The 59250-nt window shown below is 49.6% G+C and overlaps 2 protein-coding genes across 4 annotated transcripts; one reads left to right on the top strand and one right to left on the bottom strand.

Moving 5' to 3' along the window:
- The first annotated feature begins 2605 nt into the window (after window positions 1-2605).
- CLCN1 (chloride voltage-gated channel 1) lies at window positions 2606-37096 on the top strand. The gene is made up of 23 exons (XM_060107683.1): window positions 2606-2785; window positions 6087-6207; window positions 6605-6736; window positions 7332-7460; window positions 7709-7842; window positions 9073-9150; window positions 10186-10264; window positions 16652-16777; window positions 17108-17192; window positions 17415-17516; window positions 17846-17930; window positions 18206-18355; window positions 22777-22846; window positions 23033-23143; window positions 25344-25557; window positions 25792-25925; window positions 29164-29408; window positions 29691-29802; window positions 30181-30260; window positions 30509-30547; window positions 34255-34359; window positions 34461-34547; window positions 35086-37096. The coding sequence occupies exons 1-23, from the start codon at window positions 2606-2608 to the stop codon at window positions 35455-35457; spliced, it is 2970 nt and encodes a 989-aa protein (XP_059963666.1). The 3' UTR covers window positions 35458-37096.
- A 345-nt stretch (window positions 37097-37441) lies between these two features.
- FAM131B (family with sequence similarity 131 member B) lies at window positions 37442-46203 on the bottom strand. 3 transcript variants are annotated; one of them, XM_060108635.1, is made up of 7 exons: window positions 45984-46196; window positions 43167-43276; window positions 42828-42863; window positions 42421-42514; window positions 41911-42108; window positions 40311-40454; window positions 37442-40092 (listed from the first exon to the last, which is right to left on the bottom strand). In XM_060108635.1, the coding sequence occupies exons 1-7, from the start codon at window positions 46009-46011 to the stop codon at window positions 39620-39622; spliced, it is 1083 nt and encodes a 360-aa protein (XP_059964618.1). In that variant the 5' UTR covers window positions 46012-46196; the 3' UTR covers window positions 37442-39619. The 3 variants fall into 3 exon arrangements, with proteins under 3 accessions (XP_059964618.1, XP_059964621.1, XP_059964620.1); XM_060108638.1 differs by lacking the exon at window positions 41911-42108 and having other exon boundaries at window positions 45984-46203; XM_060108637.1 differs by lacking the exon at window positions 42828-42863 and having other exon boundaries at window positions 45984-46199.
- Window positions 46204-59250: the final 13047 nt, after the last annotated feature.

A 59250-nucleotide genomic window follows, 5' to 3' on the forward strand; every position in this document is an offset into this window, starting at 1 on the left:
ATCTTGTTGCGGGGCACAGGCTCTAGACGCGCAGGCTCAGTAGTTGTGGCTCACGGGCCTAGTTGCTCCGCGGCATGTGGGACACGGGCTCGACCCCGTGTCCCCTGCATTGGCAGGCAGATTCTCAACCACTGCACCTCCAGGGAAGCCCAAGCCTATAGGTTTTAACCTTCTAGTCTCATGGACCTCAAGTAAGTCTACTTAAAACCCCAAAAGAATACATATACAGTATACATATCTCATAGATAAATGCATGCTTATGAATTTGTTTCCAAATTTAGGAGCTTTTCAAAGAACTCCCCAGAAACCCATCTTCAGCCTTCCAAATAAGAGCCTAAGCACTGTCACCCATGGGGTGTTGGGATGGAGGGGGGCACCGCTTACATTTTATTTTCTTCTCCTGCAGGCTGATAACCCATGAGATTTTAACTAGTTCTAATCTCAGACTCAAGGTCATTACTCTCAAATCCTTGCCCTCCAGCACTAGCAGCTATAGATTTCCTTGACCCTCCTGATTTCAGAATCTGGTTTTTATTTGGCTGTACTGGGTCCCAGTTGTGGCACATGGGATATTTTTTTTTTAGTTGTGGCATGCGGGCTTTTCGTTGCGGCATGCGGGATCTAGTTCCCTGACCAGGGATCGAACCCAGGCCCTCTGCATTGGGAGCATGGAATCCTAACCACTGGACCACCAGGGAAGTCCCTAGAATCTGGTTTTTAGAATTGCTGCTGGTTCTTCTAGGTGGCTTGGTGGAGTATGAGGGTTTTCTCAGTGCCAATAACCTCTGCTTTCAAATTTTGGAATCCATAACCAGGACCTGATTTTCTCAGGAACAGTGAAGAAATAGCAATAGCCCTAGTTACTTGTTTCTTGGGATTATTAAGCCCCTACAGAAACTGACTACCTTCAGGGGAGCCATACTCCACAAAGGCGTGAAAACCTTTTCTGTTTCTGAAGCCCCCTGCAAAGAATATAATTTCATTTCGGCCTTCTATTTTCTTTATTAAGAAAGTATTTCTTTCATCTCACACCAACCCCTTAGCTCTTTTCTTATATTCTGCCTGTGGAGGAGTGAGATACTACAAACCTCCAGGCCCTCAAATCACACATTTGTAATCTTTGTGGGTAGATTATAGGCCTTCAGATTTATGTTAGAAAAGGTGCTTTTAATGGTATTCATTTCCCCACCTGCTTTGGACAGTCCCATTTAGCCTAGAACAAAATGTAATTGTAGACCAGATGTTTAGTGTCCCTACCCTGCAGTCCCTGAACTTTGGCTGTCCTGGGCCAGACCTCACTTGGTGATGGATCCTAAACCACACATTGGCTCATCTTTATCAATTTTATTCTATAGTGAAGAGCTCAGAGGGGAAGGACTGTACTAGGAAAACTGGTTTTAAAAAAGTGTGATGTGCTGTGGAGCGGCTGGGCCCGTGAGCCATGGCCGCTGAGCCTGCGTGTCCGGAGCCTGTGCTCCACAACGGGAGAGGCCACAACAGTGAGAGGCCCGCGTACCGCAAAAAAAAAAGAGTGATGCCAGATAGAGTAGTTTGGCCTTGGCCAAAAATTATTTATTGACCTGAAAAGGGAAGAATATCAGAGTACTTCCCTGTCATCTTTTATGTTTGTCGGGCTCATCACGAGAAACGCCCTTTCCCTGCCCTCCTCGGCCTCCCTCATTCCCCTGGCCCACTTCCCCTTCTCCCCCCGTTATCTTACCTGCCCTGATAGACCTCCGAGGGATGCTCCACGGTCTAAACGGTCTAAACGGAGGCTCAGTTCCCTCCCTGTACATCCAGGCTGCTGGTGTGGCTGACGTGTACCAGTCTGGGAGGTGGGAGAAATGCCAGAACACAAGGCTATTACCCCTGGGTCCCACACCCAGGGGGTGATGAAGGTGTGGTCAAGGGGATGACCCCAAAGCATCACCAGCAGCCTCTGGCAGACAGAAAAGGCAGAGCTGGAGGAGAAAGCTGAACACCGGCTGGGTTGGGAGAGAGCTGGTTCGACAGATGAGAACTAAACCTCAGGAAGACACAGAGCTGGGAACAAGCCCGCAGGGAAAGAGGGCAGAGAGGCGCCGGTTACTCTGCCAGGTGAGCTGCCCCCCACCCCAGGTGCTTCGGGACCCTAGGATCACTCCATCCATCTCCTCAGCCCTCACGTCCCCACAGACTGAAGAAAAGAGGTGGGTTGCTTAGAGGATGCAGACCCGGGGCAGCACACAGGTCTGAGAGCCTGCGAAGCCGTTTTCCATCCTGGTCTGGGCAATATTTATAGCCGGACCAGTGGCTTGGGGCTGGGAGCCCCCTAGTGACTAAGGAGGGGGACAGTGCTGGGCCTGCTGAGGGAATTCCCTGCTGGGCTGTCCTGCAGGTTCTCAGCCCAACCCCTCCCCCGCACGGCTCTCACACCTGCTTCGACCCCAAGCAGATCAGATGTGGCTGGGGGGGGGGGGTCATGTGACGGAGAGATGGCTATAAATAGCTGGGGGTGGGCACGCTGCCCCAGACGCCTTGGGGACAAGCAGGAGGGCAGGCTTAAGGAGCCTTACTGGGGGGAGGGCAGGGACAAGCGGGCCGAGGCCTGGCCGGGGGAGGGAGCATGGAGCCATCTGGGTCCCAGAGGCTTGGGGCCGAGCCCACCTGGTGGGGTAGCGCCCCCCAGTACCAGTACATGCCCTTTGAACACTGCACCAGCTACGGACTGCCCTCCAAGAGTGGGGACCTGCAGCACAGGCTCCGGAGGGATGCAGGCCCCCGTCCCAACGCCCGCCCCACACAGGTAAAGTCCTAAGGGGAGGGGGCGGTGGATTCGAGGAGACGGTGGTGCCATGGATTGGGGGAAAAGAGGAATCAGGTGGAAAGAGGGAGCACTGTGATCTTTTTAACTTGAAAAAGTACGCGGTCATGTGTTCAAAATATGAACATTCTTCAAAGGTCTGGGTTCAGCCTTGTGAGCTCCTTATACAGAGATACACGGGTACTTTAACACAAGCTTTACTAACAGAAGCCCCGAATCCTGGGGGAAGAGGGCAAAGCCACACATGCATGACGAGCTCCTGCTTACATAACCCACACGAGGTGAGTGGCCGAGGGGACCACAGCTCTGTGTGCCTGAGCTGTCCTTACACCCTCTCCCGCGCGCAGACACCGCCGGATTTCTCCCTCCCCACCCTCGGCAGGACACACACAAATCAGCGCTTCTGCAGAAGGCAGAAGAGCTGGGATGAGTGGAGAAAATGGACTGAATTGCATCTCAGTGATCAAAGATAGACCAGTGTCAAATGAGCAGAAGAAATATAATCAAACTTTCAGGTGGGAGGATTCATTAAGTAAGAACCGATGAAGTGGCAGGCACCTGGAAGGGTACAGAGATCTGTACCCAGAGAGAGGGGCTCGTGAACTAATCAGGGATGTCCAGGGATAAATATCCTCCAGGGCTTCTAGACATCTAGGAAAGGGCAATGGGATGAGCACCGCTGAAAGACAGGCTGGGAGCTGGTCGCAGATAAATACACAGGTTAGGATTAGCCAGTGAATGTGCATGCAGAGAGAGACAGGATAGAACCTCTCAGGAGGACCAGGAAATCAAGATTTAAAAGCGTTTTAGCCAACGAGGGAGTGGACTGTGGTTCCTCTAGTTTATGGGGTCTAGACAGGACTGGGAAACTGAGGGCTGGCCTGGGCTGGTGAGCTCAGCGCTGGGGGTCAAGAGGATCCACGTCTCAGTCCTGATCCATCCCGAGGGTGGTGGGTAAGGGCAGCCCCGGAGGATCAGGTGGGGACTGGGACACAAAAGCCAGCAGAGGCTCCAATGGTGAGTCAGAGTGGGCTTCCTGGAGGAGGGGACCCTAGAACGCTGTGTGGGGCTGGACAGAAAGACCTCTCCTCATGGCTCTGGGCTCACTGTCACCGTGTAGGCAGTCTGGGTGGGATGACAACTTGAGTAAAGGTGCAGTTACGGCACCTTCTAGTGACTGAGGAAACCAGGTACACTAGCGTGAAGCTTCCTGTTGGAAAGGAATGCTGAGGTGGCTTGGGAAGTAGGGTTGGGCTGGGCTCCAAAGGGCCCTGAAAGCAAAGAAGAGGAGTTTGGACTTAAGTTTTTCTCTGTTTAAATTTTATTATGGAAATTTCACACTTATACAAAAACAGAAAGAGCAGTGTAATGAATGCCCAAGTACCCCTTGCCCAATGATCAGTTATCAGTATTTTGTCAGCATCATTTCATCCATCCTCCCAGCCCCAGCCCCAGCCCTACACACACGGGTGTTTTTGTTAAGGAATCCAGACACTGCGAATGCTTTCAGTCTTGACTTCTCCCTGCCCTCCCAGCCCTGCTCGACTGGTGCACACTGGTCCAGCCAGCACAGATCCGGCTCTTTCAGTGTTTCCCAGCCCAGGTTTGGTATGGAGCACCCTCTTCTCATCTCCACCAGCCTGGGAACCAAGGGGGCTGAGGCAGCCCGTGTGCTGGCCCCCTGTGGGTAATGTCTTCTCTCGGGGGCCAGGTAGGATACAGAGGGAAACACGGCTTCTCCCAGTCACTAACCTCATCCCAGAAGACGAAAGAGCCATGAGCAGGGTATTAGTGCGTGCCTGTCCAGGACTCAGGCATAAACTCTACTTCTTGTATTGTGAAATCAGATCTCTTCCACCCAGGCTCTCCCAGAAGCAGCAACGTGGCCTGGCCTGACCCTGGCTCCAGAGGACGTAGTTAGTGCAGTGGAGGTGGGGCAGTTAGAGACCTTGCACACACAGACACACACACACACACACACACACACACACCCAAACACGCAAGCTCTGCTTCAGGAGGAAGTGGACTGACTTGCTTTATCCGGGCTGGGTCCAGTTTGTGCATTTGAGCACAGGAAGCGGAGGTGGATGGGCTTTCTCTAAGCCTCCAGGGCATCTGAGGGGCCTCATTAAAGCTAGACACACCAAGGCCAAGAGCAATGAAGAGTCACCTGCTAGTCTTTCCTTACCCCATCCACATCAGTGTGAGGGAGTCTGGGGAAACAAGAGAGAGGCTGAGACAGGAAGCAGTGACACAAAAACGTGTAATTGATGCAGATGCCCAGTATCAGCACAGTTTTTTTTAATACATTTATGTATGCATGTATGTATGTATTTATTTATGGCTACATCGGGTGTTCATTGCTGTGCACCGGCTTTCTCTAGTTGTGGCAAGCAGGGGCTACTCTTCGTTGTGGTGCAAAGGCTTCTCATTGCGGTGGCTTCTCTTGTGGAGCACAGACTCTAGGGGCACGGGCTTCAGTAGTTGTGGCACGCGGGCTGTAGAGTGCAGGCTCAGTAGTTGTGGCACACGGGCTTAGTTGCTCCGCGGCATGTGGGATCTTCCCGGAAAAGGGCTCAAACCTGTGTGCCCTGCACTGGCAGGCAGATTCTTAACCACTGCGCCACCAGGGAAGCCCTTAGCACCGTTTTTGTATCCCTACTTCAGAGTAGAAATTGGTCCCCTTGATGCAGGCTGCTATTGACCAAGATGACTACAGACGTGCAAGGGTGTGGATGGATAGACAAGGGTGAGGAGTGGGAAAAGTGCAGATGGAGAGTGGGGAGTGGAGGACACGGATGACCTCACAGTGACCCTGCCCGAGGCCCTCAACACCCAGGATTTTAAAAAGCTGTTTGTCAGGAATAAAGACACAGACCTACTGAGAATGGACTTGAGGATATGGGGAGGGGGAAGGGTAAGCTGTGACAAAGCGAAAGAGAGGCATGGACATATATATATACACTACCAAACGTAAGGTAGAAAGATAGTGGGAAGCAGCCGCATAGCACAGGGAGATCAGCTCGGTGCTTTGTGACCGCCTGGAGGGGTGGGATAGGGAGGGTGGGAGGGAGGGAGACGCAAGAGGGAAGGGATGTGGGAACAGATGTATATGTATGACTGATTCACTTTGTTATAAAGAAGAAGCTAATAATAAAATAAAATAAAATAAAATAAAATAAATAAAAAGCTGTTTGTTTCTTTTATCTGTGGATCTATATGCTTCCCTCTATTTCTTTTAACTCTTCAACAAGTCAGACCTTTCCCATCTCCCTCTGTCCAGATCTATGGCCATCACAAAGCGCAGTTCTCACACAAGGAGCAGGACACGGGGATGCCCGAGACGATGGACTCCAGTGCTTCCATGGACAACATGGATGAGGGACACTATTCTAAATGTCAAGGTGATGGGGACTGGGGAATAAAGGAATGTGGAATGGAAGGAGGTACAGGCATTAGGACACTAACTCAGAAGACCTGTTGCATATTTCTGGCTCACCATCCCCCCACGCACGCCAAAGCCCTCCCCCAAGTATTAAGGAGAAGACATGGCTCCCAGGTCCTTCTCACTCTGCCTTCCCACCATCCCTCCCACGCAGCCCCAAGAAATTAGGGTTTAGAAAGGAACCAAGTAGCCAGTGGGGAATTGGACTTTGGTGCCTTCTGAAGGGCAGAGAGGTGAGGAGAAACTCAGGGAATGAGACGTATAGACAAGACCCCGAGGGCCCTGCACCTCCCATCCTCAGCCACACACACACAGTAGTGACTGGTCACCTGCTCCTCTTTACTTTCTTTTCCTAGGTTGTATCCACCGTCTGGGACTCGTGGTGAGAAGAAAATTAGGGGAAGACTGGATCTTTCTGCTGCTTCTGGGGCTGCTTATGGCTCTGGTTAGCTGGTGCATGGATTACGTCAGTGCCAAAACCCTTCAGGGTAGGTTTAACCTGGCCCTTTGCCCTCAGCCCTCCCCATACAGCCGTTGTTCTAGAGTTTCGACCTAGGGTAAGCTGGGGGGGCTTTGGGAGGAGGATGGTGCACAGAGGAGATCAGGTGTAGCTCTGGCCCAGGATGAGACCAGACCCAGACCCGGATCCATTTTTTTCTGCCCCTCCCACCTGCTACCAGCCAAGCTGTGGGGACCCTCTCACAGGGTGACCAACTTGTCCTAGTTCTCCTAGGACTTTTCACTTCAGGCAACTGAAAACACCTGGAGTCCCAGGAGCCCCTCAGTGCCGGGTTAACCGGGGTGGTTGGGTGCGCCACAGCCTCTAATGATGCGCACACAGAGTGTGGTTTGCTGCACTGGCGCCCACTTGACCTCCTACAAGTGGTAGGAACTTGAACGGATCACGTCTCATCCCCCAGCTTAGACCCCCCCACGTGTCAAATGAGAACAGTGCCATTTCTGAGGTCAAACGGGATAGCCATGGCTGGAGCACACTCCTAGCACGCTGTTCCATGCCGCAAGTGTGGGATGGCGGCAACATGCCATCCACATAGGACTAAGCCCAGACGCCTGTCTCTGCAGCCTACAAGTGGACCTACTACCAGATGCAGCCCAACCTGCCTCTGCAGTTCCTGGTCTGGGTCACCTTCCCACTCATCCTCATCCTCTTCAGTGCCCTCTTCTGCCACCTCATCTCTCCCCAGGCTGTCGGTGAGAACTTCCCAGATCCTACCCCATCATGCCATCAACATAATCCAGCAGAATCTCATTGGCCTGGAGACCCCGCGCTCCCCTCCCTCCCTCCCTCCCCCACGCCCCTGACAGTCCTTTCGCTGCTTTGCTACTGTCCTCCCCCCATAGACCTCTCGCCCCACCCCCATGTCCACTATCTGGATGTCCATCTACCTTTAACCTCCAGCTTGAACCTGCACACAATCATTTTTTAAAAACCCTTTTAGGCTCTGGAATCCCTGAAATGAAGACAATACTTCGCGGGGTTGTCCTGAAGGAATATCTCACCCTCAAGGCCTTCGTGGCCAAGGTTGTGGCCCTGACTGCGGGGCTGGGCAGTGGCATCCCTGTGGGGAAAGAGGTAGGACTCCAGTTACTGTGGGGTGAGCTGGGCAGGTCCTCAGGCAGAGGGCAGCACTGAGTCTAGAGGGAGCTCCGGGGGCAGCGTGGGACCATGGGGATTCCGGAGGAGAGATACATGGGAAGATCTTCATCAGCCCTGGGAGCACCTTAGAGCAGAATCTCGCATCCTGGGCACTGTTGGCATTTGCCGCTAATTCTTGGTTCTGGGGGGCCGTCCCGTACATTGTAGGATGATTAGCAGCCTCTCTGGCCTCTACCCGCTACCTGCCAGCAGCAGTCCTCCCCCCTCCCTCCCGCCAACCCCCGTTGTGACCATCAGAATGTCTCCAGACATCGCCAAATGTCCCCTGGGGGCAAAATCTCCCCCAGTTGAGAACCACGGCCTTAAAGACAATCCAGACACATTCTGTGAAAACTGAGACCTAAAAGAGGCTGTGTTTTTTTTCAAGGTTCTGTTCCTGTACCTTCTCGCCCCCCCCCACCCCTGCAGCCAGAGTTATCTTTTCAAAATGGAATCAGGAATGTCTGCCCTCTGGTCAGGAACTTCAAATGGCTTTCCGTTCCTCTTAAAATGAAGTCCACACTTATTCCTGGGGCCTAGGGGGACTATGGTGATCAGGCTCCTTCCCTGAGCTTGAGTGACAGGCACTTCCTGCCACTCTACTGCAGGAGCCTGCCCCCCTCTTGGGGCTGCTGCACTTGCTGTCCCCTCAGCCTGGAACACTCTTCTTCCCGATGCAAATGCGGCTCAGCGGCTCACGCCTCATCTCCATCAAGGCCTTACTCAGTTGTGACCTTCCCCATCCCACCCTCAGCTTTCCTGTCTCTCTCCTCTGACCCTCCCTCAATTTCTTTTTAGCCCCTAGCATTTTCTTTTTTTCCCCCCTTTTTTGAAACAAATGTATGTATGTATGTATGTATGTATGTGTGTATGTATGTGTGTATGTATGTATGTATTTATGGCTGCGTTGGGTCTTCGTTGCTGCGTGGGGGCTTTCTCTCGTTGTGGCGAGCGGGGGACATTTTCTGAAATGATAATATGCTGGCGTATCACCCCGCTTCCTCCCTGGGATGAAGCTCTGCGAAGGCAGAACCTCTATCTTGCTCACGTCTGTATTTCCAGCCCCTGGTACAGTGCCTGGAGCAACCAATGTCTGTCCAAGAATGCCACCAAGCCCCCCATCTGGCCCCCTGCCCCTGACCCCTCGTCCCCCGCCCTCTCTCCCAGGGCCCTTTTGTCCACATTGCCAGCATCTGCGCCGCTGTCCTCAGCAAGTTCATGTCCGTGCTCTGTGGGGTGTACGAGGTAAGGCTGAGAAGGTAAAAGGAGCTGGGGCTGTGCGCGCTGGCGGGTGGGGCAGGGCTGCCTTGGCCGTGATGCTGAGCCGGGCACTGCGCTAACCCACGCTCCCTCGTCCCCACACACGTGGCGCCACCCGCCTACTCCAGCCACGCGATGCCGCTGTTTAGCCTGTGCCGGTTCCTTGACGCACCTCCCATCCCTGCCCCCGCGTCGGGGCTCGGCACGTGGTCCGCTCCTCAGCCGCCCGGGTGTCAGTTCCCCTCCGGTGCCGCCCCGTCCCTTTGTTGTTCCTGCCCCTCCACCCCGTCTCGTGCGCTCTCCCCCGCCCCAGCGCTCCACCCGCCCTGTCCGCGAGCTTCTCTGTTGCAGACTGCCTGGGCAGCTTGATCTGGTGTCGGCCTGCGCGGTGGGCGTGGGATGCTGCTTTGCAGCCCCTGTCGGAGGCAAGTCCCACTTCCTCCCTACCCCGGTGGCCCGAGGGGTTGGAGCGGTTGCCACAAGCTTTGGGGTGGACAGGCGTGCTCGCGGAAGGGACTGGTGGGTGGGCCTTCAGGGTGTGACCCTGGATCACAGGCCCTGGACTCCAGGCACCCGCGCTTTTTTTTTTTTTTTTTTTTTTTTTTTACCAGAGAGCTGTCTGTCCTTTTGAGGCTGGTGGCTATTTCTTGCCGGCTTTATTGGTGCTGTTTGTCGGAAGTCCTTTCCTGTCTCTCTTGCTATTGACACTTCTTGCCCTGATTGTCCCCATCTCCAGCCCCTCTCTGGTGACCATTTATTGGCTGACCTTCCTCCCATGTATTTGCCGAACATTGATTTCATTTTCTATGTTTGGCCTTGTGCTAAGAGATCACTTCCTGTTTGCCAAACTAACTTGAGTTTCTCTTGGCCTGGGATCGCAGGGGGGAGACGGGGCCACTGTGATTCCCTGTGACTTAAGCCGCTCCTTCTTTATTCCCCACCCTTGCCTGTTCTCCTTTCCTCTTCTGCCCCCCTGCCCATCCTTCCCATCTGGCTCCCTGTCTGTGTCTCCCCTAGTAGCAGCCATACTATTACACTGACATGCTGACCGTGGGCTGTGCAGTAGGAGTCGGCTGTTGCTTTGGGACACCACTTGGAGGCAAGTGATTTACCCCCGCCTACGTCTGTCCACTTGCCTGGTCTTGCTCCCAAAACAGTTTTTGTCAGCATCCCCAAGTTCGAGTATGAGCAGTTAAAACACGAGTCAAGCAAGAATAGCTTTTAGTGAGCATTTACTATGCGCGGGCAATGTTCTAAGGACTTTACATCCCTTCCTGCCCAAAGCTGGATGAGATCTATATTAAGGAAGAGAGAGAGAGAGTTAGTGACCTGAGCAAGGTCATCCTGTTAATAAGTGGTAGAGCCAGGAAGGAAAACCGAGGCGGCCTTTATGAGTCCCGTACTTATATTAAAACCCTTGGTAGGGCCTCCCTGGTGGCGCAAGTGGTTGAGAGTCCGCCTGCCGATGCAGGGGATACGGGTTCGTGCCCCGGTCTGGGAGGATCCCATATGCCGCGGAGCGGCTGGGCCCGTGAGCCATGGCCGCTGAGCCTGCGCGTCCGGAGCCTGCGCGTCCGGAGCCTGTGCTCCGCAACGGGGGAGGCCACAACAGTGAGAGGCCCGCATACCGCAAAAAAAAAAAAAAAAAAAAAACCCTTGGTATTGTTGGATATTTTTGCCCTTCACGTATTACATCTTCTAACAGGGGACTTCTATGGATGTTCCTCTTGGTTTTTTCCTCTTGAATAATTCTTTTTTTTTTTTTTTTTTTTTTTTTTTTTTTGCTGTACGCGGTCCTCTCACTGTTGTGGCCTCTCCCGTTGCGGAGCACAGGCTCCGGACGCACAGGCTCAGCGGCCATGGCTCCCGGGCCCAGCCGCTCCGCAGCATGTGGGATCTTCCCGGACCGGGGCACGAACCCGTGTCCCCTGCATCGGCAGGCGGACTCTCAACCACCGCGCCACCAGGGAAGCCTGTCACTGTTGTTTTTAATTGAAGTATAATTGACATCTCTATGTATTTTCTTCTCCAAGGGAAGACTTACCTTTGGTTGTATGTTGTTAAGGACAGAAGTTTAGGTGGACCTTATTTAGATTAATAGTCAGCTTTATTTTTATTTTTTTGGCCGCGCCTTGGGGCATGCGGGATCTTAGTCCCCCGACCAGGGATCAAGCCTGTGCCCCCTTCATTGGGAGCATGGAGTCTTAACCAGTGGACCGCCAGGGAAGTCCCAATAATCAGCTTTAAATGAGGACTACAGTGTCGTTTTTCCTTGGCAGCAATTTAAGATTGAGTTTAGCTCTTTCTACTAATGTTAGACAAAGGGTAACCTTTCAGATTATTGTCCTTGTTCTGAATAACTAACAAGTGGGCGTGGTCAGAGAAAGCTGTTGTATCTGTTTATTTACTCATTGATAACAGTTATAACCAGACTAACAGAGCAAGGATTATATAGATCACATTGGATTCATTGGTGATAAAAAAGACACCATGTTGACAATCTGAGAAGCAAAACTGCAGGAAAGGCATATGCTTCTTAAACGCACCAGCTGTTGGAGGTATCTTGCAATTATGAACATGTAATCAGTCCATTCCTAGAGGAGTCTTCAGGAAACTAAGATGACTTGGCTCAGAAGTGATATATGGATAAACATTTACAGTTAATGAAAATGTACCACGCTCACTTGAACTGACACTGCACCGATGTCAGCGAACACGTCAGCTGGCATCCTGTTTGCACTTTTGTTGTCAGCTCTTGTCATTAAAGCCATAGTCCCCGGCCAGTGAAGGGTAGTGTGTTTGAATTTCTGCACACATTAAATGTTCCCACTTGCATTTATACCCGCTTTCACCTTTATTTGGTCTTTTGCCTTACAAATCCAGAAGGTCTGAAGAATATTTTTAGAAAGGTAGCATTTTTTTTGTTTTTGTTTTTAATCAGATTCTTTTAGAGTGAAGAGAATATGAACTTTTTGCATAAAACTGGAATTTCTGGGGTGAATGAGGAAGGTTCTTCATGATCCTGTGTAGAGAACGGGAGAGGCAAATAGAAAAGTTACAGATAAAACATGGCTCTTGAGAAAATGTTAAGCATTGAAAAGTTAACATGCTGTTTTCAGGATGTTTGTAATAAATGGCAAATATTAAAGAATTTGAAGATAACATTACTTGATTGCTTTTATTTTATAAACATAGACTAATTCTAAAATAAAAAAATCAGTATTAGAATAATTTATTCACTATATGGTCAACTCTTAATTCCTTGCACCGATGAAAGAAATTTGCTTCAGTGTTTGGCTAAAATGGCAAATATGTTTTTGCTTCCATATGTGCCCTCTGCCATGAGCCCTCTGGGCGCTGTGCTGGTTCCTGTGCTCTCAGGTACCCACGGCTGAAAGGGCAGACAGGAAGGCAAGCAGACCATCACAGTTCACTCAAGAAGCGTCCCAGTGGCAGCCTGGGCCAAGTGCAAGGAAGATATTCTGGAGAGAGAGGAGACAGCCTTGCAAAGTCAAGATGTAAGGGACTAAAATTAACATATATGTGCATTTCTAGAGGATACAGGGGAAGGAATGACTGGAAATGAGTCTGGATAGGTATGTGGGGGCTGAATCATGAAGGTCCCAGTAGGAAATGCACAAGAATGTCGATTTCATTCTCTAGGCTAGAAGCAGCCCGAATGTGTTTTATGGAACACAGTTCATGGTGTTAACAGACATAACCTGTAAACAGTGTTCCAAGATAAGATAAGTTGGAAAATACTGGGTTCAAAAGGTAGTTTTTTAAACTGGAAGAGTTATCAGAACGTTTGATATGCTGACATGTATTGTGAATATCCCAAGTGTAGCATTTCCCACAGAATTCTTTTTGCAAGGACCTTCTTATGGAACTCATAGTATCTCATGGACCTGACTTTGGGAAACGTTGTCACGGGTGAAGGGGAGCCATGGAAGAATTTCAAATAAGGAAGTGACATGGCCAACTCCGGCAGATCTGTGCAGGATAGAACTGGCCTGTGGATTAATAGGATTTATCCAAGATTAACAAGAAGACTATTGTCATAGTCCTGATGCTAGATGATGAGAGACCGAACTGGGCAGAGGCAGAAGAGATAGAGAACAGGATGATATATATGGGTGATAGAAAATAAAATCGATGGGACCTGGTGGCTGATTTATGTGAGGATGTGAAAGGTAAGAAAGGAGGAGGAATCTACGCTAACTTCCAATTTTATAACGAGGGAAACGGCGTGGATAGTGATGCTGCAAGCAAGATAGGGAATATAGGGGGCTTCCCTGGTGGTGCAGTGGTTGAGAGTCCGCCTGCCGATGCAGGGGACACAGGTTCGTGCCCCGGTCTGGGAAGATCCCACATGGCACGGAGCGGCTGGGCCCGTGCACCATGGCCGCTGAGCCTGTGCGTCCGGAGCCTGTGCTCCGCGACGGGGAGAGGCCACAACAGTGAGAGGCCCGCGTACCGCAAAAAAAAAAAAAAAAAAAAAAAAAAAAAAAAAAAAGGAATATAGGAAGTGAAACAGGTCTGGGGGAGCTGATACATTTCACTTTAATACATTGCACTTGAAGTTCCTGTGGCGTCTCCAAGTGATATCAAATAGGCAGCTGGCTTGGTGAGTCTGAAGTTCAGGAACTGAGCTGAAATCATTGCTTTGTTAACCAGTAGGTTAGCATGGAGGTGGTAGTTGAAGCCATGGGCATTAATGAGATTGAGAAAGTGTGTCTGAGTAGCCATTGTCGGAGACCAAGGACAAGGCGCTGGCTGGGCAGAGGCAAAGGCTCCAGGGAGAAGGCAGAGAGGAGCCTTCAGGGTGGGAAGGAGAACAATATTACGGAACCTAGGAGACTAGAGAGTTTCCAAATGCTGTTTGTGTTTTTAATGCTTTGTTTCCTCTTAGCAGCACATTTTCTGTCTGGCTCAGGCGAATATGAAAATGAGCTCTCGTTCCGAAGTACACAGTGACAGACTGTTAGAGAAGGTGTCCCAGAACCACATCGCAGGAAAGAAAATCTAGCCCAGGATTTCAAAAACGGGTCGTAAACTATTCATGAGCTGGATAGTTTACATCCGACAAATCAAAGCCGACTTTGGTTTTGTTACTGGTAAAGAAAAGGAGAGGGGCTTCCCTGGTGGCGCCTAGGTTGAGAGTCCGCCTGCCGATGCAGGGGACACGGGTTCGTGTCCCGGTCCGGGAAGATCCCACGTGGCTGGGCCCGTGAGCCATGGCCGCTGAGCCTGCGCGTCCGGAGCCTGTGCTCCGCAGTGGGAGAGGCCACAACAGTGAGAGGCCCGCGTACCGCCAAAAAAAAAAAAAGAAAGAAAGAAAAAGACTTGCTCTACCTGACTCCCCACTGTGTCAAATCCTCCTTTTAGGCCAAGGAAACAGCTGCCTTACCTGACAGGATTTGGGGAGCAGGGGCAAGAGGTGGTTAGCAAAGCTCCGCCCCTCAGACTCCCTGCTTCCTGCAATGCCCGCCACCTATTCTCTTCTGCTCTCGTTCCTCTCCTTTCTGTGCATCCATGAAACAAGCCTCGAGCCCTGATTATGTACCAGGCACTGTGTTAGGTGTGGGGTTCCAAGGAACTTTCAATTCTGGGGGAACTCAGAGATGTAAATAAATAACTATACCTGAAAGTGCTAAGTGCTCTGATAGTCCAGAATTCCGAGAGAACAAGGTAAGGAAAGGACTGTTTTTACCCGCGGAGGGGGATCGGGGATACCTTCCCAGAGAAGGCGCCATTGAGCTAACCACGAGGAGTCCTGTCCAAATGCAGCAGCTCCTCCACGAGGGAGTAACCACACTCCCTTGGCATAAATGACTTTCTGTCATCTCTGACTGTCACCTACAGAGGAGAGTGCTGGGGGTCTTGGGCTGGCCAGCAGCCGTTCTCGCAGAGAGCAAGGGGAGACGAACCTTGTCTAGTTCACGGGCTTTCCTAGGTCTGGGCCTCTTCTCCATTCATCTCATTATGGGCTGCATTTCCTTGTTTTCCTTCTTCATTTCCGATAAAAATGAGGCTTAGCTAGGTGTTAGGTAATTCTCTTGTAAGTTTTTTCTTTGCATCTAATCACAGCCTATTCCCTGATTCTTGGTATGTTTAAAGACTATTTTCTTTGCATCTTTTTTTTTTCCCCTTTTTTTATTTTTGGCTGCTTTGTGTCTTTGGTGCTGCACGCAGGCTTTCTCTAGTTGCAGAGAGCAGGGGCTACTCTTCGTTGCAGTGCGCGGGTTTCTCATTGCGGTGGCTTCTCTTGTTGTGGAGCATGGGCTCTAGGCACGCGGGCTTCAGTAGTTGTGGCATGTGGACTCAGTAGTTGTGGCTCACGGGCTCTAGAGCACAGGCTCAGTAGTTGTGGCACACGGGCTTAGTTGCTTAGCGGCATGTGGGATCTTCCCGGACCAGGGCTCGAACCTGTGTCCCCTGCATTGGCAGGCGGATTCTTAACCACTGTGCCACCAGGGAAGCCCTCTTTGCATCTGTTAAGTCTATCTTTTATACCCTTATTAGCTTCCTTACTTTGTCTCCACCAACTCTTGCTATTTTTCTATCTATTTACCTTCTGATTTGTGTTCCAGCAACTACTCTCAGAAACAGTACAACTTAGGACTCTTAATTAGGTTTCCTTCTACCTTACCCACCTTTCTTTTTTTTTTTTTCACCTTTCTTTTTTTTAAAAAAAAAAATTTATGTATTTGGTTGCATCAGGTCTTAGTTGCGGCACGCGAACTCTTAGTTGCGGCATGCGCGTGGGATCTAGTTCCCTGACCGGGGATCATCACCCACCTTTCTTAAGCATAATTGTTTATAACTTCTTCTGCCTCTTGGTTTTCCCCCTGGATTTGGTCCTTTTCAGTCAGGTTTTTAATATTAATTTTTTTAAAATGTGGATGAATCCTCTTTCCTTTCTTGCAATATTGAGTATTGTCACCTCTCACAAAGCCCTTTCCTATTCATTTTTCTTATTTCTTCCCTAAAAGTTGCATGGTACGTGGTGCATGGGAGAAGGGAGGAGAGATTGAGGGGGGTGTTAAGGAGAGTCCCTGTAAATCTTGAGCTCTGCTTGGTGCTCTGGTGAGCACCTGCTCTGGAAGCTTTCTCTTCTGTAACTTTTCTTGCAGAAATTTTTCAAATCCCCGTGGATACCAGACAACTGTGAATCCTACCCAACCTTGCTTTCTAAGGGATGGAGAGGGCACGACCACCTGACCCTCAGGTTTTGTGGGTTAAACTCCCTCATTTCCAATCCTCTCTGTATCTTGTTGAACCACATCCCTGGCCTGCAAAAAACTGCTAGCATGAGCAGGTATATGGTTTAGAGCATGGCACATTCTAAGAGATCATCACTTCCCAGTTCTGCTCCCCCTGTGATTGAAGTTTCAGCAAAAGCTCCTTGGGTCCACGGGGTGGGAGTGTGGGAGAGAGCCTCACACTTTTGTCTGCACCTGACCCTCCTTCCTTGCCCCTACAGGAGTGCTGTTTAGCATCGAGGTCACCTCTACCTACTTTGCCGTGAGGAACTACTGGCGAGGATTCTTTGCAGCCACCTTCAGCGCCTTTGTTTTCCGAGTGCTAGCTGTGTGGAACAAGGATGCTGGTAACAGGGGAGCCCTGGGGTGGAGGCAGCGTGAAATAGGGAGGCTGGTAATGGGGCGTGGAGGGAAGCTCTGTGGGGCAGTGCAGAAAAGGAGTGGATGGCATCATTTGGAAAGTGAGACCAAGGCCCAAGGGTATATATAGGGCAAGGATACAGGTCATGGAATAGGGGAGAGTGTCTCAGCCAGTAGTGTTAGAAAAAGGAAATCAAATAGAAGAGGAGGCATTGGGATGGGAGGAAGCTTTAATCCTTAAAACTTATGACCCTGGTTCCTTCTTGGTGCGTTTCTGTGATGCTCCCACCATAATCCTTGGCCTTTCCATCCTATAGTCACCATCACAGCTCTCTTCAGAACCAATTTCCGAATGGATTTCCCCTTTGACCTGCAGGAACTCCCAGCCTTCGCAGCCATCGGGTCAGTGGGTTTGTCTGCTCTGGAGGACAGTGGGGAACCAGGGCTGGGGCGTGGCTTTGCATTGGAAGGGACCCAAGCTGGGAAGGTGGGGTTGGTGTGGGTGAAGTGTAAATTGTTGGGGGAGGTGGGTAGAAAGGGAAGGTGTGTGCCTGGTATTTGTTTCCCTGCGGTGGCCAGGTCCGAGGGATGAGGGTATCATTTCTGCATAACTTACACCCTCAGGATTTGCTGTGGTTTCCTGGGAGCTGTATTTGTGTACCTGCATCGCCAAGTCATGCTCGGTGTCCGGAAGCACAAGGCCCTCAGCCAGTTTCTGGCTAAGCAGTGAGTCACCGCCTTCTTCTGCCCTACCTGTTTGCCTTCTGGTTTCTCCAAGAGTTCCTCCCTTTTAATCTTTGTGGAAGGCGTTAAATGCCTTTAGGTGGCTTGTGATAAAATATAGAAGCCCTGATACTCTACCAGGGATGAATGGTGCAGTTTTCCCTTTAAAGATTGCTTGTTGGTGGAGAGAATGCTCTAATGGCCTGAGACTCCAGCAGACTCCAGTTTTCCTGTAGTAGACTCCAGTAAAACTTCGGCTTACCAGAGTCCAGAGGGTTGTCCACTGTGGCCTGGCTAAATTAGGGTGAGGATGAATTCTGTTTCTTTTTCAGCCGCCTGCTCTATCCTGGAATTGTTACCTTTGTCATCGCCGCCTTTACCTTTCCACCAGGAATGGGACAGTTCATGGCTGGAGAGGTCAGCTCCAAGGGTGACCTCTGAGGGTGGGAGTCAGGTCACTGAGCACATGACTGGGACCAAGCCAGGATGGGGCCACATGGAAAAGAGGAAAGAGCACAGGTGTCCCTCAGGCTTCTGAGCGTATGTGCTTTTGCCCCAGGATAGACTCTCTCCCTGAGAAAAAAAGCAAAAGTGTCCCCTGAACAACGAAACTGGGGAATTGGTTCTCTTAAAAAAAGGGAAGTACCCAACATCCCTGGAGAACTGCTCCCTTTTGCTTCCTCCTCTCACAGTTGATGCCTCGTGAAGCCATCAGTACCCTGTTTGACAACAACACGTGGGTAAAGCATGTAGGCGACCCTGAAAGCCTGGGCCAGTCAGCTGTGTGGATCCACCCAAAAGTCAATGTTGTCGTCATCATCACCCTCTTCTTCATCATGAAGGTACCTCTCCCTACACTCCTGGCTCCCTGGGCTTCTGTTTTCAACCTAGGAACCAGGGTGTGCATAGGGTAGGGAAGGGTAAAACTTCATTTGGTCTTCATCCAACCTAATAAAAAAACAGGTTGGAAACCAGCACATAAGTAAGTTGCTCATCTAGAGAAGTGAACCAATATCTGGGTTAGTGTTCCATTCATGTCAGCTTAGTGATGTTGCCATAATTATTATAACCCTTCTCAAGGTTCCGCTTGCTAGATTATTGAGACATCACAGCAGCCACGTAAGTAAGGACAAGAGCTTAGCAATACAGAGCTTAGCAATACAGATAACTGTGTAAAGACCTCAGATAAATTAACCAAATCCCCCCACATGTTAGATAATTAGGTACTTCATTCTCCATGCATCTGATTATCCATTTTCAGATGATTTGCATATCCATTTTTTCCCCAGTCTAGTGGATGATCTCTTTTCTAGAATTACAAAAGGGATAAAATATTTAAATCCACTTTCTTAGTGACTATAAATAATTTTTATAAATGTTATTATTCTCTAGGTAGTGAGGCTGTGAGGATTTTGCCATTCTTAAACCATTTTCTTCTAACTTCAATTAGGAAACAAAAGCTGATCTCTTTTATAACAGTTCTTTTTCATATTTGCCCGTCAAGGCTCATGTGTTTACAGACTTCTCAATTACTGCCTTATACAAGTATATTTTTATTTCCATCACTGGTTGTGACATCTGTTATAATTGCTGATTGCCTTTTTTTTCTCTTTTTTGATGATTGCCTCCTTATTCATAGTATGTCTTGCTTGAATAACCCAGCGTTTTCCTCTATATATTAAGGGCCTTCATTTGAAAGTCTGTCCACATTAAACTTTCATGTTTTTTCGTACCTTGCTATTAACTTATTCTTGATACTGATTGTGAATCTATATTTCCCCAGGATATGAGTCACTAAGTTATATTTATATTGTAATAGCTGAGGTGGGTTCATTTATTCAATAAATGTTCTCATGCACCTACTGTGTGCCAAATATGTAATACTTGATTATTGATCTTTGGTGAATCTAATGCTTATGGTTGAAAAATTATTTTAAAATTTCCTTCGTGGTTTTTTGCTGCTCATTTAATGTGCTTGTCAATGGTCTTATCCTTAGAGATACCAGGTGCTTGACACACCAGGTTCCAATTCTGTCACTTATGTTCTCAGGATTTGCTGTGCGGTTTCTGGAGGCTGTATTTATGTATGTTCTTTTTCATTCCATTCCAGGGGGATTAACTGGGTCTGTGGCTTCCATATTTTGCACACCCACTTTATTAATTAGATCATTTTCATTTCTTCCTTCAAAAGATTTGATATTTTTATCATAAAGAAGTTCTCAGTGTCTTGTTAGGGGTCTGATTTTTGGACTTTCGTTATAGAGTTTATCTTCTCTAATTTATAAACCCCAGCTTCCTGTAATTGGTTGTTGAGCATACAAACCCATCTGCAGTAACCAAGTCCAAGTTTTGATGGCATCTCAGAATTTCTTGTTCAGTGATAACAATGGTGTTTTTCTGATACTCCTCTAGACTGAGCTGTATGGTAACTTTGGGATCATATATACTTTTGAAATGTTAAGCGTTTGAAAATTTTTGGAGAAACAAAATTCTGTATGTATTTTCAACATTTCCTTCCCACCTGACCTCATTTCCTCAGATTCCCAAGTGTATCTCTGGATTTCACCTTACAGATTAAAATTTATTCTGAGAAACCTACTTGGATTATATAGCAGGACTCAACTGTATGTCATTCTTATTAATTTCTCACTGAATTACATCCTCAACAATGTCTACATAATAAGTGAATCGAGAAGAAACTCACATTTCTTGGGCTATATTTCAAGCCCAACAGTTTGCAGCAGGCCTGTGCTATTCTATAATATTTAAAATGTAAAACCATTCACTGCTATAAATCCATGATATTACCTAGTAATCACTGCTTCCAGCATTTTCACTGTCTTATCATTAGACGCATAACCATACCCTTATTATTTCCAAAGTGTGGACAATAGGGTGCGTAGGCACATTAAAACATACAAGTGACTTAGAACTATTTTTCCACAGTTTGATTTGAAATTTAGCTTATGTGGTCTTCTGGCAGTCTCAGTGCTCACAGATAAGATTCTCAGTTCAGCTGTTTATAACATTGATGAAGGGACCTTCCATCTTCTCAATTTTAAGACATGGAAGGCATCACCATGTTGTAACTCTGGAGTGTTTATAATGAGTATGGATATAATTACAACATCTCAGTTCCCTTTTTAATAAGTCTAACATTATTACCTAGATCACTCAGTTCTCAGTACAGCCTGAGGCTCTGTAGCATTCTTGTCTAATCTTCCTGTGGTTCCTTCCTGTGAAGGGTTTAAATAAAGTAGAATCTGTGATAAGGGGTCTCTAGTTTCCCAGTTCTCTAGAACTGGGTGTCTAAAATCTTGGGAATTATTGGTGTTCCAGGTCACTTACCCTGCTTCTGGATCTTCCCTTTCATGTGCTAATAGCGCAAAAAGAATGCTAGTCTCAAGTGTCATTCTCTGTGCTATAGGAGTTGATAACTTCGGTGTCCTCTGATCCTCATGCTCTTCTTACACTGATCTTGGAGGATAATCTGAAGTTCATCCTCTGAAATCAGACCAATCAGCCACCTATTATCTTTATTACTGGAGCTTTCCGATTAACCTGAGCCTACAAAATCCCTTATGGCTTTCGTGGACTTATTCCAAAGAGACAGTACAGAATAGTTCAAGGGGTCTCAAAATGTTATATGTCAGGATCACTTAAGAAGCGCCTACCAGCGCCTGGAACTCTGTCTCCAGACAGTCTGATGGGGTAGCCTCCAGTGGTGTCTGGTCATCCGCAGTTTAAACAAGTTCCCCCGAAAGCATTACTGTTGGATGTTTTAAGCAAATATTAGCTCTAAGTGTCTCTGCTTTGCATGAATACTGTTTGACCAAACTCTCTTCTTTCTTTCCTTCCTACCTACTTACTTAACTTACCTACCTACATCCTGCCTGCATTTACTGAGCACTGTGCCAGTGCTGAGAGAAGGCAAAGACAACAAGATACACCCTTGTTACACACTCGAAGAATTTGCAATCTGTATCCTCTTCAATTGTACATTTAACTTGGCTGTCCTCAACTGTTTTAAAGAGTCCTATTCTGACATGGTGACATATGTATTTTGCCTCTTCTCAGAGCTTCAGGGATGAAGGCTTCTCAGAGCCTTCATCATTGTCTCTTGAGGACAGCCCTGGCTCAAAAGAATCTCTCTCTAAGGTTCAAAAAATTAGGAAACTTATTTCTCATTAGTTTACGATAAAGTTGGTGCAGTGTTTAAATTGTAAATAGTTTGAGCCTGGCAATTTTTTTTTTTTTGACCTTTAGCTGTTGTCATCTTTCACCGAATTAGTTTGAGATCTTTTTCTAAGATCGGCTTACTTATTTTGGAAATGATATGTAAACCTGTTGCTTAATTTATATATTATGTCTCATATGTTTATTTCTTTTACAGATATTTCAAAAGTTCAACCACTACTCCTTTTTCCATTCGGTTTCTCAGTTCTTTTGCATTCTTTGCTGCAGAATGTACCTATTGCTTTTGCTAAAATCATCCCAATTCCTGTTGGAATACTACCTTGGCCTTGGAGGTCCTTTCTATCACGCTGGCTGATTTAGCTGGCTCTCTCAATGTGCTCCTGCAAGTTGGTCAGGACCGATCTGATTTTCTGATCCTTTGTTGAAGGTGATTTGATGTTAAAAGAAATGGCTCAGGCAGGACTGTCTTCACTCCAGGTTCCCTTGTGAGGCTTGCCATATAGATGGCTTTATAAATGACCATAATGAAGCTAAAGCAGTCCTGCAGTAAGTCACTATGACTTTAAGGTGTCTGCCACTTAGAGCTGGGGCTTTTTTTTTTTCAGAAACATAGTCTGGCCAGGAAAAGGTATCCTCCACTTTCAAGAGCTCAGGCTGCTTAGCTGAGGTGACCTTTTTGGGCTAAGAGGATACAGTAGGCTAGGGCCCTTTTGGGGGCAGTGACAGAGGAGTCCTCTGGGGCCTCACTCCTTGTTTTGATTGCCTAAAGGCAAATATTGTCACTCCAGGTAGGAACAATTTGGGTTGATTGCCTGGAGGAACCTTCTTATAGTGTTGTCTTTAGTGAGCTCTTAGCCTGAGCGCTCCATGTGTTTTTGGTTCTGGAGGAAGGGTGACAGGCAGGATGGCTTCCAGAAGGATTAACTACCCCAGGATTTCTGTAACTCTTGAAGCAAGAAGGAGGAGGATAGTGGGAAGGAGGTTGAGTGTGTGTGTGTGTGTGTGTGTGTGTGTGTGTGTATTGGGCAGAGTTGAGAGGGTGTCCTGACGCCTCTTTTTACCCCAGTTCTGGATGTCCATCGTGGCCACCACTATGCCCATACCCTGCGGAGGCTTCATGCCTGTGTTTGTGCTCGGTAAGTTCTGATGGGAAGCCTGGGATCTTACTGATGGCTGCAATCTAGTGTACTGAGAAAATAAGGAAAGGCCTGGAAGGCTGGGGGTTTGTATTTAGTCTTAGCGCCCAAGGAGGTATGGCTCTGAAAAAAGAGGATAAAGGCCTTGAATCTCTCAACACCTTCCTTCCTTTTGTCTCTCCCTAGGAGCTGCATTTGGAAGGCTGGTAGGAGAGATCATGGCCATGCTTTTCCCAGATGGTATCTTATTTGACGACATCATCTACAAGATCCTACCTGGGGGCTACGCAGTAATTGGTGAGACACATTCCACCCTCCTGTCACCCCGAATACCCACACTCGAACTCTCCCATGATATCTGCATTCCAGGCTACACAATATGGTTTTGTTGTTGTTGTTGTTGTTTGTTTGTTTGTTTGTTTTGCGGTACGCATGCCTCTCACTGTTGTGGCCTCTCCCGTTGCGGAGCACAGGCTCCGGACACGCAGGCTCAGTGGCCATGGCTCACGGGCCCAGCCGCTCCGTGGCATGTGGGATCCTCCCGGACCGGGGCACGACCCCGTGTCCCCTGCATTGGCAGGTGGACTCTCAACCACTGCGCCACCAGGGAAGCCCCACAATATGGTTTTAATTTAATGCTGTTTAATTCAACTTTTATTCACATAATCAACCCTTGGCTCTGACTCATTGGCTCTTATTAAACATCTCTGAGCTTTAGTTTCTTCATGTAGAAAAGGGATTATGGGGATTAAATGAGATAATAAGGCTGAGAGCACCTAGGATCACCTCTGAATGCTTGGTAAGGGCTTTTTTTTTTTCCCAAAGAATCGTGGAAACAACAGTGCAGGTGACTGGCTTGAATCCTCCTAACCTGCAGGTGCGCTCTTGTTAACGGGACTTAAGTGCACATGACTAAGAGCTAAGAAACATGGGCTCTGGACTCATCCCTGTCTTTTGTCACTGGATGACCATGGGGCAAGTTAGTGGCCTTTCTGCACCTTAGTTTCTTTCTTCTAAAATGATTTCTGAGATGTCTTACAGCCCTAACATTTTGAGAGTCTGAGATAATCTTTTTCCATTAAATCTATAGTCCCTTCCAACCAAAGGCCATGTCTAACAAAATGACCAGTATATGCCCCAGAATTATTATGCTTCCTTCCTCCCTCCCCTCCTCACTGAAATTCCATAACATCTAAGGCCATGCCTCCCTTTGCTTTAGAACTAACCAGCTTTATAGTGCACACAGTGACCTTACTCCCCCTGTCATAGTTCTTTACAAAAACCTCCTTCATCAATAAGAGTCATCTGCCCTTATTCCCCATCTTCATGCCTCTCAGGTATCCCCCCAGTCTCCCTGGTGGACCTTTGCCAGTAGATCTCCTGTGTTAGTTTATGTTCTGAAGGATATTGGGTACACCATCCAGTAGAATCATTCCTCCCAATATTTCCCTTTTGTGACTTTTTCTTGTTCCATTTTGATGTATGGCTTCCCCAGCATCTTTTCTCATAGAATATCTTCCCATATTTAAATAAAAAATATAGTTAATGCCCTAGGGACTATTTTGGTTGGTGGGAAAACATAACCAAAAACAAGTAAGACAGATTCTATCGTCAAAGAGCTTATGGAATCATAATGTTTTAGATCTGCAAGCGCCTTAGAACTTATCTAATGACCCCTTTCACCTTAGAGATGAGAGCATGGGATTCCAGAAGAATTAAGCTCTATTCATACAGTTGAGAAATAGTAGAATCAGGATCTCATTGATCCAAGTCCACAGCGTGATTCCTGAATTTTGACTCTATCCACTCATAAATTGTTGGCATCAAAACCTGAGGTCTGGGCTTCCCTGGTGGCGCAGTGGTTAAGAACCTGCCTGCCAACACAGGGGACACGGGTTCGACCCCTGGTCCGGGAAGATCCCACGTGCCGTGGAGCAACTAAGCCCGCGTGCCACAGCTACTGAAGCCTGTGCACCTAGAGCCCATGCTCCACAACAAGAGAAGTCACCGCAATGAGAAGCCCGCGAATCACAACGAAGAGTAGCCCCTGCTCGCCACAACTAGAGAAAGCCCGCGCAGCAACAAAGGCCCAACGCAGCCAAAAATAAATAAATAAATTTATAAACAAAACAGAACAAAACCTGAGGTCCAAGGTAAAACACTGTAAATGGGGTTTTAAATGCTCAGTTAAGAGTGATCCAAACTTTTCAAAGCAAGTAATAGATGCCACATCACCATCTTTATTTTATAAATGAAACTTTGGCCACACACAAAATTTTTGTAAATTGCCCAAGGTCATAGAATGAGATCCAAATGACCATCTTCTAACAGTTCAGCATTCTAACCCTTCCTACTGACAAATGGTTATCTCAGGAGTGTTGGCACTGCCCAGGATCATGTGTCCCCACCCTGTGTCACTCCCGTCACATCCCCATGTAGCCCCCACGACAAGAAAGGCAGCCCTAACCCACCGGTACGTTCCCGTGTCTCATTCTAGGAGCAGCAGCGCTGACTGGTGCGGTATCCCACACAGTCTCCACAGCTGTGATTTGCTTCGAACTGACGGGTCAGATCGCTCACATCCTACCCATGATGGTGGCTGTTATCTTGGCCAACATGGTGGCTCAGAGCCTGCAGCCCTCCCTTTATGACAGCATCATCCAGGTCAAGAAGCTGCCCTACTTGCCTGACCTTGGTTGGAACCAGCTCAGGTCAGGGGCACCAGCTGGAATTAGTTCAGATTTGATGGGGTTGGTGTGGGAGGTTCTGAGATTGAGCACGAGGTTAAGGTCAACGTCTGGAAGCACTGCTTTTTACTTATTTTTGTATTCCCATGCACTTCATAAATATTATGAGTGATCAAATGCATGGCAGACCTCACGGGAGGAGTGGAAGGGACAGGCATATGGTAAGGCTAACCCTGCCTGTGCTTTCTCCCTCTGCAGCAAATTTACGGTCTTTGTTGAGGACATCATGGTACGGGATGTGCAGTTTGTTTCAGCTTCTTGCACTTATGGGGAGTTGCGAAACTTGCTCCAGACCACCACAGTCAAGACTTTACCACTGGTCGATTCAAAAGGTCAGTGGGAGGGAAGGAAGCAGATTCCTGAGCTAGTGACCTGAACAAGGGCTCCACAGAAGTGGAGGGCGGCACTGTGGTGTGGGCTTGTCTAAGGGGCCACCCAGGCTGCTGCAGGATGCCCAGCCTTAGGGAACATGGTCACCTTCAAGGATGGAAAAACACAGCCATAACACAAGCACAAGAAGACAGTTTAAAAAGCCAATGAAAGAAATACAGCTGATTCTCATTAGTCCTTGTAGTTATGTTCTATAAAGTTTCCAAGAACACTGAATTAGGGACGCTACACTGAACCATTGCTCCTAGAGGAAATTCAGGGTGAGGTTCCTGCAAGCCTCTGGTCACAACACTTTCTTCAAGTAATCAAAGTATACACTTGTCTTAGGTGTGTTTCTCCTTAAAGACACCTTATTTAATATCTATTGTTAATTCATCAGCATTGAACTCACCACGACCAACAGAAGGTTAGCTCACGGCTGAACAAAGCTTTTATCTAACACACTTCTTTTCTCCATAAGGCACAGCACAGCACAGCCTTCCTGCTTAGTGGCAATTTTAAACAGCAAAATTGGGCTTCCCTGGTGGCGCAGTCATTAAGAATCCGCCTGCCAATGCAGGGGACACAGGTTCGAGCCCTGGTCTGGGAAGATCCCACATGCTGCTGGGCAACTAAGCCCGTGCGCCACAACTACTGAGCCTGCGCTCTAAAGCCCATGAGCCACAACTACTGAGCCCATGTGCCACAACTACTGAGGCTGCACTCTAGAGCCCGTGCTCCGCAACAACAGAAGCCAGCACAATGAGAAGCCCGCACACCGCAACGAAGACCCAATGCAGCCAAAAATAAATAAAATAAATAAATTTAAAAAACAAAACCCCTTAAAAAACAACAAAATCACCAACACAAAACACAAAAAATGGGCTTCCCTGGTGGCGCAGTGGTTGAGAGTGTGCCTGCCAATGCAGGGGACACGGGTTCGAGCCCTGGTCTGGGAAGATCCCACATGCCGCGGAGCGACTAGTCCCGTGAGCCATGGCCGCTGAGCCTGCACGTCTGGAGGCTGCGCTCCGCAACAAGAGAGGCCGCGACAGTGAGAGGCCCGCACACTGCAATGAAGAGAGGCTCCCGCTTGCCGCAACTAGAAAAAGCCCTCGCACGGAAACGAAGACCCAACACAGCCAAAAAAAAAAAAAAAAAAAAAAAACACAAAAAATGCAAAAAACATGGCATTCAATGGACCACGAAAGAACATTTGTTTACAATATGACAGCTGGAAAAAAAAGGCAGAGCATCCCTTTGTTCAGACTCAGCTTGGAATGTGTGCGTGGGGTAACTCAAATTTTTTGCTGTTCTGCACATGTCTATGAATGATGGGAAAAGTACTGCAAATATTGATTTTGGGTTACAAAGATATTTAAGCCCGTAGGTGAATTCACAAATAGGGAATCCGAGAATAATGAGGCTTGGCTGTAAATCTTACGGCCCCTTATGTGGTTCTCATTGCTGCCTAGCTAAGTGATAGCTGTCCTTTAATGCCCAATTTGAGGAGCAGATGAAACTGTTCCATATGAAGGAGTGAACGTGTTTAATGAGCAGTGATTTCACCTTCTTCACCATCCTTTCTGCCCACCTTTGGCACTTAATCTTGCTTTGTATTATTTCTTTTTTTTTTTTTTTTTTTTCGGTATGTAGGCCTCTCACTGTTGTGGCCTCTCCCGTTGCGGAGCACAGGCTCCGGACGCGCAGGCTCAGCGGCCATGGCTCATGGGCCCAGCCGCTCCGTGGCATGTGGGATCCTCCCGGACCGGGGCATGAACCCGTGTCCCCTGCATCGGCAGGCGGACTCTCAACCACTGCGCCACCAGGGAAGCCCTGTATTATTTCTCTTTTTTTTTTGCTGTACGCGGGCCTCTCACTGTTGTGGCCTCTCCCGTTGCGGAGCACAGGCTCCGGATGTGCAGGCTCAGCGGCCATGGCTCACGGGCCCAGCCGCTCCGCGGCATGTGGGATCTTCCCGGACCGGGGCACAAACCCGTGTCCCCTGCATCGGCAGGCGGACTCTCAACCACTGCGCTACCAGGGAAGCCCTGTATTATTTCTTATTGTGGTTTCTATATCTATGTCTTATCTTCCTCAGTAGCTTGTGTATCCCTTGAGGGCAGAGACTATAACACCTGTCTCACTCAGACTGTCTCCTTATAGGTATTTACTGGATATTAAATAAATACGTGTCTAATGATTGTATTAGTGTAATAGAATCATTTAGGGATATTTGGAGCCATTTAAATTGTTAGCTCTAATTTCAGATAATCAGAGTATCCAAACTACTCAAATTAGCTTAGTTTTAATATTTTCCCAAATCCCAAATACCTTTCAGTGGCCTCTAAAGCAGTGGCTTCTCACTGGAATAGGGGTACAGCCGATGGGCTGCAGGGTTTTCATAATAACGGCTAAGACCTCAGGTAAGATATGTCTCAGTAACACTGCTGCAATCTTATGGCCTCAAAACTTAATGAAAATGTTAATTACAGTAGCAGAATTCTGATAAATATATAAAAGAACTTCCCAGGAAAAGTAGGCATTCTGTTTATACCTACAAGGGCCCAGAGTCTTTAAGTGATTAAACATTAGATATCCTTGTAGACTTCTTTCAAGGTATATTCATTCACCTCAGTATGAATGGTTTTTAATGTGTCTTCTTTTGGAGACAGTGTTGATTAGCCTGTTTTAATACCAAGTTCACCTATTTACAAACAATCTATGTAAGGGCTGCATCAAAATAAGTACAAATTAGCACCAATTAGTGTACTACCAACTGGGGCTCTAAGTGCTAAATGGGTGAAATAATAGGGATTGAGAGAGATCAATCCTGGAAGACTTTTTTGTGTGTGTGTGTGTGGTACGCGGGCCTCTCACTGCTGTGGCCTCTCCCGTTGCGGAGCACAGGCTCCGGACGCGCAGGCCCAGCAGCCACGGCTCACGGGCCCAGCCGCTCCGCAGCATGTGGGATCCTCCCAGACCGGGGCACGAACCCGAGTCCCCTGCATCGGCAGGCGGACTCTCAACCACTGCGCCATCAGGGAAGCCCCTGGAAGACTTTTGAAATGAGTTTTTAGGAAAAGAGGGTAAGAGCTGAAACAAGATTGGGTGCTGGGCTTCTGTCCCTGATTCCATCCTGCTGAGCAGGGCGAGGGGGTAATTGAGTGGGCCCTCAGGCTGAGCTTGGATCTCCCCCAGATTCGATGATCCTGCTGGGCTCCGTGGAGCGTTCAGAACTGCAGTCCCTCCTGCAGCATCACCTGTGTCCTGAGCGGAGGCTGCAGTTAGCCCAGGACATGGCAAGGAAGTTGTCCGAGCTACCCTTCGACGGGAAGGTGCGGCAGGCTGGGGAGGGGCACCGTGGCGTCTGGCCCCAGGGTCGACCTGAGTCCTTTGCCTTTGTGGATGAGGATGAAGATGAGGACCTCCATGGGAAGCCCGAGGTGAGTGGGCTGGGAAGGGCCAGGTGAACAGGATAGAGGGGGCAAAGGGAAAATAGGAAGAGAGAGGGAAGATGCTGATCGTTGACAAAGTCAAAGAGACAAGTGCCCCTGGGTCCAGGGACTGAAGGAGGTAAGTTTACAAATGATGGTACCGTGAGAATTCAAAGTGCTCTAAGGACTTCTGAACTGAATAGAGTTATAGGTTTCCCAGGACACCACCTGGTAAAGGCAGCAAAAGGTAGCCTCTTCTCTAGGACTGAGAACTTTTTCTATTCTTTACAGCTGCCTCCTCTTCCTCCTCCTCACCCCCTTCCTACTGCTCCACTGCCCCCTGAAGAGCCCAACGGGCCCCTGCCCGGCCACAAACAGCAGTTGGAAGCACCGGAGCTTGAAGGTAAAGATTCTCCCATCATGCACTTCACCCTTGAGACTGCAGGTAAAGATTCTCCCATCATGCACCTCACCCTTGCCTCATGCCTTGTGGTTATCTCTGGGCACTCCTCAACCTAAGGGCTCCTACTATGAGGAGGGGTGAGGCCAGAGGATGGCGGGAGGGGGTTTCTATTCTTCGAGTCTCCATGTTACCATCCCAAGGCATGGGGGCAAGGGCTGGATTAGGAGGATGGAAGGGGAGAGTTCCTATGGAGGTGAAGCACCTAGAAGTATGGACCTTTTGTGGTGAAGTGTCAGGACCACTTGAAGCCCCTGACCATTTCCTCCCAGGATGGATATTGCTTTCTTTGCATTTCCATTCACTCACCACTCCTCTCAGGTCAAAGACCCTCCATCTTTCAGTCGCTGCTGCGCTGCTTGCTGGGCAGAGCTTGCCCCACAAAGAAGAAAATGACCCAGGTGAGAGGAGATGTGTTGGGGGCAGGGGGGCGGGGGTGGGGAACATGGGACAGGGAGCTTGTCTTTGAGGAGCAAGAAACCCATGATCCTTAAATCGGGAGAGAAGAGGTCCCACCAAGAAGAAGCTTCATCATATGGAAGGGATGATGGGTTGGAAAGAGGCATCTGTGGCTTGGCCAGGGAGGGATGGCTATGGTTCCACTTGGAAGAAGAGGGAAGGAACTTGGACCCATGTCTTTCTTCTCTAGGAATCAGAGGAATTAGTGGATAACATGTCACCTGAAGAGGTAAGTAAAGGAAACAGGAACCTGGGGTGGGTTGTTTTGTCAAATGAAGATATTGCTCACTTTTTTCGACCTTCTTCATTGTGTTGTAAGAGTAACGTGTGAGTCTAGGCAGGAAAGCATTTTGAGAGGTTGGAAATGAGGTGTGACCATGGAGACCGTACTGAGCATGTTGCTCGGAGGGAGGGGAACGTGGCGGTGTCCTCATGGGGACCAGCGTCATTTCAGGAGAGGGAAGTTTTGACCCTCTGTGTGTAGATGGGCCCATGGTGCTAGGATCGCCCTTGGAGCTTTTAGACATTAGGGAAGTTCTAGACCAGGCAGAGGCTATGCGGGATGGGTGAGATTTACCTGCAGGAAAATGGCACCGGGCAGCCAGCACTTACACAAACCAATGTGGAAGAACAGCATCGAAACTAAGATGGGGAATTCAGTGTCTGGTGAGGTTACTATGCTGGATTGATCAGGGTCCTGAGACAGTGGACAATGAGAAGATTCCAGGAAGCGAGACTGGGAAGAACCACAAACTGAGGGCAGATTTTGACAGTGCTGCTTCATTGGGACAAATCACTATATTCCCCTACAGAATCCATGAGAGAGAAAATCAAGCACTGAGTGGGTTTGGTTGTGCGGAGTGAACAGAACGTGGCACAGTGAGTGGGAGCAGGTGGCTGAGCTGTGCCAATCAGAACTACCCTGGCATGTGGAGAGACACCAACAACATCCATTAGCAACCATTCCACTTAGTAAAAGAGAAGGCAGCTTGCTTCGAAGGCTGAAAGGTAGAGCTTTAAAAGTATGTAGCTGGGCTTCCCTGGTGGCGCAGTGGTTGAGAGTCCGCCTGCCGATGCAGGGGACACGGGTTCGTGCCCCGGTCCGGGAAGATCCCACATGCCGTGGAGCGGCTGGGCCCATGAGCCATGGCCGCTGAGCCTGCGCGTCCGGAGCCTGTGCTCCGCAACGGGAGAGGCCACAACAGTGAGAGGCCCGCGTACCGCAAAAAAAAAAAAAAAAAAAGTATGTAGCTGACAAAATACCATAATGTGTATTATCTTTAAATAAACATCCACTGGATATCCAGAATATATATGTGCTAAGAATTAAAAGTACTCAGGGTTGGAGGAGGGGATGGTGAGTGACAAGAGAGAAAGGCAGTCTTCACCTTCTCCCCTTGACACCCCTCGCGACACACACATTTCTGATAAATGACCTAAAAAATCAAATGGATGATCACAGAAGAAAAAAATCGAACTATTCCTTCTGCCCACAAGCAGGAATCAGATAGGTCATAACTACAATTAAGGAGTGCCTTACTAGGGTGCTCATACCAATAATACTTTTTTTTTTTAATACACCGAACAAAGCCAACTAGTTGATCAGTGAGGTTATTTAATGACCACTGGAAATAAAATGCAACTAGGGATCAAAAGAAGATAGATCATACTTTTTCTTTTTTTTTTTTTGCGGTACGCGGGCCTCTCACTGCTGTGGCCTCTCCCGCTGCGGAGCACAGGCTCCGGACGTGCAGGCTCAGCGGCCATGGCTCACGGGCCCAGCCGCTCCGCGGCATGTGGGATCCTCCCGGACCGGGGCACGAACCCGTGTCCCCTGCATCGGCAGGCGGACTGTCAACCACTGCACCACCAGGGAAGCCCTAGATCATACGTTTTTAGCTGATATCTTTCTCAAGGAAGATTTTAAGCAGCTCTCAACTCCCATGGGAACCACCAAGACTTTTTGAAAGGATAAGATTCAATAGGACTCAAAGTTCAGGACACTTTAACACAGTTTTCAGGCTAGATCACGAAGACACCCTGGACAATACCAAGATGATACCTCTGGGAATAGTCAAAGAATTCAGTTCTAGGTTGCCAGAAGTCCTTGCTATGACTTTTTTTTTTAAATTTATTTTTGGTTGTGTTGGGTCTTCATTGCTGCACGCGGGCTTTCTCCAGTTGTGGCGAGCGGGGGCTACTCTTCATTGTGGTGCATGGGCTTCTCATCGCGGTGGCTTCTCTTGTTGCGGAGCACGGGCTCTAGGTGCCCGGGCTTCAGTAGTTGTGGCACACAGGCTCAGTAGCTGTGGCACACAGGCTTAGTTGCTCCGCGGCATGTGGGATCTTCCCAGACTAGGGATTGAACCCGTGTCCCCTGCATTGGCAGGCGGATTCTTAACTACTGAGCCACCAGGTAAGTGCTATGACTTGTTTAATTCTGATGCTCTGTTAGGGATACACACAGTTCGAGCCCTGGTTTGTCATTGATGCTGAGATTTTTCAAGTCATGGAACACATCAGACAAAGAGCAGAAAAAAGCTGGGGGTCCCAGGAACATGATCGGCAGTCAAGGTCAGAAGCCCACCTCTGTGTAATCTTGGGCAAACACTTAAGCACTCCATGCCTCTGTTTTCTCATCTGTAGAATGGGGATAATGACAGGGTTGTTGCAGAGGATTCAATGAGTGAAGCAAGTAGGATAATGCTTGGCACCGAGGAAGTGCTTGGTGCATGTTCACTGGAAATGGTTCTGTTCGTGTTGTTCCCTAAGGGCAGGCAAAAAAGGAACCAGGGAGGCCAGAAATGATCGTAGAATGCTCCAGGAGGACAGGACCAGCCAAACCAGGGTTGGCAAGGGTCTGCCCCCCATCCTATAAGTAAATCCTTTCTGCAACATACCTGCTAAGTGGTCATCCATCCTGTGAGAATTTTGTGTGAACCTTTCGTCAGGGAAGGTGAGAGTTTAGAGGAGGTGTGATTGCAGTCCAGAAAGAGCAGGAACACGAGAACTAGGGGATGGCCTTCGGCGATGTCCTCGAAGCTTGAAACGTATGGATTTGGACAAACAGGAAAACAAAGTAGTACCTCATTCAGAAGGGACTGCCTGAAAAGAGATTACGGAAAATTTAAAAATCAGTTATGAGAACAAGAGCGATACTGGATTACTTAGAATCTTGGGGATTTGGGGCGTGCAAATCTAAAATCCAGAGGAAAGTTGAACTTTTGCCTTAATGCTTCGGTCATTGACAAAACAGTGTAAACCAAACCAAGCAAACACACACACAAAAACGGTTTGTTTGAGTCAACAAAGTGCCATGTGACCCAGTACAGCTCTTCAAATCCAACAAATCTTTGCCATGATCTGCTGTGTAAAAGGTCAGTGTGCTGGTTTCTCCATGACACACAGAAACTGATGCCACACAGCACTCTGGAGGAGTTCCGCCCAGGGGGCAGAGTTAAGACAAACGCCAGCCTAAGATGGCACGCGATCCACGCCGTTTCTGAAAAGGAGAGCCTGGCAGAGCACGTCTGACCCAGTGTCAGGCGTAGGGTATGGGCACAGGGTGGGGTTCTTGGGGAAACCCAGAACAGCAGTCGCAGAAGCGGAAGCACATCTGGCTTGACTGGAGCTGTGGGTGTTACAGAAGTAGTGGAAAATAAGACTGGAAAGATGGGTTGGAAATAAGTGTTTGGGGCACCAGGAAGAAGGAGCGTGTTCTGAGCACCTGAGGGTGAAGGTTGATTTGGGGCTGGAGGAGGGACGAGGGCAGTGCGGCTCCCTGGGGAAAAGGGAAGAGGGCTTGTGGTCTGGAGGAGCTGTGACGGTTCACTGTGTATTTCAGGCTTCTGGGCCAGGGCGAGGAGGGCTGTTTGGGGTCCAGATCCGAGGTTTAAGGGGGCTCTGATATCGGGTGACGGCCCTCCTCTCCGGCAGATTGAGGCCTGGGAGCAAGAGCAGCTGAGCCAGCCTGTCTGTTTTGACTCTTGCTGTATCGACCAGTCCCCCTTCCAGCTGGTGGAGCAGACGTCGCTGCACAAGGCAAGTGCTTGCCCGATGCCCACTGCCCACGGAGCAGGGCTGCCGGGAGGGCCGGGAGGTGCGGGGCCTCTGCGTGCTGACCTGCGGCTCTTTCCGTGCAGACTCACACGCTCTTCTCCCTGCTCGGCCTCCACCTTGCGTACGTGACCAGCATGGGGAAGCTCACGGGGGTGCTGGCCTTGGAGGAGGTAAGTGCGGTTGTCCCCTTTGAGCAGTGAGGAAGAGGGGGGCACAGGATACAGGGTAGGGGGGCAGGGGTGGCCTTAACATCCGGGAGGTTCCTCCAGATTTCCCTCCTGTTTTTCATGCAGAGACTGGAGGGGGCGGGAGTGCAGCCCTGTGCCCTTCTAAGGACGGCATGGGCTTGGGATGGGGGTTCAGGGCCCGAGTCGTGGTTTCATAGGGGTGCGCTGTGGTGGTGCATGGAAGACGGAGGAGATGGGAAGTGGATGAAGAAGGCCTGAGGGTTGCTAGGAAGGGGCCCAAGAAGGCCCTGGGTCAGGGGTCTTGAGAGTCACTGCTCTGTAGGTGGGGCTTTTCGTCCGTCACGCCCCTGTTTTCCTTTTTCTGTCTCCTTTGGATCCATCCTCGCGTGCATTGCTTGCCATGCCATAGCTTTCCCATGTTTTTTCCTTTTATCGTCTGCCCCTCTCTCGTGTCTGTTTCTCTCACTGCTCCTATCTTCCTTTCCTCCCCATGTTGCACCCTCTCTCCCCTTCCCCCCAGCTGCAGAAGGCCATTGAGGGGCACACCAAGTCTGGGGTGCAGCTCCGCCCTCCCCTTGCCAGCTTCCGGAGTACAACTTCGACTCGAAAGACTCCTGGGGGCCCAGTCCCTGCTGCAGAGGCCTGGAGCCTGCCTCAGGATGGAAGTGGGGCCGCTGGGGCAGGGGATGAGGCACCCGCCTCCCCAGAGCCCCCTGTGCCATCCGCCTCCCCAGAGCCCCCTCCCTCCTGGGCTCCGGCCAAGGCAGAGAGTGAGCTGGAGGAACTGGAGCTGGTGGGGGCTCCGGGGCCGGAGGAGGAGCTGGCCGACATCCTGCAGGGCCCCAGTCTGCGATCCACGGATGACGAGGATGAGGATGAACTGGTCCTCTGAGCGCCTCCCGGACCGCCGCACGAAGACGGTCTAGGTATCCAGGCCAGAGGGTGGACCCGTGTGGAAGAGGGTATTTCCTGAAGCTGGAGAGATCGTACCAATATCCGGCCTCTCCTAGGAATTTTACAATGTCATCCTGATCGTGTTGGAGAAGGAGCCAGAATCTGGGCAGGAGTAGCCCTGGTCAGTCATCTGGGCATGTCCCCCCGTCCCCAGACAGGCGGTGGTTCTAACCCCTGCGAAGGGCCCTTGATAGTCCACGGGCTTCTTGAGTTTGCCTGTGTGTGGGTGGGGAATGCCCGCCTCTCCCTGGCCCCCCTCACTCCCCCACAACTTCCCCGTGTTCTTGTTGGCCTTGCCCAGCCCCCGTTAGTTTCCCTGGGGGGTGGGTTAAGGGAGGCCCAGGATGACTGTGGTCCTGCCAGTGCCATGTTGGAGGAGGAGGTGGGATCCCCTCATGGCCTCATGGACGGATGGCCCCAGAATATACCCGCAAACTGTCCGCAGCCCCTCCTCTCAGAGCCCCCCACCCCGCCCTCCACTTGCCCACAGCCATTCCCTGAAATTTGCCTCCAGACGCCATCCTGGCTCCCACTATCTGTCCCCGGGCAGAGCCATTACTAGGGCGGGAAAAGGCCAATCCCATTTCCCCCTCCTTTGTCCTCCATTTAAGCAGTGAGGCATGGATAAAGGGCCTGTGGGGAAACAGCCTGGAAGAGGAAAGGTCGCAGGAAGGCTGTGTGTGAAAGGGGCGGTACCCAACAGTACTGCGGGCAATGGATTTACTTAACTCCCTCTGGCAGAAATTCCTCCCCTCCCACATCACAGCTTCCTCCCCCTCCAGTTTCCAGGTCACTCCCTCTCCACTGAAGTCCTTGATCTGTCCTGCCCAAGGGTCAGCTCTGCCCTTGAGGTGCTCTAGCTGGGGCTTCTCCTTCCAAGAGTGGAAGCTCAGGGCAGCTGGGCCACTGGTTCACTCAGAGACTATACCTTCTTAGGGACTGGTTCTTTGTGTTTCTCTTCTAGGGGTTCAGCGTCAAGATGGCAGACCTTTTTGATGCTTCCCACACTTGGGAAGTCAGATCCTTACCCTCCCCAAACCAGCGACAGGGAGCCTGCCATCACCCTGCCTTTTCTATAAGTGGTCCCAGGTGCTCTGAGCAGCCAGAGACCCTTGCTCCCACCCCCAGGGCTTTTGTCCATCCCTTCTTTTATGCCTCGTTTAGTTCTGCAGTTGTGCCCCCTCCCCAGCATTCTCCTCCTTCCCCACCCTGTGCCCGGCCTCCATCATCCCCCAAATAAGACACTCATAGCCGAAGGTGCCACCACATTCTGTTTAGTGCCATTGAACACAGCCTGGAGCCCTCTCCGACAATACATCCCTTCCGCCTCCCCAGGCCAAGAGAGAGAGGCTGTAGCCTGGGGACGGGGACTGGCAGTGGGCCTTCGAGCCCATGCCCATGTGTATATAATCTATAATATTTATATATATATTTATATATAAGTCTCTCTGTAATATATGTCATAGAATCTCTCTTGGGCCTGGGTGGAAATGTCACATTAAGAAAACATGCTAAGACTGGCCATAAAAATGGATATTCCCTAGACCTGGAAGACGGAGTATGGGATGTACAGGTGGGGGTGAAAGGAGGTAATAAACTCATTCACCAAGATTCCCTCCTTGACACAAGGATAAGAAGGAAGGTGTGGGTGAGGGTGGGGCGGGGTCGGGGGCGGCGGGAGGGGAGGGATGGAAGATTTGGATTTTCCTTTAATAAAGTGAACTCAAAATGAAAGGGGACCCCCACACACACCAGAAGAAAATCAATTAGCAAGAGCAGTTTCATTCACCACGATATGAAAACAGCCCCGTTCTGGGACTGCCGTAAAACGTGCGGCACAGCTTTTAACCCCAAGGGAAAAGCAACCCTCCCCCATCCCCCAACAGCCTCTTCCTGCACATGCCCCTCCCCTCCCCCTAAGATAGGCTATAAGCAAACCCCATGCACCCTGGCCCCCCCCAGCACCAGAGAGGCAGTTCCTCCCTCCAGAAGAGTCCTGAGAGGGTCTCAGGCCAGCTCCTCAGGTTTTCTCCCTCTTCAGAGTGGAGACGCGCCCCCCGCCGCCTGACCTATGGTCAGCAGTGATGCCAGCATCCAGGGATGCTGTGCCCCGCTCACGCACACGTCCGAACTCTGCCAGAACCCTTCAGAGTTTTAGTCATCTTTGGGCAGGGACCAGCAGGGACCGTTTGGCTTCCTCAGGGAAGGAGGGAGGGAAGAACGCTGCGTTAGAGGACCTCTCCTAACTCCGCAGAGCCCTGAGCGAAAAAGGAACTGTGATGCATGAACCCGCTCCCTGGACTGGATGTCCGCTGTGGTCCGGGGGCGGAATATGGGACGCGAAGGGGGTGAGATTAAGAGAGAAGGATGATGCCTTAGAGAGGGCAGGTTGCACAAGGTAAGGAAACGGGGACCCCGTGAGAGGAGGGAACTGTGACATGCAAAACCCCAAGGACCTGCAGCAGCAGCGAGGGCCTGAGGCCACGTGAGCACGCACAACCCTTTTAACAGTTTTAGACGAGGTGACTTCAGCTACCGGTGCTCGCCATGCCTACTCCTGTTTCCTCCAAGAACCAACTTCAGGTAGCTGTCCTCCCCCTCCCCAGAAGATGTGGGACCTGGCCTCGGTTGCGTTTCAGGGGCACGAGTGTAGGACACTGTGGGCTTGATGGAGGCAGGGTCACAGATGGACAGGAGCACCCCAACTCTCAACCTCCTCATTCTGGGGCACCGCTGCAGCAGGGGAGGGGCAGTGTGCTGCCGTCTCTTCACTCTACCCTTCGACCCTGTCCTCTGCCCTCAGGATGTCTTACAGAAGTGCTGGGGCTCCAGGTGCTGCGCGGAAGTCCCCACCAGAATGGAAAGTGGGTGTGGAGGGCAAGCAGTTTCAGGGGCTTATGCCTCATTGTAAAACATCCTGGAAGGAAGAATACCCAGATCCTCCTCCCCTCCTCCTCAGGACGCCTGGTTGGGTGGGGGACACCTGTGAGGCCCTCCTGGGAGTCCTGGGAGGAGGTGAAGAGGGGCAAAGGGAGCCCAGAGCCCACGCTGCTCCTCGGCAAACACCCTGCCCCGGCTGGGGGCCTGACAGCACCGGACCCCTCCCTCCACCCTACTCAACCCTGAGTCCCCAAGAAGTTATAAAAATGTAGAAAAGGCGGAGAGAAAAGTGTAAACAGCTCCAGAGAATTAGGGGTGGATGGAGGGAGACACAGCCTCATGCTTCCCCGTCTAGCCAAGACACGTGCATCCTGTGTCACCCCCCCACCCTCAGCGCCCCGGGGCTCCCAGAGCAGGAGATGGAAGAAGGCAGAAAAGGGAAGCAAGAGCTGGAGTAGCCAGCCCTGGCGGGGTCCTTTCCCAGATCCTTAGGGTCCTCTTTCAGCCACAGAATAGTCAAGATCCCAGAACAAGTGGCCATGTTTGTCCTCGGTCTCACCAGTGATCGCCTGGTCTCTGGACAGGCCTTGTGCCCCTGTGCATCCCAGCGGCCACGTCCACCTCCTCCGTGACTCCTGATCTCAGAAGCCAAGTTACCTCTGAGGGCAGAGCCCCCTCACTCTGAGGAGACGGGGTCTGTACGTTGCTTCCCCTGTGCCCATCGAACCATGTCCAACAGCCCCTGAGGTCTGTTCCTCACAGGACGGATGAGCTTGGGCCGCAGCCAGAGAAAACAGAGCTGGGAAAAGCAAGAGTGACGTGGAGAAAGGAGGCCTTCAGGCAGCTGCAGTCAAGGCTCCTGGAAGACGAGAGATCGGGGAGCAAAGAACTGAGATCCAGGGGCCGGCCACGGGCCGCTCTGCGCTCCCGTGCTCAGGATACACACTGGAGCTCCACCACCACAGACCCAGAAGCCCGCAGCCAAGCGAAGTTCATGGCCATCTGGTTGCCTGGGCCTCAGTTCCTGGACCTGTGGTCTCTACAGTGTAAGCCTGGATAAAATCCCACCCTGGCCCTCCCTCCGTTTTGCTGGCAAGGACTCCTGGGCTCGTGACAGTCTTCTGCCCAGGTTTCAGCCGTACTGCTGGGGGAAGGGAGGGTGTGGTTGCAGCCATGCCCCTCAGGTGGGAGTGGAAGGTGGGGCATTCGGGGGGAGGAAGCTAGTTGTTGGCCTCTCCCTCCTCCTCATCAAAGGACTGCACGCCTGAGGATGTGACGTCAGACACCTTCCGGCTGAGAGCGGTGGGCATCTCTGGGTCTTCTCGTGGGGAAAGCGACTCCAGGTCCCGGCATCCCGCATCCTCTTCCTCCTCGGGCGCCAATGGCCTCTTCTCCTCCTCGGCAGGGCCCGTTGCCAGGTCCACCCCGCCCACCCCTGGAGCCCAGTCAGTGTCTCCCCCCAGCAAAGGTGGAGGCTCCTGAGCAGAGTATCCCAAAGCAGGTTGGGAAGGTCCCATTTCGTGCAAGCTAGGCTGTGAGTCATCAAATGCAGGGCCGAGATAGGATCCTGTGGCCGGAGAGGCAATGAGGGACTGGTCGCTTGCTTCCCAGGCATCCGATGACCCCAGACAGTACATGCCCTGGGACACATAGGAGTGAGGCCATCCATCCATTGGGGCTTGAGCAAGGGCATCTGTAAAGAGAATCATGGCGGTTGGTGGGGTCACAGAATATCAAAGGCAGTAACAACAGCACAGAGAATTGAGGGTGATATGTGGGGCGGGGGGTGAGAGGGGGAGTAGGAAAGCCTATATGAACAGAAAGTCTTAGAACAGAGATGCATGGAGGTAGCCTAGATAGTTGAGGAGGCCTCTTAGGCCTCTGGGGTCGGATTCTGGAACCATCCCTCACCCTGACTCTCCATCAATTCCTGGTAGTTGTCACTGTAATTGCAGCCCAATGGCTCCTGGGCAGAGTTGACACTCATGTCCTCACCATCCATGGAGGACCAGGCCATGAGAGTGGCCTCGGAGATAGCAAACTGTTCCATGACACCTGGGAGAAGAAACGTAGTTAGCACGAGCTACCTCGGGGAAGCCTTAGACACATGCATGGGGCGGGGGACATCAGTGCAGCGCTGTTCAGTAGAGATATAACGCAAGCTACTTATGCAATTTTAAATTTTCTAGTAGCCATATTAAAAAAATTTAAAAGAAATAGGTGAAATTAATTTTAATAATACATCTTATTTAACCTAATCTATATAAAACATTATCATTTCAATGTATAATCCATATAGAACTATTGAGATATTTTACATTCTTTTATTCATTCGAAATCTTTGAAATCCAGTCGATATTTTACACTTACAGCACATCTCCATTCGGACTAGCCACATTTCAAGTTCTCAATAGCCACATGTGGCCAGTGGCTACTGTATTGGACAGCACAGCCTTGGTATATGCCCCGAAACAAGGCAAAATCGTAGGGGACTTCCCAGAAGGTCAGATTTAGGATTCCTAGGGGAAAGAGTTGGGGGGGGGGTCTTCTGGTGAGATATCCTAAGGGATTGAAATTGGGGATTTCCAGAAGTTTATCTTTGGAATTTTTTTAGGAATGGTAGCTAGTGTTAGGTAGTCAAGGCCAGAGGAGTCTAAATGGGAGGGATTGTAGGTCCACAGTGGTATCAAGTTCAAGGTCTGGGGAGGACAAGGGATGAAGGATAGAATAATGAAGATGGGTAGACTCGGGGTTCCCATGTTGGTCAAAGCCATGAGTAAGCTGAAGCTTACATTGCTAGCTGCCCTACACTACCCACTACATGTTTGTCTCCCCTCCCCACTGATATTTCTTCCACCATCCACACCACCAACCAAAGAACCCTCTTGTCTATTCCAGATCTATCATTTTTCCTAGGTATCTTATTGAGATCTGCCACTAGGGCTCGGGCAGGGTTGTAGGTACACCGTATGCCTGCCTCGTGCCTATACTGAATTTTAAAAGCTCTTCTGTACACACCCTCTCCTCACCCAGGTCCCTTGATCTTCTGGTGGTTGTCACAAGTAATGTGCCCTGTAACTGAATTCATGACTGCAGTGTGCTGATGGGCAAAGGCTAGAAGGGAGCCCCAAGGCTTTTCTTTCATTTTCATCATAAAACATGAGTACAAGCACAGACTTTTGAAGCCTAAGATCCCTGCCTTTTTTTTTTTTTTTTCCCCTCCTGTACTGAGGGAATCCAGGGTTTGGATAGTCCCACCAGGTAGAAGAGATGGCATCAGGTGGACCCACAATCCCATGTTAACTCCCCTCAACTTCTGAGACGATAATAAAAATAAGTTTGAGGGTACTTAGAATAAACAAGTCAGAGTCCTTGAAATTAGAGCTAGTTGGGAAATCAAGTCTGATGGTATCACATGGACAGAGCCAATCCTGCCATAGGGGATCAGGCTGAAGGGTCGGTCTCTGACCATCCTGAAAAGGTGTCTCTTGAGGGGCTGGGGAACAAGTACCTGCTAGGAAACGTGCCTCCTTCTCGCCATCGCTGAGGTCGGAGTAGGCATCTGTATCCCTGCGCACGGCCTCGTGGCTGTGTTGCGGCTGAACGGCTGGTGCCTTCCCCCAGCCCTGCCACTCAATCATGTGAGCCACCCGGCCCTGCCCCATGGCTGTGGGCTTTGTCACATGGTCCTTCATGCTTCTCGAAATCCCTGAGGGGCCAGACATTCCCCAGGTGCTCCAGAACATCACACAATACCCGCACCAGGTCTGCCCCGCCCCCGCCCCCGCCATGACCCCCACCCTAGTCCCATGGCACTCCATCCCACGAAGGGGGCAAGTACGCCCTAAGACTCTGTCTGTGAGGGGCAGCCTGGAGGATGGGAGAGGCTTGACAGAAAGGGCAAAGAGGTCCGGGGTCTGGGGATGAGGGTTCTTCTTCAGGCCTGAAGGGGCCGGGAGACTGAGACCAGGAGCCCCCAGGGAGTCTCCTGTCTGCACGCATCCCCAGGTCAGAGTCTCACCTGAGAACGATGACTTGGCCAGGGCCCCAATGCCGTAGGCGTTAGAGTTCCGCTTAAGCTTCGGAAGAATGGACGTGGTGTCCTCCATGGAGAGCTGGGGTCGGGAATGCGGGAGGAGGGGCACAGGAATAAGAGGGTATGAGGTGCTTTATATGTGGAGGACAGTCCTCGGTTTCCAGGAGGAAGGACGTGAGCTAGGGCGGGTGATCAGGCTGCCATTATACCCGGGAGTCCTTGGGAGGGCTACCCCCCAACCACCCTTGAGAGTCTGGGGGTGGCTAAAGCATGTGAGGGCTCCCAGTGCCCCGCTGGAGGCGGGGGGCGCTGTGTGCTATGGCAGCAGGTGGGAGAGGACAAGGAAGAGGAGGTAGGGTGGGCTGGAGAGGCCTGGGGGGAGCTGCACTCACATTGATGCCATCCCAGGAGAAGTCAGTCCGGGTTTGCTGTGAGGAAAGAGGAGAGGGAGTGGGTACCCGGGGCACCTCCTCACAGGGACTTCCAGAAGAGTGTGAGGTAGGGAGGGCTTTCCTGAGATTAGCACAGGGAATTGGAATCTCTGTGTGGAGCATCTGGCTTGTGTTTGAGGAAAGGAAGAGAAACGCTCTGTGAGGGCGTCAGTCTGAAGGCGTGTTTGGGAGGCTGTCCTGGAATTTAGGAAGGTGACTGAAGGACTAGGCTGATGCATGGTGGTTCTGGGGGTGTTTTCGAGGTCCTCTGGGAGGGCAGCTGGGCACGGAGGGCCTCACCTCGGTGGAGGGCCGGTGGAGGCTGCTCCCGTGCAGCGAGCTGGTGCTGTCCATGTTGATTTGGTCCACATCCTTCAGGCCCTTCCAGTCCACGGCAATCACTTCATTTCCTGAGATGGACAGATGGTTAGCTGCTTCCCCTTCACCTCCCTATGCCCACCCCGAAGGCCCCGCCTCGTTCTTTTCCTTCAGAACGCTGAGGCCACAGACGGGGGCCACGCCCTCCAGACCCCTCCCTGCCCCCCCCTTCTGGTTGCCTATTTTCTTTTACATCCCCACTCGCCCCAAATTTTTGTTAGGAGAGACACTAATGCTGAACTCAATCAAGAATAGCACACTTGGGGGGCTTCCCTGGTGGCGCAGTGGTTGAGAGTCCGCCTGCCGATGCAGGGGACGCGGGTTCATGCCCTGGACCGGGAAGATCCCACATGCCGCGGAGCGGCTGAGCCTGCGCGTCCGGAGCCTGTGCTCCGCAGCGGGAGAGGCCACAGCAGTGAGAGGCCCGCATACCGCAAAAAAAAAAAAAAAAATAGCACACTCGGAAAAAGTGTTCTATGGCCTCATTTGTTGTTGCTTAAATGGACGGGTCAGTGGCTGGGTTTTAGAAGGAAAACAGGTCTCCATTCTATCCTGAGGAATCTCTGAGGGTTTCTGTATGGGAGTGCATGGGAGCTGTGCTTTTCCTCTATTTATATTCCTACAAATAAGGGCAGAACTTGTCCAGGGGCAAGCTTCCCTAAGTTTTGGCTTTATTATTTATGAGGTGCAAGGATTGCATCTTCCCCAGCGGCCCCTCCAGAGGAGCTGGTGGATTTGTCTGACAGGAAGGAGATATGGTGGGGATCGAGGCAAGAGCTGGGTGTGTACACCTCGAAGCAATGAGAGCAGAGAAAGCAACGGGTGAGACGGAATCACTTCACCTGACTCTTGGGAGACGAGCGATGGATTAGAGAGGAGAGAAGGGGGCCAGCAGGAGGAGAGCAGGGGGCTTTTTCCAATAGGAACTAAAAGAATAGGAATTCGAGTCAGAGAGAAGACAAAAGATGATGGGAGAGGGTGGGCAGGGTTTGAGGGCTGACAGGCAAGCTGGAGGACCTAGGAAGATGGTAATTCTGCAGCCGAGGCCACAGCTCCTCGGAAAGGGAGGCTGCTGCCGTGAGGTGGGGGGGCATATGCCAACTGGAAGCCTTGGGGAAGAATCACTCGGGTGGTAGACCCAAGTGAACCACCTGACCTTATAGATCTTTTCTACACATAAAGTTTTTTGCTTCTGAATTTAGGATTGGGCGTCCACTCTTGAGGAGGGGTGAACTGAACGGGGTCTGGGCAGCAGGAGGCATTCGGCATGCAACAACATAGCTGCTGCAAGAGGAAGGGATTGGGCTTGACAGGCCTGCGAGGGGTAAGGCCCCTCCAAAGTGGGCACACTCTCCCTTGGGGCTACAGGGGAATGGTGAGACGGGTCAGACCAGAGGCTGTGGCTGAAAGGGAAAAGGAGAGATGGACATCTGGGCGGACAGAGCAGGAATGGGGCAGGCAGAGGACGACCTCTGAGGGGAAGGGAGATGGAGAGGGCAGAGTGGGAGAGAGGGCTGAGGGGAGGTGGCCTTTGTAGAAGAGGGAGAGCTGAGTCAGAGCCGTGGGGGGCGGGGAGGGGGAGGGAAAGAACCCGGAGAAGAGGTGAAGGCAGAGGAGCAAGTGGGGGTGTCCGTGGAAATAAATCGGGTCTCAGAGAAACCAGGCTTCCGGACGGTGAGTGTGTTTGTAATAACAATAATACGAATTATTCTCTCAGCCTGAGGTCACTGGGGCATGTAGGCGGGAGAAATTGGGAGTCGGAATGGGAAAAATTGGGGGTTTGGGGAGAGGGTTGAATCAGTCTGCTGAGCTGTGAGAGAGGAGTGGGTGCACGGGGTGCAGGAGAAGGCACTGGGTAGCAAGGCAAATGCTGAGGGGAGAAGAATTCCGAGGCGCCTCTCTTCCTTCCCCCGGTCAAAGGTAAATAAAGAGCTGGCCCCGCCCCGCCAGCCCCCGCCGACAGGTGCAGCCAGGTCCCCGGGTTCCCTCGCTCGGCCAGCCCCACCCTCCTGGGAGCGGGCTCCCGAACCCTCTCCGGCCCTCGAACCCCCGGCCACCCCCAGGCTTCCCCGGCTCTTCCCCTGCACCCCAACCCAGCCCGGCCCCGTTGCCTCCGGTCGTGGACCCCATTCCCCTCCCCGAGGCACCAGGCTCACCCCGCCCCCGCCCCGGAGGGAAAATGCACGTGAACAAAGCAAATCGGGGGAGGCAGAAACGACCGAAAAAGGCTACGGAGAGGGAAAGAGATGGGGGCAAAACACCCAAGCCAGATGGAGGCGGAGCGGGGGCGGGGGGCGTGCGAAAGGGACTCGGGGCTGAGACTGAGACTGGGGGTCCTTAGGACGGGGGCTGCTCCAGAAATGGAGCGGGGGCGAGGAGGCGCTGGGGAAGGCAGAAGCGAGGCCGATGGCCTGGAGATGGAGGGTGGGGGGACGGGAGAGTCGGGGAGAGCGACGGAGGAGAGAGAAGGTTGGCGGGGAGATGATGGAGAAGGACCGCGCCTGGGCAAGGGCAATGCAAGGAAGCCGGAGGGAGACGGAGAGGCGCGAGGGGAGAGCGGGGAGGAGAGAGGAAGGCAGGGACCGCGAGGGCACAGAGGGAAAGTGAGGGAGCGCGGCGGGGCCGGTCGGTGCGGAGAGAGGGACCCGGAGGGGCGCGGGGATTGGTGGGGGAGGGGCCGGAGGACCGGACCCCGCCGAGCCCTGCCTCCGCCCGCGCCCGCGCCGCCGGGGTACCCACCCACGGTCCGGGAGCCGATGCAGCCCATGGCTCCGGGCCTCCAGGCCGGGCCCTCACCGACGCGGGGCGGGCGCCGGGGGGAGCACCGGGAGCCGCGCCGCCGCCCCAGCCGCTCTGCAGCGCCGCGGCTGTCTCCGCTCGGCTCCGCTCCCCCCTCCCCTCTCCATCCCTCCCCACGGCAGCCTCCGTCGCCGCCGCCGCCGCCGCCGCCGCCGCTTGGCTTCCCCGCCCCGGCTCGGCTCGCGGCGGCGGGGAGGGGGCGGCCTGGGGATTGGCTGCGCCGGCGCCTCCCCGCCCTGCCCCCGACCCCGCCGCCGCGCTCTCTCGGGGAGCCGGGTTGTCTGGGGTCCTTGCCGCCGCTTGCCTCTCTCGCCCTTCCCCAGAGCCACTCGGGGGCTGCTCGCCGGGTCCCCGCTGGGCTCGCGCCCGGGGGCTGCTGGAGACCCGGAGGATGCCCGCCTTGGGTCTCAGGAGCCGGTAAAGAACCCCGGGCCCACCCTTCGGATCTGGGGGATTGATTTTGAGGCTCGGGGTTGGGGATGTCTAGAGAGAAAGTGGGGCGGGAGTGAGAATAAAGCCTGGAGGAAGGGCCTTGGCCGCTAAATTCCGCAAACACTTGTTTTCTTCCTGGGGCTGCATCTGGGACACAAACGGGAGCGTGATTGGATGCAGCTCCGGTTGCTCTCCGTTTCCTGTGCGCTGTTTTATCCACCCAAACAGATCGCGAAGTCTTCGCAAGTGGATCGTGTTTTAGACTTGCCGGTGCTCGGCGCTCGCGGGAAAATCGGGCGTGGGTGTGGCGATGGTGCCGATAATCTTACTCCAGTTCCAATCGGGGAGGGGGATAGAAGATAATTCAATCCCATCTCGAGGGAAATAAAAATGTCAGGACCCGAGGCTGGCTAGAAGACAGTTTTATATCCAATGTAACTTTTCTGAGCCTCGGCCTTCTCTGACAAATGAGCGCAAGGATGTCAGAAGCGGTCAGGAGCGGGGTGGATTGCCCTCTGGCTAGTGGGGTCGGATGGGGTAGGCACCAAGGGCCTCTTGGGTAAGAGACAGAGAGACATCTAAGTGGCAAGGGTTAGGTGGGCACTATAGTTACAGCAGGCAAGAAGTGGAATCCAGAAAAGTCGCCTGAGAAAAGAAGGAGACCCTTTTATCTAAGCAGTACCCCAAAGTGCAAGAGAGCCGACCTGGTGAGCACCAATGTCAGAAGCAAATGCTAATCTAGGATCTGTTTGCTGCCCACCTGATTTTATGTCCCTCCTGAGGTTGGACAGGGAATAGGGCAGTGGGCCAGGGGGCCCTGGTGTGGACCTGGAACAGAGAGAGACCAAGTCTTAACAGATGCAATTTTTTGATCTTTAGATTATGAATAGGAAGCTAAACTTTAGGGTGACAACCACTGCCTTCTGTGGAATCCCAGATGAGAGATGTAGGGGAAGATACTAATAATTTAATTGCAGATCTAGGAGATAGGATGATGGAAAGGGAACTAATCTTTGGTCTCTGTGCATGAAGAAACAAACCAAATCTACATCTATAGAACCATGAGAGAGAAGAGAGAAAGGTCAGTGGTGGGTGGGCTTAGATTTTAATTGTCCAGTTCACTTTGTGGCAGGATCTGCTATCTTATTTTGACAGTGGAGGGAATTAAAAAGTATTTTCCATCCCCCATGTCAGCTTTTGTTGGTTATACAAAAGAGGTACTAAGTGGTTTCTGCCCTCCTGAAATATAGTGTCTAGCTGCAAAAGAAAAAAAAATGGAAAGATGGTTAAAAAAAAAAGATAAAAGGAAGAAATAGCCTCCATTACTATAGTCATGCTCCCAAACCCCTATTGTTTGAGCAGAGAAGGCACTGACTCTCCAGGTCAGGAGTAATGGACCAGGTGGCCAGCTCTGCTCATGCCTTCTCACCTGAAACTGCTCTTCCCTTGGGGTGCTTTCTGATTCCAGTATTCTCAGTATTATATATTCTCAGTATTATATATTCTCAGTATTACTCTGGTCCAAACATGGATACAAACCCTTCCTTGGGTCCCCTTAGCACAGCTGTATAAGGCTGGATTTATCCAAATGGTTTAAATCAAGTCAACACAAGGGATCCCAGGTCTAGAAGACTCAGTCCCATCCCATATTCTGTCTTAAAGGTATTTCCAGCATCAGAGAAAAGGAGACTATCATAGGCACAACACTGGCATGCTTCCTTCCTGCTTCTTGCACTGAATCCTCTTACTTCTCACCATTTAGAGACATTCTTCCAGTCTCTTTGCTGTGTTCTGAGCCAAGGTCAAAGATTCTAGTTCTGTTATGAACAGGAACAACCTTTCTGGAGGACAATTTGACAGTACAGATCAAAAAATCTTTAAAATATGCATTACTATTGTTACTAAATTGTGACACAGCAATTCCATTTATAGAAATAATCTAAAAAAATAAAAATAGAATGTGGACAAAGATTAAATCTACAGCATCCATCAGAGCACAATTTCATAATAATTATAAAGATTGTACACAGCCCACATGTTCAAACCTGGGGCTTAATTAAATAAATTATGCTATATGCCTATAATAGAATATTATGCAGCCATTAATACTATCTTATAACTGTATTTGTTGAAAATTATTCATGATACATTGTGATATTATAAAAAAGCAGGCTATAAGAATTACAGTATATCAATTTTTGTTTAAAAATCACACACACACACACACACACACACACACACAGAGATTCTTCTCCTGCCTTTTGTCAGGCTTTCCATCCCAAATAATTTATGGGATTCCTTGAAGAAAGCCTATGTTTTACAAATGTCCAATTCCACTCATCAGTTACAGATTGACTCTCAATGAAATTACAATATTAATCAGTCCATTTCCAAAGTCTAAAAATACAGGACTTTGGCAGAATGCCCAAGCACGACACTGGCGCTTCCTTATTGGTTCCCTTTGGAACACAACACCAAGGTGAAATTATGCTTCCATCCTCTCTGTGGTTGCTGCTTCGTGCTCCTAATCTCCTGTGGACGGGTCTTGGACGGAAGGACAAACCAAGTTGAGAGCCAGTGCTGCCTAAAATGGGGACTCTTGTCCCAGGATTCATGGACAGAGTCCAGAATCCATAACCTTGGATAGGAAAAAAAATTATGTTCACTAACTTGTAACTGAAATTCCCCATGCACTTAAATTAGGCATGTAGGCAGCAAACCATAGTTGTATTAGAGGTATTGTACTGTGTCTTTATCAGCCATGAAAATTGCAGATGTTTCTATTATACAACAGTTGTTGCAGATTTTTTTACAATATTCTTTATGTTCGTCACTACTTTGAAATTATAGTAGTATTGAACCTGCCTCTACGTTTACTTATTTAATGCTTTTATAAAGAAGCAGATATACTACTAGACCACAATTTTATAACTGTATTTTTATATAATTGGTACCCTTTGTAATCTGTATTTTGTTTTATGCATTTAATATTATTCTGAGAGGGAAACCATGGATTTTCCAGATTGCCAAGGGATCTAGGGCACAAAAAAGTTTAAGAACCCCTGGCCCCTAAATACATATTTGGTGGTGATAGTGGTGGTGGAAGTCTCTAATTCTGTAAGAGATGAATAGTCCAGTTAATATACCAACTTAAAGGACCAAGCAAGATACTCATCATCCCATTTTGAAGACTGGGTCCCCAAGAACAAAGATATGTCCCTTTTTATTTTTTATTTAAAAAAAATTTTTTTTTGCGGTACGCAGGCCTCTCACTGTTGTGGCCTCTCCCGTTGCGGAGCACAGGCTCCGGATACACAGGCTCAGTGGCCATGGCTCACAGGCCCAGCCGCTCCGCGGTATGTGGGATCTTCCCGGACCGGGGCACGAACCCGTGTCCCCTGCATCAGTAGGCGGACTCTCAACCGCTGCGCCACCAGGGAAGCCCTGATATGTCCCTTTTTATCTGCAGGAGTGAAAGAGACACACCAAAGGCAGGCCTGCCCCCCAAAACTGGAGAGGCAGCTCTAAAACATAACACCAAAGACCTGTACTATCACAGAAACATCTGTGTATCATATCTGAGTCTGTATCTCGAGGCAACAAGTAGGGGATTCAGGCTGCTTCCAAATTTAGTCAGCTTGCGGGCAGCCCTTAGTGGCTCACGGGAGGCCCTATTTGCTTAAGGTACCAGAAGTGGGTGTGCTGATACTAGAGAAGCTCGGTAAAAGGGCTGGGGTAGATGGTTTGGCATTGGCTTGCCTGGAATAGCATGGGGTCTGGGTGGAAATCAGAAGAGTCTGAGAAAGGTGATGGAAGTCTGTATTCTTTTCAAAGGGATTAATCTCCTCAATACCCAGTGAACAGGAAGACGAAAAATGGGGCTTGGGGGTCGGGTTGCTGACACATCAAGGCAGACTCAGACTTAAGTCATGGATGGGTCCACGGTGGGAATGTTGGTAGTGTGTAAGTTGTATTTCCACAGAGTAGGAAGTGGCCACAGAATCTGTGCTGGTGGTCTGTGGAGCTCTCTTTCCCACGCCCACCATCCTCTGGATTCCCTATGTAATTAGTAGATGAGGTTCCTGGCTGTTATGCTGGGGCAGGGGGTTTCCTGAGCAGAACAAGTTTGCTGGGGAAGGAAGGACTTCTCAGGGCAGCTAGTTATGTAGAATGACATGTTCCATAGCAGAAATTCTCTGGTTTCAAATGAGCCTAAAGGCCTCATTTGACCAATCTCTGTTCTGTTGAACACTAAGGAAGATAAAACCTTTTACATCAGCACAGGTTATTGTGCATTTGACTTTTTAGATGAGGTTTGAAACCTTTGCAAAATATTAGGGATTTAAGGTGAGCTCATTCCAGTGTGGAGTACGATAAGGAAGCTTAGTAGCGTGGGCAGTGGTGGCTCCCCACTCACCCCTGCCCACCTTGGTTCTGTCCCCAGATACACGCCTCCATGCATGAGCCAAAGCTTCCATGGGCGGGGCAGCATGACTGAGTACACATTTCGCAGGAAGGAGCCTATGGTTCCCATTCAGCAGAGAAGAATGCTTGAACAAATGTTTCCCCGGTGACTCCAATAGTCTATTCTTTAGATTATCAAGGGAATGCATTTGCCCTGTCTTTTCTTGGAGAAACAGGACTGTGGGAAAGTCTGGAACAGAATCACTTCAGATTTGGGGGTATTATCCAAACATTCTGATGAGAAAAGCCTGGGTTCTGGGCTGATGGGCTCCTACATCTCTCTCAGAGAAGGGGAGGGTTTAATCCAGAGGACCTGGAACAATGTCAGTGCTTTACTGCTTCCTGCACCAAAGCATATGCAGGGGCTCAGGGTACCATCATCATGTCCTGGTCACAGGCAGCAGCAGACCAGGCAGGATACCAGGACCAAGGAAGCAGGCCTAGAGTTTGGGCAACCATGAGTCAGAGGCCAGGTAGGCAATCAACACTGGAGTTCATCAATCCCAGAGAGCTGGACCAGATGGGATCTTCGGAGACACAGCGAGTTCTCAGCACTCATAAATCCCAGAGCCACTGACAGAGCAAGGAAGAATCAAATAGGTAACATCAGGCAGTCGCTGCTTCTAGCCACAGTGACCAGAAAACTGGGTTTAGGGAAGGAGTAGGAGTAATTTCTGCATTCTAAGGTAAGAGCTGGAATTTGCCACTTGATCTTTCTCTCCCTGTATCTCTCAAGTTTCCTTCACAGCCAACGTTCTTGAAAGAGCCGCTGACATTCATCTTCAATTCCTCACCTCCATTCAGTCCTCATCCCACTCCAGTCTGGCATCTTCACTCTCCTGCAACAGCTCACACAGGGGTCTCCTCTATCCTCTATGTCCGTAGATTTTGTTCATTTCTAATCTTTGCACATCAGGAGCATTCCACACTGTTGACCACTCCCTTGTCCCCACTCTTTCCTGGTTTTCTACCTGCCTTTCTGACTGCTTGTTAGTTCATTCCATTCATTCATTCATTCTATATTACAGGTATTTATTGAGCTCCTACTATATATCAGTACTATTCTAGGTGGTGGAGGCTGAAACTCGTGCCTTTATGGGGCTTAGGGTCTAGTGAGAAGTAGTAGAAAGGAGACAGCAATAAACGAATTAGATAAGTGATGTCGTGGGTTTTGGTGCTGAAACCCAGGACTGAATGATACATTTAAGGTGATAAAGGGTATGAAGAAAAGTGAAGGAAAGGAGGATAACCAGTAAAGCGTGTTGGTATATGTAGTTCTAAATACAGTGGTCAGGGATGGCCTCACCGAGAAGGTGGCATTTGAGGAAAGACAAGAAGGAGATACTAGAGTGATCAAGGAGATACTAGAGTGATCAAGGCAGATGTCTGGGGAAACGCCTTCCAAGCAGAGGGAACAGCAAGTGCAAAGCTCAGAGGCAGCACTCTGCTTTGCACATTGGAGGGAGAGCAGAGAGGACAGTGTGGCTGAAGCAGAATGAGTCATAGGAGATGAGCTCAGAGAATAGGTGGGGGCCAGTCTGGGAGAGCTTTGTACTCTGCTATAACTTTGCTCACTGACAAAGGAGCTAAGAATATACAGTGGGGAAAGGACAGTCTTCAATAAATAGTGTTGAGAAAACCGAGCAGCAACATGCAAAAGTATGAAACTCGACCACTGTCTTACACCATACACAAAAGTTAACTCAAAATGAATTAAAGACTTGAATGTAAGACCTAAAACCATAAAACTCCTTGAAGGAAACACGGTCTTGAGTTCCTTGACATTGGTCTTGGAGATGATTTTTTGAATCTGACACCAAAAGCAAAAGCAACAAAAGCAAAAATAAATAAGTGGGACTACATCAAACTAAAAAGCTTCTGCACAGCAAAGGAAACAGACAGCAAAATGAAAAGGCAACCTCTGGAATGGGAGAGAATATTTGAAAATCATATATCTGATAAGGTCTAATACCCAGAATATATAAAGAACTCCTACAACTCAATAGCAGAGAAAACAAAGAACTCGATTGAAAAATGGGCAGAAGATCTGAACAGAGATTTTTCCAAAGAAGACACACAGATGGCCAATAGGTACATGAAAAGATGATCAACATTATTAATTATCAGGGAAAGGCAAATCCAAACCACAATGAAATATCACCTTATACCTGTTAGAATGGCTATTATCAAAAAGATAAGAAATAGGGCTTCCCTGGTGGCGCAGTGGTTGAGAGTCCACCTGCCGATACAGGGGACACGGGTTCGTGCCCCGGTCCGGGAGGATCCCACATGCCGTGGAGCGGCTGGGCCCGTGAGCCATGGCTGCTGAGCCTGTGCGTCCAGAGCCTGTGCTCCGCAACAGAAGAGGCCACAACAGTGAGAGGCCCGCGTACCACAAAAAAAAAAAAAAAAAAAGATAAGAAATAACAAGTGTTGACAAGCATGTGGATAAAAGGAAACCCCTGAGCACTGTTGGTGAGAATGTAAACTGGTGTAGCCACCATGGAAAACAGTATGGAGATTCCTCAAAAAATTAAAATGGAACAATCATATGACCCAGCAATTCCACTTTGGGGTACTTATCCTAAGAAAATGAAAACACTAGCTTGAAAAGATATCTGCACCCCCATATTCATTGCAGCATTATTTACAATTGCCAAGATATGGAAACAACCTAAGTGTCCATCAGTAGATAACTGGATAAAGAATTGTGGTATATATATATCATGGAGTATTATTCAGCCAAAAAAAAGGAAATCTTGCCATTTGTGGAAACATAGGTGGATCTTGAGGGCATTATGCTAAGTGAAATTTGTCAGACAGAGAAAGACAAACACCGTATGAACTCTCTTATATGTGGAATCTAAAAAGAAAAACCCAAAACAAAAAACAAGCTCACAGATGCAGAGAACAGATTGGTGGTTGCCAGAGGTGGGGGGTGAGGAGTGGGAGAAAAGGGTGAAGGAGGTCAAAAGGCAAAGAAAAAAATTGCAGTCAATTTAAAACAGACATTGAACTTTTGAATCATACTTAAAATATTTATTTCATATATATACACACACATATATGTTTATATATATGCTAATATATATGACATAGGTATATTATAGAAAATATACATAAAAACACTTATGCATACCTATGATTTCCAAAATAATGAAAATGAAAAAAGACATTATATTAAAAAAAACAACAACTGTGGTTTTCATTCTGAGTGAAATAGGGAAGAAGAGTTTTGATCAGAATAACATGCTCTGAAGTAAGATGAAAGGATAACACTGGCTGCTATATTGAGAGTACATTGTAGGGATGTGAGCTATTGCAGTAAATCAGGAGAAATGACGGAGTCTTTGACCAAAAAGGCAGTGGTGGAAATGGTGAGAAGTGGTCAGATTCTGGAAATGTTTTGAAGACAGAATCAGCAGGATGTGATGGATTTGGAGCGCCAAAGAGAGAGTGATGTTGATGATGACTCCAAAGTTTTTGGCCTGAGCCAAAGAATAGAATTTCTAGTAGTGACATGAAGAAGATTATGGGTAGAACAAGTTTTAGGGGGAAAGAGTAGGAATTAAGTTTTGGACATATTTAATTTGAAATGTCTATTCAATAATCAAGTGGAAGGGACTTCCCTGGTGGAGCAGTGGTTTAAGGCTCCGTGCTCCCAATGCAGGGGGCCCTGGTTCGATCCCTGGTCAGGGAACTAGATCCCACATACATGCCACAACTAAGAGTTTGCATGCCACAAATAAGGAGCCCACGTGCCACAACTAAGGAGCCAGTGAGCTGCAACTAAGACCCGGTGCAACCAAATAAATAAATAAATATTAAAAAATAATCAAGTGGGAATTGTGAGTAAGAGTTTGGATATATGTGTTGTTAGGTCATAGGAAAGGTCCAACACAGAGATATAAATTTGGGAATTATTAGCATATAGATGGCATTTAGGGGCTTAAGACTGGGTATAATCAGCAAAGAAAGAGTAAAAGAAGAGAAGAGGTACCAGGACTCAAACCTGGGGCACCCCAACATTTAGAGGCTTAGCAGAGAAGCTGTAGACAAACAAGGAGACTGAAAAACATGGACCAGTGAGGTTGACGGAAAAGTAGGAGTATGTGATATGCAGAAAGTGGGGCAACCAATGACTGTTTCACAAAGGAGAGAGCAAACAACTGAATCAAATACAGCTGATATGTCAAGAAAAGTGGGAACCAAGCGTTTATTGTGTTTAGCAACATGGAGGTCATTGCTGACCTTGAGAAGAATAATTTCGGTGAAGTGGTAGGGGTAAAAGATAATTACAGGACTTCCCTGGTGGCACAGTGGTTAAGAATCCACCTGCCAATGCAGGGGACACGGGTTCGAGCCCTGGTCCAGGAAGATCCCACATGCCGCGGAGCAACTAAGCCCATGCGCCACAACTACTGAGCCTGTGCTCTACAGCCTGCGAGCCACAACTACTGAGCCTGCGCACCACAACCACTGAAGTCCACAAGCCTAGAGCCTGTGCTCCGCAACAAGAGAAGCCACTGCTGTGAGAAGCCCGCACACCACAACGAAGAGTGAGTAGCCCCCAGTCGCCGCAACGAGAGAAAGCCCATGCACAGCAACGGAGACCCAACGCAGCCAAAAATAAATAAATTTATATAAAAAAAAGATAATTGCAGCAAGTTAAGAGAAAATGAGAGAAGAGAAACCAGAGATAGCAAGTATAGAAAACTCAAGTTTTGCTGCAAAAGTGAGCAGAGAAATGGAGTGGCAGGGAGGGGAAAATTTTTTTTTAAGGTGGGGCAAACAATAGCCTATCAGTATACTGATGAGAAGGACCAAGTAGAAAGGGAAAGTCTGAAATTCAAGGAAGTGCATTAATTGCTGGAGCAACCTCCTGGAGCAGGTGAGAGGGAATAGAATCTAGTACAAGGGTGACAGAGGAGGCTTAAATAGGATTATGGGTAGTTTGTTATACTGCAGTAAGAGGAAGAAAGGCAAAGGGCAGGAATGGGCACTCAGGTGGGAGAGGGGATGTCAGGGGAGTCCCGGCAGTCTTTTCAATTCCTTCAATTTTCCCAGTGCAACAGGAGGCAAGTTCATTGGCTGTGTGTGAGGATGAGGAAGGAGAAGTTGAAGAGAGAGAAGTCTTTTGAAAGAGTGGGAAGTGAGTGGACAAGAGAAATTAGTATGCTTACCGGAAGTAGCTTTGCTGAGTGGCACCTGAAAGTCGTCATGAATTTCAAATGAGACTCGGCAGAAGGGCTGTGTGTTTTTCTCCAGCCCCACTGAGCTGCCTGGGTGCAGGTGTGGGGTTGGTAGAGTAGGGTTGAACCCAGGTTTGGGTTTTGCCCAGTGAGTACCAGAGTGAGAGAGAGGCACAAGGGAGCTGAGAGCAGATTCAAGGGAGTAACTCTCCTGATTGCCCAAGGAATTTAAACTGGGTAAGGAGGGCATGATGGGAAAGGGAGAGAGAGAAGCTGACATGAAGTGTAGGTCCCACTGGGTCTAAGGATTGTTAGGGTTAACGTAAAAGAAGAGAGTGAGCTGGAAAGACAGAAGGAGCTTGTTGGAGAGAAAGGTACTTAAAATTGAGATTACTTAAAATTGAGATTGAAAGTTACTTAAAATTGAGATTTAAGTTACTTAAAATTGAGTTACTTAAAATCTCAATTTTAAGTGGTACAAGGTCTGTCTAGAACTGGGTCCAATGCAGTAGCCACTCGCTACTAGTGACTAGTCCGAATGAAGATGCACTATAAGGGTAAAATTCATATCAAATTTCCAGGACTTAGCACCGAAGAAAGGTAACATATTTCATCAATAATTTTTAAAATATTTATTATATATTAAAATGATAATATTTTGGATATACCGGGTTAAAGTATATTATTAAAATTACAATTACTAGTTTCTTTTTTAGTTTCTTTTAAAATTACACATGGGTCTCACACCATATTTCTATTGGTCACCATTGGTTGAGGTATTATCGTGAGAATAGTGAGGTACAGCCGACTGGTGGGAGGAGAGAAGGCAGAGAGGCAAGGGATAGGAAGGATCCTCTGTGTGGTGCTGAAATCACCAAGAATTAATAGTAAAGTCATATTGGAGACAGTGCCACTGAGCTAGGACATAACAATGTTTGAGGAATGAGGATGAACAACCTAGGCAACAGATGGCTGTACACGGATGGGCAGTAGGTCTCTGAGCTCTGAAGGACACCTGCGATGGATTCAGGAGCTGAGCAGGGAGAGAGACGTGGGGTGAGCTGGGAATACGGGGCTTCTTACGGTGACTGACCAATCGGGGTTAAGGGGCTTAATGTAATTAGTTCTGGTGGTCTCGGGGCAGGGCACATGGAGGCAAGGCGGTGAGTGTAAGCAGATTAGAGGGAAGAGGGGTCCTTTCTTCTCTCCTGTTGGAGGAGACATGGAGGCTTGGAAAGCGTAGTCTATGGAGTCTGCGGAAGGGCTTCCTTACTGTGAGAGTCAGGCCTACCTCTTCCAACTGTCCATCAAACACTATCATCCATCCAAGCCCGTCCTAAGCCTTCTCAACTTCTCAGGTAATACTCGCTAGGTGACTTTGTCATCCAATAACAGATTTGAACTACTACTTAGAGGCCAATGACTCATACATGTGGATTCTCAGCACAGTCCTCTTTTCTCTGCTCTAGACCTGGATATCCCACGGCTTACCATACACCCTCTTTTTCCCAGCACGTCCAGAACAAAACACACAGTCTTCCTCCCAGATCTGCTGCTCTCAGCAGAGAGCACCACCTTCTGAGCCAGAAGCTGCACTGGATCCCCGATGTCTCTTTCTCCCCGCCTACCAACCCCCAGCCCCAAATTCAATCCATCACTCGGTTCCGTCGATGATTTCATGTCCTATGTAGCCCTCTAATCTATCCACCTCCACAAACCTCCCCATTGCACCTAGAGCTCTACCATAGCCTCTGTACGGGTCTGTCCACATCTGTACTGGACCCTTCTGTTATTCTCCACACCGTCCCAAGATTGGAAATCTTGGGAGATTTTCAAAGCTCTCAAGCCTTTTCATTCCATTCTTTTCAACCTGAAACTCTGCAGCCACTCCTCCCTGTTCTCAGGACAAAGTCAAAATGCTTTGACATGATCGGCATCTGCACAACCACCTGTCCAGCTCTTCTGAAGCCTGTGTCTACACCTGGCTCTCAGACACCCTAATCACGCCCGCCTCCTTCAGTGCAGGCAAGGGACAGGCTGTGCTCAGAGCCGTCCCAGGGCTTTGCAAATGCTGCTCCCTCCCCATGGAATGCTTCCCCTCCCACTTTGCCTGGTTAAGGCCTCCTAATCTTTCAGATCTCAGCTTGGACATCCCTCCCTCGAGCTCCCCAGCCAGGACACATAATCTCCCAGTCAGTTACGTGCTCAAGCACTTGCATCATCAATCTTTCTCCTGGGGTTCTGGTAACAGTGGCCGTTTTACAGTTTGTTTGTGATTATTTGATTAATATCTCCCCTGGCCAACTCCCCGAGGGCATGGACCCGCCATGAGAGCTCCAGATCATGTCTGGTTTTGCTCAATATTACATTTCCAGCACCGACCAAAGTGTCCCACACCTAGTAGATCCTCAATAAATACTTGTGGAGTAAACAAATGAATGATCCAAGATGTTATAGAAAGCCTTTAAGCTTTATCAAACGCAGGATCTCCCTTGATCTAGTACGAGATTTCAATGGTTCTGGAACTCTGTTTCAGTCGGTAAGTGTATCTGAGGTCCTGGCTTGGTGGCCCGCACTATCCTAGGCCTCCTCTGCTGTGCTGGAAATGGGTAGGTTGCTCTGCGGCCTAAGTGTCCTCTGGAAGCATCTCACACATGGGAACAGAAGGCCTGTCTCCAGCTCTCTCAAGTACGCTGAGAAGCCTTGGTATGAAGCCACCTGCTGTTCGGGGTGGGTCCCTGTCCCTTTTTCTGAGACTGAGCGTCCATTTGCCACGTTCTGAAGCAGCATATATCTGGATGGCAAGGTCAACAACAACTAAATGGGTGGCAGGAAGGTGCTTGAGGAGGCTTGAGCAAGCTCTGAGGGTTGGCTCAGGGGCACTCACTTCCTGCGTCAGGCTAGCCTGGTGGGTTTCTTTACATTAGGACCCCTTTATTAAAGGGTCTGGGGTGGGGAGGCAACTAGGTTATGTATCTGTATTTAACATCCCCACTCCCTGACATGTCTACTTCCTGTAGTGACTTAGTCGGCTATTTTCAGTGACAAACAATCTAGCTTCTAGCCCTGGCTCTCTCTGATTTTTTTGGCTTCCCCTGGGTTCGGGGAGAAGGAAAGCA

The sequence above is a fragment of the Mesoplodon densirostris genome, chromosome 9, assembly GCF_025265405.1.
Source record: "Mesoplodon densirostris isolate mMesDen1 chromosome 9, mMesDen1 primary haplotype, whole genome shotgun sequence".
Taxonomy (NCBI): domain Eukaryota; kingdom Metazoa; phylum Chordata; class Mammalia; order Artiodactyla; family Ziphiidae; genus Mesoplodon; species Mesoplodon densirostris.

Coding starts and splice junctions, on each gene's coding strand:
- CLCN1 (XM_060107683.1), top strand. CDS start 2,606: ATGGAGCCATCTGGGTCCCAGAGGCTTGGGGCCGAGCCCACCTGGTGG. Junction 25,926..29,163: donor ACCACTGGTCGATTCAAAAG/GTCAGTGGGAGG, acceptor GATCTCCCCCAG/ATTCGATGATCCTGCTGGGC. Junction 34,548..35,085: donor GGGTGCTGGCCTTGGAGGAG/GTAAGTGCGGTT, acceptor CCTTCCCCCCAG/CTGCAGAAGGCCATTGAGGG.
- FAM131B (XM_060108635.1), bottom strand. CDS start 46,011: ATGGGCTGCATCGGCTCCCGGACCGTGG. Junction 42,109..42,420: donor GGCCAAGTCATCGTTCTCAG/GTGAGACTCTGA, acceptor CTGGCCCCTCAG/GGATTTCGAGAAGCATGAAG. Junction 40,093..40,310: donor GGAATTGATGGAGAGTCAGG/GTGAGGGATGGT, acceptor TTCTCTTTACAG/ATGCCCTTGCTCAAGCCCCA.